The following is a 72089-nucleotide window of genomic DNA, read 5'->3' on the forward strand; positions in this document are numbered from 1 at the left end:
CCAAATAACTTTGCAAACAAGGAGTTTATCATTATGGTCCTATAATTGTTAGTATTATTGGCATCACCACTCTTGAAAAGACGTATTGCCAGACTAGTTGTCCAATCTGTGGGGAACCCCTGTTGTATGAGGTTGTTGAAATTTTTTGTGATGTGAGGTGCAAGAATTTTTAAGCCGCACTTTAGATACTCTACTTGGAGTTCAGCTAAGTCTTTTGTTTTTCCCACACCCAACTTCTTGATACCCATCTCTACCTCTTGCACCGTGAAGAGTTTTGTATCAATGTTGACCAAAGGGGGGAGGGTCAACCTTGGGATCCTACTCATAAAGTTGACTTGCATAGTCGAACCATTTAGAAGTTGTAATGTTGTTTTCTGATTTTAAGTCTCAAATCTGGTCTCCAATCAAAACTACCTCTATATTCTCACACAAACTATGCGAGCAAATCACATAATCTACTACACTTGCTCCACTGTAAATATTGCAAGTGAAATTACCGGACTTTTCCCATCTAATCTAACCATTACAAATGACTAAATCGAAAGTCCCACATAGAGTAAACAATTGTTCACCAAAGAGATTGCAACGTTTGTCCTCTGAAATTCTTTCCCACTGATGATTACTCTCTTTTGTAAGTCAGATAGGGTCCCAGTTTTCTTTACAACAAAGAATGCTAGCGTGCTCACTCGCAGTCCTAACATAGAAATCGCCCACTATAAAGACTTCACCTAGCTGAGAATATGTTACAATATCTACTTTTAGAGCTGCAAAGAGATCTTTGTGATCAAGCGCTCTACTTTGGTAGATTTTAAAACTTGCGACACAAAATAGCTTGCTGCAATTCTAATATGATTTCCATTTTCTCATATTTTAAACCAAAAGAATGGTTTATTTAAATCTATTTCTCTTTCATATATGTGTTTTCTTTTAGACCAAACGAATGTGCATGTGATCTCACACACTCATGCTTACGCATCTTTCTCTCTAGCGCACATTTGGTTCAGACCTGACACACTTCCTTAGTGTCTCTTTTTAGCATGTGATCACACACTCATGCTTAGGCATCTTTCCCTCTAGCGCACACTTGGTTCAGACCTAACACACTTCCTTAGTGTCTCTTTTTAGTGCTAGTGCAGGTTCTACGGTAGGCAATTTGATTCCATTTGATCCCCTATCTTTGTGTGATATCAACATGGTATTTAAATGGGTGTGAACCTTCCCTATTCATTTTGGTGTTGTTTTAGGGTTTTTTTTTCTTGTCTGCTTATCCCTTCCGTGATCAAACTTGCAATGCAGCAGAAATCGTAACCTGAAGAATATCGAAGCTGTTTCATTGTGTTTTGCTGGATAGAAAGATTATTAGGGTTGTTTACGCCCATCTTCTGCACTAATTAATGAGATTTTGTCCATAGATTAACACGCATACCATTAAAATTTACTTATTTATTTAAGCATTTTTCGGCCACTGTTTGAATGATTTTTGGCTGATGGCATCACTTTTCTGTCGATGCACAAATAGGGTGGCATCACTTTATTGTGACTGCAGAACCAAGGTTTTCAGCTCTGATATTTCTACAGATGATCCACAGATTTTTAGCTAGAATCATTACCGTAAAAGCTGTGGATTTAGGGTTTCCTGATCATCTCTTATATGGTTTCCAAAGGTTTTCCAGTCTGTTCAAAATCCAGCGCTATCTTCTTGTTAAATTTTGCATCAATCTTTTCTCCCAGGCAACGTCTTTTGCTGTGGCTTGCACTGGCCCATTACAGAAACAGTGAGCTCCAGATTTCTTGGAAAATTTGGTACTATTTCCTTCTTGGGTATATGCAAGGAATTATTTAGAGACTTCACAGAGCCTTCTCCTTTGTTGAACTTAATGATTTCAGAATGGCCTTTTGCCCTATTCAATGCGTCAGAGCCTTCTCCTTTGTTGAACTTAATGATTTCAGAATGGCCTTTTGCCCTATTCAATGCGGCAGAGCCTTCTCCTTTGTTGAACTTAATGATTTCAGAATGGCCTTTGCCCTACTCAATGCAGCAGAGCCTTCTCCTTTGTTGAACTTAATGAACTCGGAATGGTCTTTTCCCTATTCAATGGGGATACCTATATTTGGTCAAACCTTGAATAGAAGAACACCATATGCAGTATCTGTCACACGGAGAGTTGTCTGCAAGTCTCGCTTGTTGTCTTCAAGGTATTGAAGAACTTGGGAGTAACAGTTTGCACCTAGGACCTTCTACACGATATTGCTAATAGTTTACACAGGAAAGCTAGTCATGCACTCAACATTTGGATTTGATCTACTGTGCTAAACCCTTGATCTAGGTATGTGGATCAAGTAAATGGGCCCATATTCCAATATATATTCTATATGATTCTTCCAATATAGATGCTATATTTGATGGAGTCTATATTTATTATTCACAATTCGCGAGGATAGTTTCCACCGACTCTTTCTGAAAATTACCTACAGATGATTCACAATAAATTTCAGTGTATCCCTTCCTTCCATACTGCCCTTTCTGGATGTATTATACACAGTAGCTTCACAATCAAATGTGTGCCAGTTTTTGTAACTCCAACCAAATCAACATGCTTCAGTGGATCCTTCTTCTACACCTATGCAAGAGGCCACCTTCACCACGTTGTGGAACCATGTTGGTATTGGAAATATTATATTCAAATGGGGTTGTGTCTTCACTATGTGGCCCCCATTCGGCATTAAGGGGAGAAATTGCAGTATAATGCCTACTCTCCAAGACCTCTTGTTCAGGTTCAAGGACAATGTTCTAAATAGGGCCAACCTATTTTACATTTGAGTGTCCATAACCTCGCTATTGTATCTTTGTTAGGGCCAACCTATTTGAGTTGGGTATCCGTAAACCCACTCACAGTGGTATTAGAGCAAGGTATCTACAAACCCACCCTCATTTGTATTTTGGCGTCGACAAACCCTTTAGTGAGTTGGACAACAAACCCACTGGCATCTGTATTCACCATTTCTTCACCATGGCCTCCTGTTCAGCTTAATGGGTGTTGTTGATAATAGTGTATCTTCACATGTGGCCACAAACATCTCATATCATGTCATTAATAGATTTGGTTAGGCATTAATTATGGCTAAGGCCATCATTTATCGTAATATTAGGTTATGGCTAAAAGGCTGGATCAGCCAACTTTGATGTATAGCCTCAATAACCCTCTTAGGGAATGTACCCTATATATGTGAGCCCATAAGTCCTCTTGGGAGGAAATGCTACTTCAGTTGTGTATCAATATGCAACTAAAACCTTATTTGTAAATCATTTTTTTAATCATTGAACCAGGGCTTTCTAATACAAGTGTTTTAAGCCTATAAGCACTACATCTTTGGCATTCTTTTGTGGTTGGCATATTTTCTCTGTTGTACATTTGTGCATCTCGTGTATATCACACTCATGCTTGGGCATCTTTTTCTCTCTAACACACTTTTGGTTTGGTCCTAGCACACTTCTTTAGTGCTGGCTTTTTCTCTTTTTACTAAAAGTTTTTGGGTTAGTGTTTTGGTTCCATTCCATCCCCTCTTTAAGTTTTTGTTTGTGATCTCAATAGATGCACCTATTAGGAGAATATAGTGATTTTTCCTAAACAATTTTTACTATAAATAGTGGCTTTTCCTAATAATTTAGTTTTTGGTTTAGAATCAAGAAAATCATGATTTCGATGATAAATCAACAATTTTTCCATATATGTTATAAACTATCTCCATCTCACAATGGTTATGCATGTGGGATTATTCACAACCCACAATGAACAACAACCACACATGCACATAATTTACATGTATTAATGTGGAATGGAATCCAACATAGGAATATACCAATGTAACATCACATAGATAATAACCACAAGGAAAGACAACCCACAATGCATGACACCAAAACCATTGACGATGATAGAACTAGTGCGCAAGAATATTATCATTTCAATTTGGGGACTTGCATCCCAAAGCCAGCTTTTGGTGCAGGCAAATGCACAATAAACAATCTTTGTCCCATAATTATTATGCATGTGGGATTATTCACAACACATGCCCCAATGGCAAAGTTAACACGCAAAATTTAAAAAAGGTATTAACATGGTACCAAATCCAAGCATACAGATATACCATTGTAGCAAGATACCTTGTAGCATCACGTAGAGAACAAACAGAAGCCAAACATATCCTACAGGGCATGGCATTGAAACCGCCAACAGTGTTAACAATGGAGTGAGAGAGGATACTATCATCTCCACTAAGATCCTTTTCACTGCTAACATCCTTTTGAAAGTAGTTTAGAATACCATCATCTATGGTAGATTTGTCTCATTTTCAGGATGAAGATAGGGTTCATGGTTGCTTGATTCAACAATGACTTGTATACTCTAGTACATTATATTCCCCATAACTTTTAGAAAATTGATTTAAGAAAACTTGTCTACTATAAGATATTAAAAAAACATATTTATAACTAAGAAAACCTTAGATTGAAACTTCAGCAATTTAATCACACTGATTTTCAAAATTATTATGAAAAGAATTTCACATTTTTATTATGAAAAGAAAATTCCCTATATTCATGGGAATAATATGATTTTCTCTACCTTTTACCAAGTCCAAATAAGATTAACACAACATGTATCAGAGAGGAAAAAATCATTGCAATGAGTGCCCCATAGCTTATTTGAATACTGGAAGGTTTAGAGATAATCAGTCCCTAGACATAAATATTGTCAAAATGAGTCTCTCTTTAGGCAGCAATTGATTTCTCTCATGAAGGTATAGAGAATCCAGGAGAGCTACTTTAAGCATCTATTTTGGATTTGGATTAAGCTTCTTGTTCAAGCTTTTTTTCCCGTCATGCCTTCAACAACCTGCACATATAAATGGAAAAAGATCATTCAGCCTTTATATACCAAGAAAACATAACTCATGGCTTTGGAAGACAATACCAGTAAGGAAATGTGGAATATCACCTTATTTAGACTGGGTTGTGGAACTGCCTCAGATGAATCCATAGAGTCCAAAATGGGCCTAACAAATGCCGGAAGTATAAGCCCTGCAGAAACAGAAAGGAAACTCTATTACTTCTGTTTTCTATTTATTTCTTCAAGATTATTTGTTTAAAGATTTTGTAAATGAGTTGAACCTAAGATTTTCTCGATTCAAAATTCAACTTCATTTACGGGTATTATCTAAATAGGCTGATGGTTTAAGTTGAGGTACACTGGCAACATATACACCCTAAATCCAATAATATTTGTTATTTCCATTGTCACCTTCTATAATGATCTATCAGAAAACTGAATTCCACGTGTATGTTTCACTCTCCCCCTCTTCATTGCCACACAGAATACTTAAAATCGTACAAGAACAACCAAAAGTAAACAATAATAGCATATGTATAATTCCATTGCGCACAAACGGTTTCAAAATTACTACTAAACATTAAAGATGTTAGATATGGGGGGAGGAAGAATACAATACATGCTAAGTCTACTGCCAAAACAAAGTTAACTCCAAAAATTGAGTTAGGCTATAATGTTTGTTGATTTCCCCAAGAGGGGTTATGAGACTACATGTACAAGATCAACCTTAGCCAAACTTAGAAATTACAATATAAGATCAGTCATGGCCAAAAGTGAAACTTACACCATTTTGAAGACCCCCCCCCCCCCCCCGCCCGCCCCAAGTTGAAGATGGCGGGCCAAGGAGAAAATTGATGAATAAAAATGAGAGTGGGTGTATAAGTAACCAACTCAATATAAGGTCAATTATGGCCAACATATAGAGGAGAGTAGGTGTATAAATACCCAACTCAGTATAAGGTTCATAGCAAAAATACAAATAAGAGTGGATGTATAAATATCCAACTCAACATAAGGTCGAATGTGGCCAAAAATGAAGATTACACCCCTATATTCAACATCCCCCTAATCTGAATAGGGGGCCATATAAAGCAAGTACTACATCACAAGATTCACCCCACCCCCCCTAATGTTAAACAGGGACCATGGAAAGCAGGGATTCACAACCCCCTTTAATGTTGAACAAGGGGCCAAAGAAAGCAAGCATTACACCACAAATTTCACATGCCCAATTAATGTTGAACAGAGAAGACATAAAGAAGACATTATCTATTTCCCCCCATGAACACGATATCTCCCACACCAGTATGATTCCACACGTTGGTGAAGAAGGCCTCTAGTATAGGTATAGAAGAAAATACATCTACAAGATAGGATCTGGATGAGTCATCAATAAGGTCCTTGTCATTGACATCATAATGTGAAGGCCAGAGATCCACTAAAAGCATGTTAAGAATAATCTATAAGTAGGAAAAAAATCCTAACAAACCATGAGTAGAAAATTCATCGAAGAAGTTAAGGAAGTACTTATCTCCGCAAAAGAATGAGTGTTCATATTCCCACAAATGTCACTATGAACAAACTCAAAAGATTGAGAAGCACACCTCATATCACAAGAACTTGGGGCAACCACTTCAATATCCCTTTATATAGCCCCCATCAATCTAACCAAATGATCATTTTCTCTCCACTATGTGACTCAATAAACAAAGAAGAATGGTCCATATGGAGAGTGCACAACCAGATGTATACGATAAAGTGAGACCATCAAGTTCAACAATAGCACAGAGAAAAGAGCTCCTAAAGTCTTTAGAAGTTTGTATTGATAGCCAAATTCTTCCAAAAATAATTGCAATGTTCCACCTCTTGCTGCATTATAAAGTAAGAAAGAAAGTGTTGGCATTGCAAGAGGGTCTAAACCTTAAGAGAAATAATAAACCCTAAGAAAGAGATAATCAGGTTTAAACCTTAGAAAAAGAGATGACCTAAAAACCCTACTTCCACAGTCGTAAAGAAGCCTTAAGCAATTCCATTAGCCAAAATTCTTTAGAATAGTTCATGTTGAATTGAGTAACTGGGAGTCACACCAACTCCGACAATATGTTGATATTCGTAAGAAATAAAAAGAGAATTAAACAAAACCAACACAAACCCAAATCCTGCAATAAAGAGAAAAACAAACAAACACTAGGGCAACACTTGAAAAGAAAATAGCCAAGGAGAAAACAACCCTGGACAACGAGTGAACCCAAGAACAAGGGCACTAGAGAGAAAAATAAATCCAAGCACCAGAAGGCACAACACTTATGAAAGGTGCCCTTCAGAAAATCATTTTTATATAGAATGAATGAATTGCTTGAAAGACAAATGCAAATGAGAGCTGTGTATATATAGGGCACTTTGCCCAACAAGAGTTATGAGCCTATGTTACAAGGTTAGGCTTAACCAAACCTAGAAATATAATAGTGATTACAATATATGACAATATATTCACGATCAAAAGTGAAGATTACACCATTTTCAACACCAACATGGACAAGACATGTATAAATTAAAAATACACAATGATCAACTCATGTAAATAATCTGGATGGGCCCACAGGTATTGGTATTTAAGGTGAGTGTTTATGAGCAACAAAGAACATTAACAAACTCTAGCATTGGAAATGTCTAAGAGATGCTTCCTTATTAATGAGTGTCAAACATCCACCACTTATCATGATTTGGGACATAACTCAATGGCCATGCCCATAGCGATCATGAGCAACCACTCTAGCCCTCTTTCATCATTCACTATTTGGCTTCTTCCCAAATATCTTTTTTCCTATTGTCCAAGATTAACCCCCATGAACGTTTCCTATCCCAATTTGCAACCCCTCGTGATTCAGCAACCCTGCTCCACAATGCTTCTTTTGACGTTCCTACTACCATGATTATGCCGGATTAGATATTGTCTATGGGGCCACTAGCTTTCATTTTTTGCCTTTTGCAATTCAATCCTCTTATTATTCAAATCATTGATGCGCTGACCCAACCTTCTAACAGTGCACTCACTGAAAGGACAATGCCATTCTCTTATTATTCAAATTAATGATGCGCTGACCCAACCTTCTAACGGTGCCCTCACTGAAAAGACAATGTTGACCTAACCTTCTAACAGTGCCCTCACTAAAAAGACAATGCCAAGAAACCGATGTTAACAAACTGCTGTAATTGTCTCTAATGTCTTTGAAAGCATCACATTCCAAATGCCCCAAAAGTGCAAAAAGTACACACCCGTTCTTCCCAAGATTCTTTAGAAGTGTCGACATTTTGAAAGGCCCCAACTTCATCATAGGAAGCTTTCTCAATATGAGTAGTCTTTAAATGGGACTATTTGGAGAGTTTTTTGGTTTATTTCATCTAATTTATCTAAAAGCCGACATGGATTCATTGAAATCACAAGTTTGACAAGTGAACTCTTTGCAATCGAAATGTTGCAAGGGTTTTTGAGTGTGCTAAATCCATATATACAGTCAAAAAACCAGTTTAAATCACACAAAACCGAAAACTAATAAAAACAAAGTGAAATCTCATAGAAACTCTATTAAAATCAATACCAAACCCCTCGCCCCCGCACGTCCCCCTTTTCGGAAACACCCCCTCAAGAAAGGGAAAACGACTCCCTGGCACGTCCTCCTAAGTTTCCTCATTTTTGGGGGCGTGGGGAAACATCCCCTACTCGTCCCCAAGTCCCCGGAGCGCGAGGGAACGAGGAAACTAGACCCCTAGGGGAGGGGGCGAGTCCCTGTGGAACATTGTTATGCCCACAATTCCTCTCTAGATTCAATGGAATCCCCTGGGACATCAAGCATTTAAAATACTAAATACATAAACAAATTCATGCAATTATATCAATGCCTTCGACAAGTAAATTTCAAAACATAATAAATCCCAAAATATAATTTTGACTTCTCAAAACCTTGTAATTGTACTTTCTAAAGGTGTCACTTTGGCACTCACTGGAAGTGGCACATGTTTCCATGCTAAAAATCTCAATATTCAGAAGAACGTTTCATAAACAAGTTTTAAGGAACAGTGGTGGGCAGGTGCAATATGCCTAGGTCTAATGAAGTCTAAGAGTAAACATATAACCATTGAAAGCAAGTCAAGTCCTGCAAGAGTCTGTTAACACAAACAAATCTACCAAAATGCCTATCAAGTTTAAAATTAAAAGTAATATTAGAATGTTTATCAAGGGGTTTACCGTTTACCACATAACATTGGGAACTTTTAGCAAACAAATAGCCCTCAATTCAACAAACATATCATTGCATTCCAATTTTCTTTCTAGTGCAATTTTATTTTCTAACAAACATTTACTTTCTTGTTGAAGAATTTCATTTTTTGGTTGATGGAATTAAGGATGTAACATTTACTTTATTGATGTAAGGATTTTTAATCCAACTCTATTCATTTATTGTTCCAACTACCTTAAAATCCAATATGAGTGGTGATGGCACTCAATGTTGGTGTGGGATAAACTTCCTTTAAAAACATTTCATACCCAGGGATTATACCGATAGTTCCCAACTCCCACAATAAAGCGAATTAACCGTCATAGTTTTAAAAAGCGACCGGTTGAACCAGAAATCAACCAAATCAATCAAACCCTCTTTCCCACTAACCGAAGCAATAAATCCAATCCATGGACCGGTTAGGTACACCCTCTTTCCTACTCACCAAAGCAATAAATCCAATTCATGGACCGGTCAGGTACCTAACCAGTCCAAACCGACTAGATCTGTAAAAAAAACCACCACCCTTGGAATTAGCATGCATTGGTTCTGAAGCAAAAGACTGGTTGTTGCTCAAAGGGATAGCAAGTCTAAATTGTCCACTCAAACTCCTTGGGATCAATTCCCAAGGGATGAATATGATTGATAACAAATAGCCTATTAAGGAAGACATTATTATGGTGTTCCAACTTATGAGCTTACTTTATTGATAAAGAGGGGCATGTATTTAGTATATACTGATCAATAGGCAAGCCAAGACCACTCAATGAAACAGCAATGTGCAACCCTCATCAAAATGTTACACATACTCTTGATTATGTCATGTCCATATTTTTATTCTTCATAGTACAACCAAGGTGGATTTCCAAGGCAGGGGATGGCCAGGTCAGTGGAGCAGGTTATGACATCAGGGATTCCGATGGAGTTTTGAGGAGTTTCTATGAGGTCCGATGGCATTCGCTTGGTATATTCCATTATCCGCACAGTGTGCCTTTCATTCCAGCGCATTCCAACAACTTTCAGAAAACTAAGTTATTAGTGGGCTTGACTCAATTAATTACGCTTAAGGTGGCATTCCGAGAGGAATACGTGGCATAACACCTTAGTGTAATAGCTCATTGGAACTGAACGAGAAGAATTTCAGTGACCTAGGGAGACATGATGGCCAATTTACCATTTTTCCGCATTAAAAAGAATATTTTAGACTTCTATGATCCATAATGAATTAAGCAAAGTCTTTGCCATGGTCTGCCTCTTCATTTGGTCCTGCTGATGAACCACACTTGTTGGTTCAAAACGCATCGGCCAAAAATTTCTCTTATGTGATTTCTACCGAAAGACTTTGCTTAAGAATATTTTAATTAAAATAAAAGAGGGAAAGTGCTCCATGATTAAAATAATAATAAAATAGGAGGTTCTAGAGGGATCCATTAAATCTATAAAAGAGGAGGAAGAGGCCATTGGAGGACATCTTGGTTTTGATATTGTTTCTTGTATGAGAGGTTGAGAACGTGGTTCTCTACTCCATTGGTAGCCCCAAGACGGAAACCCTCGGGTGATTTAGAGAGATTGGGTGAGCACCCATCTCCCCTTGATGGATTCATTCAGAATATATAGGTGTAGTGATTGTTTTTTTGTTTCCGTTTGGAGACCGGAGAGTCATTCCTGGCTATTGTATTGGCATCTATCTATATATAATAAAGCTGGATTTTGGTTGCTGCATTTCTCATTGTTCCTCATGTTGTGATTTTTAATGAGATTTTATGCAATTTGTGAGTTTATGGTTTCAGTCAAATTTCTGGTGTTTGGGTTTCCATGGCAATTTCCTGTTAAGTGCTAGATAATTTGATTTGAAGGGTTTGTTCCAAATTTCCTTGGTTTGGGACATTACAGTGGTATCAGAGCTGGCATTCCTACCAGCCTGAGGGTCTTGACTGCAGATTGTTAGAAAGTACTATTTTTACTTGCATTGTTGGATCTGGGAAGGTTGCATGTCTTGTGTTAGACAAATTTGTTGTCCCTTAAGCAAATTGTCTAATAATTAATAATTGTTTGACAAATTGCATCCAATATTCAAAAAACTCCAAAAGCAGTGGATCAGAGTTTGAATGGGCCAAGAATTAAAACCCAAAGGTGAAATTATAATTTTCGAAGGTTCAAAAGGTTGTCATCAAATCATTTAAAAGGAAGCCGATTTTATTGTCAAATTTGTGGGGCCAAAAATTTAAATTGTATTCAAGAGTCGAATTGATCAACAGTTTTCGTGGGGCCACTTGTGACGGATTTGGGCAGAGTCGTGGACGTTTTAGATGGGCAACTAAAACAAAACGAGACGACATCTTGAGGAAGATCCAGCCTCGATAGGTTGTGTGGGGGGCCATGCAGGCCGCATCAGCTAAAGAAACGACCAACAAAGCCGTTTCAGTCAGCTAAGAACAAAGTGGAATGCAATTCACTGTGTTATCTAAGTAATGCGTACGAGGGCTAGGCAGTGTGTGCATAATGGACACAAAGGCTGCAAACTCGTCGATTTCCCTTAGAATTTGTGCGAGCATCTGAGGCATGAAGATTGATTATGACCATCACCACTGGAATCCTCTCTGATTGTCAAAGCGCTCCCTGTAGCAGTTCATTCATGTACGTAGTGGGCACAAATTCCAGAAGGCATTCATCAGCAAGAGGCACAAGTCGTTGTGAGGTGAGGAGTCAGATTGATAATGTGCGTACTCTTGTGGTGCAAAGCCGTGCGTAGGTATAAGTGAAGAATTTACCAGTGGGATGGTTGCCAACTAATACGAAGGGCATTTACAAATTAGAGTGCGCAGGACTTGATTGTTAATTGCATATGTATTTAAATTGTGGGACAGAGTCTTATAATCAGTGACAAGGATTGTGAAGCCGCGTCAAGCCAATCATAGAGGAATTAGTCGTTTTGAATGGTGATTACTGTATGTAGAAAGAAGACGATGACTCGGTCGAGATCATCACAGTCTGAACATGTTACTTCGCCATAACAGTCGGTCAAGTGGATTCCTTTGCAGAGCAGGTGCAAGCGGATTCCTTTGCAGAGAAGGTGCGAATGAGATCGTGGCATGAAGATTGAATTGAAATGCATACATAGTAAAGTCGCACGGAAGCCAGGGGACGAGGACCGCTTTCAGAAACCCAAGATTGTTGCTGATGTCGGGCTATGGCAGAGTTGGGACCATGGGAAAAGGCGTTTTTTGCTACCATGGAATCTAAACTCGGCAAGATCGGGCCAGGTCACTTGCTGAACAACGAAGCCAAGTCATCAGGAAATTTTTCTTTTTGAGCCTCACAACTGTCACAGAGCCATATGTATTTAGTGCACTGAGCGATTAAGATGAAATTGAGGCCGAAAGGAAGGAAGCCGAGCAACATATCAAATAGGAAGCGAAATTATTCCAGTGGCCAAATTACTGTTCTCTGTGGGTCAAATTCTCAGTCTTTGAAGCAAAGATTATTTGCAGTTGTGGGATCAGGACTGATTTTGTGGAGATTTACTAGCTGACAAGAACGCGTAGTTTTGCTGGAGACTACTATCCATTGGACCATGCTATGACTCCTTCTCTTGCTGGTCGAGCAGTCATTTTCCATTTTTTTGTGTGGCCTACTCTCACTGTGGACAGAGGTACATTATGTATCAATTTTTGAGGCTGCTATTTCCAATTTTATATGACTGGTTTCTTTTACTTCTATGACTGATATATGGGACGCTGCAGAAAAATAAATTTCCCAGGTTCCTCTATCCTCTCTCTCTCTATGTGTATTTCATTTGTTAAGAAAAAGAAAAATTGCTCCAGTTCATTTTCTTATTGTCATTGTCGAGTGTTATTTACCAGTTGAACCCTTTTGAAGATCTATTTTGGATAGATATTTCCCACTGTGTCCTTAAAACTATGAGAAAAACACCTACATCAACATATAATCAAATTGCTTGACGTATTGTATCATTGAAGGCTTTAACACAAACTCAGAAAATTATTGCAAACTCAAGAAATCTCAGGGAAAGAATTTTCAGTGGGTATCATAGAATTGTCATAGGAGATCTACAGGAAGAACGGGTATTGAAAAGACCTTGGAAGACCTCAAAAATGCCCTTAATAATTTAAAGAGAAGATGGGAGCAACAATAGTTTAAGACATTACTTGGTTGTTCTTTGGGCCAAGAAATAAAGCAAAACAGTAAACCTTTTTACAGAAAGGTCCATAAGATGCTAATGCAGAAGCAGCAGAGGGACTTACAGAAGGAAAAGAGAAGTGGGAAATTGGCTTTATGCACTTGGGTTGGACTTAAAGACTGGAAGATCAGAATATGACCACCTCACATTGGAAAAGCTGGAATCCCATCATTCCAAGGTGGGGCAATTTGATTGGAGTTTAAATTGGGCTCTGGAGCCAGCTATGCTTGCATTGGTCCAAGCCAGATTCTTGGAGCATTCGAGTGAGAGAGTCAAGCTTATAATTGCTTCTTGTTTCAGCGAAATTTTGAGGATAGTAGCACCCTTTCCTCCCTACAATGATGACATTATGAAGGTCTTTCATTTGATTGTAGAAAGCTATTCAGGTTTGCATAACACTCAGAGCTTATGTGTGATCCTAGACACTATGGCCAAAATCAGATCCTACGTAGTCATGCTTGATCTAGAGCAGGATGATTTGATCCTTAAGATGAGCCAGTTCTTCTTCACCAACATTAGAGAGCATCACCCTGAGAAGGTAAAAGCAAACATGCGAGATATCTTATCTTTATTGCTAGTTGAAGGTGAGGTCATCCGCAAACAGCTGCAGATAAAATTAGCCATTTGGAGGGAGGAACAGTTGGTTTCACCTGTTGCTTTTGAACTAGCCAAAAGGTTGGTTGAGCAGAACATTGGGTTGTTCAGGAGAAAATTGACCAGGGAGAAGCAGCTCAAGATTGGGGGATCATGCAAGAATGAGATGAGGAGGAAGGAACTTTGCGTTCTCTGCAAGGGACCTAACCACTCATGCTTGAGTGATGTTGGGGAGATGATTGGGGTAGAGCAGGAGGAGATTCCTTCTGACTTTCAAGGTGAGGACTCTTCTTTGGACGAGTCCATGGGTTCATACGATGATACCTCTGAGGAGCATGAGAAGTCATGTGGAGTTGATGTCGGTAGCCCAGATGTGCATCCATGTGTGGTAGAGGAGTATGACGAGCAGCTAATTGTTCCCTGGAGGGAAGGAGACCCAGGAGCATATGAGCGACTGGTGATTGAATATAGGGAGCAGGAGACAGATGACATACCCAGTGTACGGGAAGGGCCAGTGTTGGAGAATCAGCTAGTGGCTCATGTTGAGCCCATGATGGAGGATGAGCAGACACCATTGGGGCTAGCCATTGGAGTGGAGTAGACAAATGTGCAGGCAGCCTCCAGGGAGGCAGTATTTGCAGACACTTGTCCTCAGGAGGTGTTGGAGGTTGACAAGGTAGTGTTGCAGAAAGCTAGCAGACGGCAAGAGCATGGAGTCTCCGATCAGAGGAGGGAGGAGTTGTTGGAGATGGTGGTGTATCCATCTTTGGGTCGGCCCATTGGTGAGGTACATATAGGTGCAGTGGAAGCCAGCAGAGCTAGTGTGCTTCCGGGCAGCAGCCCTCTCCAGGAGTACATGGACAAGGTGTGCAACTCAGTTTGGCCACTCATACCTAGTGTAGGGAGAGAGACAGGGTTCTCTCAATGGATATTGTCGACTAACCAGGTAGAGCACCATGGGTTGAGTATGGATTAACATCAGCATAGTATACTTGTGCCTTACATTGGAGTAGATGGCCTAGATTGGCGGGAGATCATGAGTTGGTATCCTATTGATGATGTGATATCCTTAGTCAGGGGCGTAGTAGAGCAGAGACCCCCAGACATATCAGAGACTACATGTTCTAGTTGGCAATGGGATTCAAGCCAACAACTCTCCAACATTCCATCCCAGCATAAGGAGAGCAAGATTAGCAGTGGATTGAGTCAGGGGCTGGACTGGAGAGAAGTGATGAGTCGATACGCAGTTGGTGAGGCAACATTCACAGTTAGAGCTACAACACAGCACGAGACATGGAGCATTGATGCTCCTTCTTGGTGGCATTGGGATCCAGGTGGATCTAGTAGTAGCAGGTTGAGTCAGAGATGGACATGGGATCCAAGTATCGAAGGATCCAGTCATGTTTCGATAGCTTGGAGGCATGACGTGGACCAGTGGTTTGTATAGGATCCAGGCATTGGGTCTCAGTTGCGTGGGGCCACTAGATTGGTCCACAGATTTGGATTGCTTGAGGGCAAGCAAACTTGGGGTGGGAGGACTGTAATGTCCGCATTTTTATTCTTCTTCATAGTACAGCCAAGGTGGATTTCCAAGGCAAGGGATGGCCAAGTCAATGGAGCAAGTTATGACAACAGGGGTTCCGATGAAGTTTTGAAGAGTTTCTATGAGGTTCGATGGCATTCGCTTGGTATATTCCATTATCCGCATAGTTTACCTTTCGTTCCGACACATTCCAACAACTTTCAGAAAACTGAGTTATTAATGGGCTTGACTCAATTAATTATGCTTAAGGTGGCATTCTGGGAGAAATACGAAGCATAACACCTTAGTGTAATAGCTCGTTGGAACCGAAACGAGAAGATCTACATGATAGGATGGTTAGATGAGAGTTTCATTGACCTGGGGAGACATGATGGCCAAATTACCATTTTCCCGCATTAATAAGAATATTTTAATTAAAATAAAAGAGGGAAAAGTGCTCCATGATTAAAATAATAATAAAATAGGAGGTTCTAGAGGGATCCATTAAATCTATAAAAGAGGAGGAGGAGGCCATTGGAGGACATCTTGGTTTTGGTATTGTTTATTGTATGAGAAGTTGAGAACGTGGTTCTCTACTCCATTGGTAGCCCCAGGACAGAAACCCTCGGGTGATTTAGAGAGATTGGACAAGCACCCATCTCCCCTTGCTGGATTCATTCAGAATCTACAGGTGTAGTGATTGTTTTTCTGTTTCCGTTTGGAGATCGGGGAGTCATTCCCGGCTATTGTATTAGCATCTATCTATATATAATAAAGCTGGATTTTGGTTGCTGCATTTCTCATTGTTCCTCATGTTGTGATTTTTTAATGAGATTTTATGCAATTTGTGAGTTTATGGTTTCAGTCAAATTTTTGGTTTTTGGGTTTCCATGACAAATTCCTATTAAGTGCTAGATAATTTGATTTAAAGGGTTTGTTACAAATTTCCTTGGTTTGGGACATTACAGATTATTAGAAACAGTGAGGGTTATGCATGTTAGATTGATGCAATTACTAAATTATTTACATATAAATAGCCTAATATGTAAGTTATGTCTATAGAAGGGGAAACATTAATTATGGCAATAGTTTGACCTTTACCCCCATTTTTTGTACTCCACAAAACTAATAAGTTATACCAAACTCTAGGAATTATTCTATCATTTTGTTCTTATTCTTTCAGCCTAAACTATTACAATCTACTATTTACACTAATTATGTTGGATGTGTCTATGTATGTTCTAACAAATTTGTCTCATAGTTAGAAGACTCAAAGACACTTGCCATAACTTGGCAAGTCAACTCGACTTAACCCAGTACTAGTTGAGTTGACCATCCTCACCAAGACTCACTAGTTGTGTAGTAGGGAAACTCGTTGAGTTATTATCAAGCAACTAAGTTAATGTGGAAGCCTAAGTTTGATCTTGATTTTCATATTGATGCCATGGAGTTTGGAGGTGTTGATCCCAATGCAGATTTGGTAGTCGAGCCAGAGCTGAAGGAAGAAACCACCAAAACACCCCTAACAATGATTGAGGTAAAGGTTAAAGTGGGAGAACTCATAACATCCAAATAGTAGGGAAGAATCTAGTTATGCATCTTTGAGTAGGTACTGGTAAGTGATGACACTCCTAAGTGGACTTGGATCTCTTGGGAGCCATCAACGTGATGTAGTCCAGAGCCTATTTGGTGCAAGCCAAGCAACAGTGCCAGATGGACATCGTGTCGTCCAAATGAATGGTCGTAAGATGCTTTATGCCCCCAAAGTCACTGATCATGTGAGGAAGAGGTAATATCCATAGTTGTCACAAAAGAGCTCTAAAGTAAGAATTGCCTAAAAGCATGTCTCTCTAATGCAGAAGGCATGGCACCACTAGTCAAAATATCTTAAGAAGGTCAACAAAGATTTGTCTTGGGCCCTATAGAGATACTGAAACCTCCCTTTGATCTCATAGTGGATGAGACACCTGAAGATAAAGTATTCCTTGGTGTCAACTGCGTGTTAACAAGCAAAGCTTGAAGTTGAAGATCTATACTTTGCTACAGAGATGGTGATAAACGTCAAATCTCAATTAAAAATTTAACACAAACGAACCCAAAGCTGGCCAACAATAAAACAAAGCTAACTCCAAAATTTCTACTCGGAAAATAAAGATCATGTAGTAGATGGAACCAACGGTAGCTCGATTGGGCAATAACAACACCAAAGATCTAACAGAAATGCTCAAAATAAAAGGCCAGTGTGAGACTCAAAAGCCCGTGAGGAGCCATCCATGAAACTCAGGTGAAGTTCTAATCATGTATTAGAATTTATACATATCACCAACTGGCTGTCAAAGTGCTATCTATAAAATCATATACCCATTTTAGATTGTTGTCAAGGATGCAATGATGCCGCTGTCAGATTGTTTCAATGATCCCCTAGTGTTATATGAGGCATATGCTTGCCTCTCAAGTTGTTAATGAAAATAAGGAATTGCAAAAATCATTGTTGATCAGTGTCAACACTTCAATTTTTCAAAGACCTTTAGTTTCTTGCTCCATTAAAAGACCAACTTATCATTGTGCCTCTAAAGATTTGGCTAAGAGGACAAATTATGTGCAAAAAAATAATTGCGAACTTGCAATAGAAATTGAAAACATCGATTATGAAGCTTTATAAAATATCAAAGAGGGGGCTAGTCTCCAATGGCTCAAATTTCCTCTAAGTCAACATGGATATCAATGTAGATCTAACTCTGAATTTATTAAGCATTAGGAAGGACCAAAAATAAATAAAGATGTAAATGCATCGAAGCTTAAATATCTCAAGTAAAGATGAATCTACAATGGTGTCTCTCTCTACACACACAAAACTTAGCCCAAGGGGTTAGCTCAACTAGTTGCCACTAATGTCATTTGGCTAGTTTTGTGCCTGTTACCCACCATTTGTGGGTAATATCCCTAGGAGAAATTTTTCTACAAGATGGTCCTCATCCGGCAGCCCCTTGCAGCCATCAGCTAGCTCACTGTGCCATTTCTCCGCCACCTGAGCTAGCCATGTGGTCCCTCGCCCATCTGCCATGATCATATGTTTGAAGGTGGGCCTCCCGAATCTAGAGATATTCCTTGTCATTTGGAAATTGAGTATTGTAGTTTGTTTATTATGGACACTCTGGGCATGGATTAATGGGGGGATTCGACGGAAAGAATGGGCTAGATCTGTGCTTTTGTCCTCTAGACCCCCTTTAGGAATTAACCTTGGATTCTAGTCCCGTGGGATCTCTTTTACTGACCATTTGGTTCCAAGGATGGTATTTCATGCAAAACCTTGATTTTGGTTGCGTGGTCTCACTCCCTTATCCGCTTATATTACCCTCTTTCCATTCATTATTACCCCATTCATCATGTCTCCCACCTGGGTCCACATAGGGTTAGCTTGCCCCTTCCCTTTGCCCACATATCGGGTTATGGCCTGGGATGAAGCCCAGAGGTTGATGCAGCTAAAAAGAAAGATAAAAGCATATATGGCCACATTCAACAGGAAAATGTACCACAAAATGCAAAATATGGTTGGGACAAATACATTTAGCACGTGGGAAAAAGCCAATACATGAGCTCTACCCCATCATCATGGTCATCACCCTGGTTCCTACAGGTTCTGTGAACCTTTTTCATCATATAGAAACCCATGATTGTCCCAACCCCTGGTGGACGATGAACCACCCCATCTTGAAGGGGGTATTCACTGTTATATCTTATACATCATGCTCTTACCCCTTGAGTCCCGAGCAGTTAATCAAAGAAAATAATAAAAAGGCAAAAGGCATATAAAGAAGGGTGGAAAAATCAAGGTCGAAGCACTTCATGTACCACGATTGCTCTCTCCTATACATTATAAACCCAAGTGTGCGCTTCCCTATTATTAGCTACCCTTGTACCCCGACATGTGACTCAAGGCTGCCCCTTCTCATTTCCTACTTCATTCACCTATCTGCCGCATGCCACCACCTTTTGAAGGATGTACCTTGACTATATTATCCCCTTTAGAAGTAGAAACCACCTAATAGGATTATTGGTTAACCCCATTTGGAGTTTAGGAGACATTGGCACATCCTGAAGCCCATTATGGAAGGCGGGCCATTATGAAGTCCCCACCTGTGGTTCATGATTTGGTAACCTCATTTACTCGACTTCTCTAATGACTCGTTGTATCGGAAGGCTAGGGGACTCATTTGATCTTATGAAGGATTGCAGATGGTTTCCATCTTGGGTTTGGTCTCCCTATAAGGGCAAAAGGCATATAAAGAAGGGTGGAAAAATCAAGGTCGAGGCACCTCATGTACCACGATTGCTCCCTCCTATACATTATAAACCCAAGTGTGTGCTTCCCTCTTATTAGCTACCCTTATACCCCGACATGTGACCCAGGGTTGCCCCTTCTCATTTCCTACTTCATTCACCTATCTGCCGCATGCCACCACCTTTTGAAGGATGTACCTTGACTATATTATCTCCTTTAAAAGTACAAACCACCTAACAGGATATTGGTTAACCCCATTTGGAGTTTAGGAGACATTGACACATCCCGAAGCCCATTATGGAAAGGCAGACCATTATGAAGTCCCCACCTGTGGTCCATGATTTGGTAAGCTCATTTACTCGATTTCTCTAATGACTTATTGTACTGGAAGGCTAGGGGACGCATTATATCTTATGAAGGATTGCAGATGGTTTCCATTTTGGGTTTGGTCTCCCTATACGAAGTCCTAATCCTCTAGAGGGCTACATTGGCACATGTAGGGTGAGCGTTGAGAGCAATGGGCCTCCACAACAGCCGATTGCACTCTATGGATCCCCAGTCATTCAAAGATTGCTCATGGTTCACTTATTGGACAAGGAGGATGCATCTGATCCATAATGCCCAACAGGCCCCAAACTTACACCACGCACTTGAGATGATCCAGAACTTGCACGATCATTTGGCATCACCTACACCATCATCCTGGACCTTGCAGGCGATCTACAAGCATCTTCGATTTGTTTGGAGACTGATGAGGATACTTGTGTGCCCCCACATGTCATTTGGAGCACCATAGGTTATTACAAGGGACCAACCCCTTCTCCACTACTTTTGAGGGTCCTATTTTTCATTGTGGCACCCATGGACCTCATTAGGCCTCTTAAAGGGCCCTACGACATGCATAGGCTATTATTTGACCTCTTGAGAGGCTTACTTTTTCATTTATGAGCTAGTTTGGTGGGCTTGTCACCAAAAGTTGAATTATTAGAACATTATTTTATTTTTTGAGGCTTATGTAGGCCAAGAAGGCTAATTTGCACTCCTAAATTGTGTATAAATAGAAGTGAGATGAGCTCATTTGCTCATCATCACTTTGGTTTGGATCATTTCTCTCTCTTGATATTTTCACACTTTTTCTAGAAGATGAATTGGAGCTTTATGGATGAATTTTGATGTGTGGATATTGGTCTATCTTCTCTTGGAGCTTCTCTCTTGTCAATTGTGAATGGTTGGATATACTCTGTTACATGTAAGTATATGTTTTTAATGTTATTCTTGTTTTACTTTGTCATATACATTGAACTAGGATTTTCGTTGTTTTAGGGCTAATTGTTACATGCATTTACTGTTTAAAATTGTGGAATTTGTCTTTATTATAGCATCTCTCAATGTATGGGGCATGTAATGTGAGCGAAATCTCCTAAGGGTAATTCTACCAAAGAATTTGACCTTGATAAGCCAATTCCTTTGTACATCGAAGTATAAAAGCTGCAAGGTTGCTTCTCCTTGAACTAGAAAGCCAGCAAAGTGATCTTGAGGCCTCCTTAACAGGGAATCAAGAAATCCTACTCATACTCATCATAGACTCCATCCTCCCAAAGACTAAGGCAATGATCTACCAATGGTGGTCACTAAAAATCACATTCTTTCACCTCCTTCCAGGTCTAGCCAAGCTAGGGTACCTAGGGCATCAATTTCCCGACAAGCTAGCCCTCCAAAAAGTTCGATCTCCTAGGGTCTCCTGCATTGGTGTTTCCTCAAGCTCTCCTCCAATTTTGAAGTCATTCCGACAGTGGAGTTGAAAGAAAATCCAAGCCCTAGATCCGGGATCAAACTTTGACCTGACATCCCCAAGGCTAGTACCTCAGGGTCAAACCAACACCTTCAAGTGAATATTATTTATTTGATCATTTCTCCCACCTTGTATAGGGTAAGAATATCATCAGTTGCTATATTCCTTCATCATACCCTAGACTGGGTCCACATGGTCCTATGTGGTCCTGTTCCTTTAAAAAGACAATTCTTCAAGAACCATTCGGGATACCAATTCCAACAAGGATTTTAGGGATTGGGAAACTCCTTTACAAGTCATATCCCATAAACCCAACCCTCAAATCCTCCCTTCCTTTCCGTAGAATACATAGTACCTTGCTTAAAAAGCAAGCAAACTCCATCCTTCAAGCTCTTTAGGGAAAGGGATTATTTGGGTCACTCATATCCATTCATTGACTTGTCCTTCATTGGTGAATCCATACATACCGGATCTCCTCCAATCGGTGAAAATCCGTAAATAAAAGGGAGCCTTAGCTGAGGTGACAGTGGCCTAAGTCTCCATTTGTTGCCCTTGGCCTCACATTTGCCCTTTAAGGATCCCCTTTTAAGCCCCCTGCTAGTTTGAGCAGTAACAGTGCCAACAGGTATCTAGTTTGAATCCCACTAGACAAGGTGCACTAGTCTATGCCCATGAGTTTGGTAGGAATGCCATCCAAAAATGTAGGAAAACATCTCTTGGGTTTCCCTATGAGGTTTTCCTTATCAAAAAGACAAACATATATATATTCTTTTTTAAATTATGTTACACATACATATTAGGTTTGTCATTTTATTTACTTTGTTTTAACTATTATATTGGGTCAACTTATGCCATACGTTACCTCAACATTAGGCACAGAGACTACACATCCCCTTTAAACCAAGTTGTACAATGCACCTTGCTTCTCTTGATGCAACCAAGTCTACTACGAGCCGAGTATTAAATTTGCTTCATCACAAAGGAATACTTACTGATGCGTGCTTAGAGTTAGTGTTGCCAGAAAGTTTATGAGACTCACTTAAGATGTTGAACGTGCTCTTCCAAAGTGCAATTGTATATGAGGATGTCATCCAAGTAGACAACCACAAAGTTCAAACATGTCCTTGAATAGTCATTGTTGTCGCTCAAAATGTATAGGCACCGCGACAACGGCGCAAATAAGGGGTTGTCACTCTGATTCTCAATCTCATCGTTTAAGTTGTCTCCCTACAAAAGACTAAGGGGGGTAAACCCTACAGAAAATGGAATGAAAAAGGACTAGTTGGGAACCAACCAATCCAGGAGACACAGTTGAGCAGCCAAATACTTGTTTAGATCTAACAAGAGTTTAAGGATTCAATTAGATTTAGATAATTGATACCAATGTCTTATGGAGTCAACTATCTTGCTAAGTAAATTTAGGACGAACTACATGAAGAACAACTGTTGCTTTAATGATTAGCTATCCTATATGAGAATGCAATTCCTATGACTTAAGTGAAATGAAAGAATCTTGGTTAATTTTATTTAAATGCCTATTCTAAGTATGTCCTTTGCTCTTTGTCTGTATTGAGCCTGAACTTTATAGCGAATGGCAGAGAGAAATCAAAGTGAAGCATACGAAAGTGTGATTAACGATCCCTCTCCTTGAAATCTAACGTACCCAGTGCCTCCGGCGCTACAAAGATTGTGGCTCTAACGACTACAAGGTCACCGTTTTAGATACTAAAAAGACTAGACTTCTCAAGAGAAGACACAAAGGTGTTCCTATCTTTCTTTCAACCAAGCTTATGTTCGAAAGTCGATTATTAAATGCAAGACTAACTTAGAATGCGAAATGCAAGAAGGAATTAGAAGATGATTAGTGAAGTGATATTTGAAACTTAGGAGAACTTAGATTTACAATTTATTCTGAGTTATATCGCTAAAGCTTCAATTTCAATTACAAAGATGAACAATCACTTTAACAAGACAATGACTGAAAATGAAACTTTCACACAATAATCAATTTGCTACGAATTTGTGATTTAGCACTTCAATGTAAATATGCCCAAAACAAATAGCATGAAACTCAACGCAAATTATATAAGGATGCAATCAGATCATAAACCAAACAATTATCTTCAGTTAATCCAGATTATTTTCAATGTTGTTTTAGCTCAAAGAGAACAAAACTTAAGACAATTGCCCTTATATTTTTCAGTAAAACAAGAAGCTAATCAGAAAATATCATATGCTGAACACTTCCAAGACTGCAGATGTAATATACTTTGGAAACTTAGCTTAAATGCAAATTCAGATTATGAGAAACAACAAGCACTTAGTCCCAAAGTTGCTTTCAGTTTTAATGATGAAAACTGTGAGAAGACAAATGTAACAGTAGTAGATTCAATTCGATTTTAGCACTTTTACTTCAGAAAGTGTATTTAGGACAACAAAGAGTGAATTTTAAACATGCCTACTTAATGTTTAACTAATGAAACGGTCATGAACCAATGATGCAATCCAGTATTATGATCAATTTTTTAGAAAACTTAAGATAGTGAATTTGAATTTGTATTCTTATCCCAGTGATTGTGTTTGATTACCATTTTGTGTAATGAAAAAGAGTAAAGGTTTAGAAAAAAAACCTGAAGGCCCTAGGCCTTGAAGCGATCTAACCAACTTCTTCTATAATTTAGCCCACACTTCTCATGAATCTTCAGTGAAACAGTAACTCAAACACAAATTCTTCTTCCCACAGCGATGAGGAAATGTAGACCAAGGGCATCAAAGGCAGATGTGAAAGTTTCCAAGGTTGTCCCAAGCCTCACAGTGGCAATGTCAACTCGCTGAAGGCCTTAAGAGGTTGCGTCTAAGCCTGAGAAGGGACTGCGTTAAACCCTTATGCACTGCCGAGGATAGGTAGGACTGGGGCAAGCCTATTTCAAGCTGTGGCAAGGTTGCAGGGAAGGAGGAGAGGAGAAGGATGGAGCAAGGAGATGAGGGAATGGAGGATAAGCTGCGGAGGAATAAGGAAAAGGTACGTGGGGCAGAAAAGAGACAGCGACAAGCAGAGGGATGACAGCGGCAAGAGGAAAAAGGCCTTGCGGCAGGCCTAGGGAGACAGGGATGTCGAGAGGAGGAAGAGGAATGGAGGGATAAAGGGAAGGGGGCCGCATGGAATAAAGGTTCGGTTAAGGTTTTTTAGAGGACAGCGTTTGGCCTCTAGGACCTTAAAAAAATTGATTTTTTTCCCAATTTACCAATGGGTGCCAAAACCCCAAACCTGAAACCTTTCATGAAATATCTTATCATTTCTTCCCTGCAAACAAGAGTTTGAGGCTAGATCTTGCCTTCCAGGGACTAGATTTGCCTCAAAACCTCAAGATTTCCTTGACAATCTTCAAATTTGTGCCTGTACAAAGCAAAATAAAATACCCAAGACTCGATATATACAAAACTAAACTAAAACCCCAAGACCCAGATGTTAGAATTTTAAAATATTCTATAAAAGTTTCAGATTTATACAAATAAATTACAGATCTGAGGAGTATGAGTCCAACTCCGTTCCCAAATTTGTATATTTAAACTCTCTCTAGCTAGATCTATCTATTTAGCACAAATTATAAAAGATGATTAATTTAAAAAATGAGGTACTAGCCCCAAAAACCCTGCAAAAGGAAAATTGTAAGATAAGTCTAGGAATTTAGATCAGGAAGGCTCTTTAGATCTTATGCCTTGGGAGTCAGTTGGTCCAGCCGAGGACTTCCCCAAATGCCCAATTTTTTAAATTCAAATGATTTCTGCACACTTCAGATTAAACTGTTGTATTAATAGAGACACAAAATAACAATGTAATTTTTCTAGAATTAGAGATATCTGCTAACTCTATTAAATTAAAATGTTATTTTAAATCCAATAAACTATGAAAGATATTTGTGCAATAGATTATTCCTCAAAAGGTATTAACTAGCAATTTATAAAATAATATTCAGCAAAACATTAAAAACAATATCACCAGAAGTTGCAGGAGAGGAACACCACCATCGATGTAAACCCCAAAGACTTTGCGTTATTATTATTCCATAAAATATTACAAGGGAGCTTCAAAAGCAAGTACACGACTCAATGATCAGATGATTTGTGAGACAAATGACCTCTAATTTATAGATAAATTCTCCAAATGGCTAGTTGGTTCGATCCCCATTAAAGTAATTTCGATTGTTGATAAAGATTTAATTATCTTTTAATCTTCTAATTATTTTATTTTTGAGGAAAATTCAAAATTTTCATTTAATTCATTTTTAATCAAACTCAAAATTAATTATTTTGAGTTGATTTCCTCAAAAAATTGACTTTGACTTAACTAACAAGGCCCAAGGGTCCAAAATCTCTTGAAATTTCCAATATTCTCTTGGTCTAGGACCTCAAAAATTAATTTATTTAAAACCCACAAATTTTTTATTTGGAAAACTTATTTTCCCTAAGACTTAATTTTGACTCATGAGAGGATTAATAATTTTTCCAACCCTCAAATATTTTAGCCATGGTGTCTAAATATGAGAGACCGTGCACTAAAATATTTTTTACATCAAGATATTACAATTTAATACATGAAAGGGGGACACTCGTTCGTTATAAACCCTCAACTATTTACCCAATTCTGCAACTCAAATATGATCTAGTAGACTAAGTGATTTGCAATAAATAATTTAGTCAATTAGCTAAAATTATTCCCAAATCACTTTACAGAAGACTCGACTAGAATATTATGAATTACCTAAGATCTTGACGACAAAATCCACTCTAGCTTTGGAGTGAGGCTGGAGGGAAAAACTTTGCTGATCATCTATATTTAGAAATACACATGAATCAGTAAAACGAAAAACCTCCTAAGATAGAAATCGTCACCAAAAAAATAGGTTTACCTAAGTTATTACATACACAATGGTCTTACTAAGATAATTTACATTATAAACTTGCAAAATGAGTTTACATCTTTTACAAAATGATGGTTGAAACTGATGATGAAATCTGGATGATCTCACTAATTGAGCATGATGGAATCGTCGTGCAAAAATGTACACTGTTATAGGGTAGTTGACGCAGATTGGTCAACAATAATAATACAACATTCATGAATCATCAAGTGTATAGAAGTAGTAGGGGTGTTGACCAAGGCAAAGAACATGATGAGCCACTTTAAAAATATCCATTAGTTTGAACATGGTCTTCAACATGTCCTTCGGTTATATAGGTACCTGATGATAACAATCAAATTTCAAGTTGTATCCTCGTGTGATGCCAGGGTGGTTGTCTCACTGGGATGTTATCCCCTCCACTCGATTCAAATCCCATAGGGGCACACCATGGCCCGTCATAGTAAAGCTGAAAGGATAGGCGTCTCGTTGGAGTCTAGGATCCCGTGTCCAGTCTCTAGTGGTATTTGGATGTCTCTGTCCTAGGTTGAACTATGAGTTTATGGTATATGTGGCTTGTGGGCTGTTGTATATATTTGGGGAGGGTGCTAGTTCCCCATCAACAATTTTCGTTTAAAAAACAATCAGATTTTGTGTCAATCTTTGTAAAGAATTTGGCCCCATAGAGCTAATCAATTAAATCATCAACTCTAGGAAGAGGTTATCGGTTGTTCCCTGTGACTTTGTTCAAAGCTATGTAGTCAATACATGGTGGTCGTTATCCATCTTTCTTAAGTTCCAAACAATAAGGCCACCATTCACTCTCTTATACCATGCATCAATAGAGAGGACCACTAGGTAGGGGAGACCCTGGTACCAACATGATACTATTCCGAACTCAAAAGTGTATAGTCTGCCTTCATGTTCCTCAAAGATATCTTCATTCTATAAAAAGGGCATCAAGCAACTTCTTTTGGGATGACATGTCAAAAAATGTATTACGTATAGGGCCAACAATCTTCTTCTCGTTGTGTTCTGACTTGATCATAACAGAAACAAATCTCTGCAAGTGTGAGATAAGCTTTCAAAGCTGCTTCAATGAGCCAAGTAACATTGTTCTTCTGAAGGGATTTTGACATACAGTTTATATCATTGTTAACTTTGTGAATCCCTCCGAGGTTGAGATTCATAAACTCCATATCATTCTACTGCTTATTCAGCTGCTGCTTAGCAAGGATATCCTAAACCTGTCTACAAATGGGCTAAATCTGTTAGATAAACTGTTCCACTTTATCTTTGAAATATGCTCACTGGAATCCCAAAGATAGAAACTACCTAGAAAGAAAGATCAATAGTGGAGAGGGGATAAATACTAACACAAGCTTAAAAGGGGCTATGGCTTGTTGTGCAGTGACCAGCTCTGTTACAGGCATTCTGAATAAAGGGAAGGTTGTATTCCCAAGTGCAAAGTTGTGCATGATTATACATAAGAAGACGGACAAGAATGAGATTAAAAACCTCTGTTTTATTACCAGACTGCAGATGGAAAGCAATATATCTGCCAAACTATCAAGAATAACCCAAAGAGCTTTCCAAAAATGATTTATGAAGCTGTAATCACAATCAAAGACTACGGATGAGGAGAGACCGAACATGTAAAGCGGTCAACAAAAACAAAGACAGTATGATTATTACATGGGCAAAACTTGAAAGGATTACAAATTCCCAAGGCCGGGTCAGAATAGGCAGAGTATACAACCTTTGTGTACAGTTTGCTGGTTTAGCAATTCTGCATGGTATACGGGCCTCAACATGTTGACCCATCTTGGGCCAAAAGAAATGAGTCTTCATAAAAGTGACAATCAGTGAGAATCTTAATAACATCAAGATGGCCCACTGAAATGATGCAATCAAATAGCAACTGCAAGTATGGATTTATGAAGCTATACCAGATAGCAATGGAAACATGGCTACTCAAGAGAGGCCCAATGATTCAAGTCCAGCTTCTGGGCAATTCCCAGGCAGTTGTCTTGCATTCATAAGAGCAGTAGAACCTGTTTCTATAGCCATGCACCTTTGGTGGCTTGTTTCTGCATCCACAGGACTCTCCTAGGGATCTGCACTATCTTTGCAGCCTCACAGTACACAACATTCAGTGTTCCTCTGCAGAACTTTGGCATGGATAGACCTTACCTTGCAGTTCCTCAATCCAGACTCCCAGTTCCACTCTCTGCTGACACTACACCAACAACCCACACAAACCCACTAAGGAAGGGAAACTGTCAACGTCAGTTACATTATCTTGTAAGGAATTGGCAACTAAAGCACCCACCATTTGGGGTGACTCTTTAGTATTTACCTCCACTCTCTTCTTAGATATTTATTTTTTTGTTCATGGTAGGAAGAAAGCGCCATAGAGAGAATGTCTCTATGCAACAAAGCAATCTTGTATCTACAGGACTCAACTAGCACAACCTTTCATGGGACTTTCCCCCACAAGGCATCTTTGCTCTACAGTACTCTTACACACTTCATTGATTTAACTCTATGTACCATATTCAACTCTGGAAATATAGATGAGATAAATCTGACAGGATGTCTTTCTTCCTTGTCTCTGTAAATGTGCTTAATTATGCTTGTTCGTTCTGCTTGCATAAATTTACTAAATTACTACCTATCCAAAATTCATGTTTTCACCCCTAGGAGCACAGATCAAAATACCCCATATGGAGGTAAAGCAGCCTCTTGAGTTTGATGAATCATAGAGGGCAAGGAATTAGAGAGAAGCAGTGTCAACCTGATCAAAGTGGTTGGAAGCTACTACATCCCATTCTTAAACAATACCTGCTAGGACAGGAGCAAGCAAATTGGTAGCAAAAGAAGGAAAGTGTAGGGGATGAACAGTATTCATGAAAGGAGATGGAGCAGTAGAGAAAAATGCAGAAAGAATCTACTCTGGAAGTACCCAACACCTTGAAGACAAAAGTTGAAATACTGGACCAAACTTGTTGCAGAAGCAAGAAAGGTAACCAATCTGGACTCCAACTCTGAAGAGAAGGGACTACAAACGTCCTTCCCACCAGATTCAAGACACATAAGGGGCAGAGAAGGTCTCTACAAGGCAGTGGTCCAAATTAATTGCACATACAAAGTATTCTGGCCAGGCAGGATGCAATTTGGTAGGGCACTTTAGAAGGTTACACACTGTTTGAGAGTACTGGAGACAGAGTAGATCGAAGAAGGAGATGGCTCAAGGGTGGTAATACAGAATGAGTAACCAAATCAAGCTTATGCAAGTAATGTTTAATATCTTTGTACACAAGCTCATTATGATACTTGTGAAAGGCAGCAGTTTAATATTCCAGAGGAAATATAATCTCCTTTTGTCAACTTTTAATAACGTAAACCCAGAAGAACACTGGGACTTTTGCAATTCATGAGGGCTTTTTTGCTAGTCCAGACTCCAAAGTCGGGAATGTTTATCAACTCGAGGAATAGAAAGAATAGCTTCCATGTTGCTTTGTAGATATGCAAATCCTTTCCAGTGATTCAAAATGCTATTCTTTGACTAGATGGTTAAATCTATTGGACATCGTTTATGATTCATGTTGGATTTGAAAAGACTCCTGAAAGAGTGTATCATGTTATAAAGTTATAGATAGTGAATTTTTAACAACAAATAATGACAGCAACAAATATTACAAACCTCGTGTATATAGGTAAGCAGTCTATGAGCCCTGAGGGTTAAGCTCAAGTGGTCATCAGCCAGAGGTGAGACCTCTCGTCTCTCCTCCAAAAGTTTGGAAAGTCACAGGCTTGACTCTCTTGATCCCCTTAGGATTAGGATCCTTAATTAGGGCCGATGGTTTAACCCCTTTACTATCCATGGATCATTGGGAAGTACTTGGAGAGTTTTCCACAAGGGTTTCCGTGGGATATTAAAAAATAAAAAATTGAACCGTCTATGATGTAGATAACGCAAGTGGAAGGTCATTAAAGTGACTAACGTTTTACGACACAAACTGCTCTTACCCATGTGGCATCTTGGCAAAGAGAGGCACTAGTATCACAAACACTGGTATTTCTTGGAGGGAACCTTTTCCGATGGAAAGAAATTTGTCATGATCCCATTCCCTAACAATTTTGCCCATCATACAACGTTGTTGTTGGTTTGCAAAACGTAATTGCAACAATGTATAGATTGCTTCAACCATATGCCTCGGGATGGATATTTACTATATGTATCCACAGAATTAGGTCAAAATTAATTCCAACTACATCATGTTATCTGAAATTGCGTAAGATCCATTAAAGTTTAGCTTTCATTTGTCTTGGATACTATTACAATGTTCCTATAACAAAATTGCGCTTGCTTTTGGAAGACGGTGGTCCTGTGGAGCAAGAATTTTCCATCCATTCTATAAAACATGCGTTGATCTTTGTCCATTTCTATCTAGATGATATGTGGTGATTTCTTTAATAATACTGCATGTTTTGCTATATGTTCTTCGCAGCACATCAAAGCTTGTATTTTTGTTGAATACTCTACCAGTTGCTGAATATTGTTATTTAGAACATGTTCCTCTGGATTTCAGGCTTTCAATTCCGATCAGAAATTGTCACAAAACAGATGGAATTTTTTTATCTGCATTACCAATCCTATAAAAAAAAAAGAAAAAACACAAACACGTTGTTCCCTTTGTATGAGAGAATTCCGGCTGGACCATAAACATTGAGAAACACGGAACATAAGAGCTAGCAAGCGTTCTCAGATACCTGAGAACGATACGTTCAAGACAAATAAAAGGAATCATATAGGAACAGGGGGCATTTTCGTTTTGCGAAATACTGCACAATTTGAAGCGGTTTTCACATACTGCAGAAGCTTGTAGAAAAGGAATTCTCGCTATGACGGGTTCGAGATGAGATACAGTAGAGAAAAAATGGGATTCACAGCCACTAGGAAATGACAAAAGTGGAGTTGGAAAAAGAGAGAATGCTCTTGTTACCTATGCCGCCAATGACGCATGAGGCAAACACGATGGGCTCCTTCACGATGAAGAGCTTCAACTTGTGCCCGAAAGCCATCTGATATAACAATATGCTGATATCGTCTGCTTCTGCGACTTCGTTTCGTCCTCCTGATTCGATACCCTGTTTACCCTCGGAAGTTTCCGTCCCTTATGTGGCTTTTGATAGCACAGACCCGTAAGGAAACAAGCCCTACAAAATGTTATATTTTCGTCAAATGGATCCCCTCGCGACATATAGCGGGTCGATTGGTAGGACAGGAGATATCCTAACTTACAATAGGTCATCATGTAAGTCCACTCTCGTTTGGCCCTAATGAATAGTTTAGTGGGTTCAAGCTTCGTTATGTCTTTTTTCTCTATTATGAAACATGGGTTCAATTCACTAATTTTCTTTGGGTCCATCAGGGTTAGCTCAGGTTCTCAGGTTCTTTAGCTCAGTGCTCAGGTCAGGTCCTTTGTGTTGAGCAAAAATCAATGTTTTAGTGTAAAATAAAAATTGATAATAATACAAGAGTAATTGTTGCAATGCAATATAGTTCATGTCTGTACTGCTAATTAATTTATTAAGGCAATGCAGGGTCTATGTTTTGTTGTTAGATGAGAATGCTCTATTTCCGCAATCATTTATTATTCTTGCATCCACACACACTTCCTCCTCATTTATTCACATTCCGCACAATGAAAGACACCTCTACACTCCACACCTCAAAAGCCACCTCTGCACTTTGTATCCCACACAATGAAAGTCATTTCAACGCTAATTAATTGATTAAGGCTATGTTTCTTTGCGTAAGGCTCGCATTTTATTGTTATTCAAGAATGTTTGCATTTCTGCAATTCACTGTTATTTTTGTCTCGATACTTTAATCTACTGTTATTTTTGCAATTTGTCGTTGTTTCGCATAGTTTTCCTCTACAACTTTGTATGTCGCATAATGAAAGCCATATTCACATAGCTTTGTCCAATTTTCCGCACTCCACATAATTTCCACAATGTGCACAATGAAAACTTTATTTGCATCTCCGCATTTGTGCAATCTACCGTTATTTCGGTGTCGCACCTTCGTATCCGACACAATGAAAGCCACATTTGCATAGCTTTCCTCAACGCCTCCATAGCTCGCATAATGAAAGCCAGTTTCACATAGCTTTGTTCACATACTGCAGAATTTCCATATTGCGCACAATGAAAGCTTTATTTGCATTTCTGCATTCTGCACAGTGTGTTATTAAAGGCTAGTCTCTTTATTAACCAAAGAAATCATGCAGATATTTATCCCATTAACACATGTCACTATTACAAGGGGCCAAACGCAAACATGTTATATCATTTGTACATGTCAAACCATATACCAGTAGAACCAAAGATTACCAGTACACATTAGTGTTTATAACATATTATATCTTACAACCTTTGTAATGATAACAAGTAATGTGCAAACTATTGAAAGCATTTAATACCAGAACAAGCCAGAAAGAATAATTGTGCAGGGCAACGATATATGGAAAAACGATGTCGAGACATAAATGTTTGTGAAGATGTAGAAACTTGTAGTGACAGATACTGACTACGGTGCAGATGACTCTACACTCTGCATTGAAGAACTAATTATGTCTTAGCCATACTATTAATATATATTCACAAATCAGTGCGCAATTTTGGGTCTATGTTTTTTCATAATTGGAGAATTCTCTATTTCCGCAATCTTTTTCGCAATCTATCATTATTCCTGCCTCTGCACCTGCTTCCTTCGCACATCCACATTCTGTGCAATGAGTGCCACCTCCCCACTCCACCTTCTCATTTTGTACAATGAAAGTCGCTTATGCACTCTGTGTTCTGCACAATGAAAGCCATTTCCGTGCTAATTAATTGATTAAGGTATGCCTCTTTGTGCAGGGCTCGCATTTTGTTGTTATTCAAGAACGTCTGCATTTCTGCGATTCACCTTTATTTCTGTGTTGGCACTTTAACCTACTATTATTTCCGCAATCTACCATTATTTTGCATAGCTTTCCTCCACACCTTTGTATGTCACATAATGAAAGCCATCTTCGCATAGCTTCGTATGTATTTTTACACTTCACAGAATCTTTGTAATTCTCACAATGAAAGGTTTATCCGCATCTTTACATTTCCACAATCTACTATTATTTCTGTGTTTGCACCTCTGTCTCCGACACAATGAAAGCCACCTTCGCATAACTTTCATCCACACTTCCGTAGCTCACATAATGAAAGCCATTTTTTTGCATAGCTTCGTCCGCACTTCTGCACTCTGCAAAATTTTCATATTGTGCACAATGAAATCTTTATTTGCATCTCTGCATTTCGCAAAGTGTGTTATTAAGGCTATGTTGATTTATTAACCGAAGAATTAGTTCGGATGTTTATCCGATTAACACACATCACTATTACAGAGGCCAAACACAAGCATGTTGCCCATATCATTTGTACACATCAAACCATATATTGATAGAAGCAAGGATTATTGGTAAACATTAGTGTTTATAACATATTATATCGCATGGTCTTTGTAATGATAACATGTAACGTACAAACTGTTGAAAGCATTTAGTATTAGAGCATGCGAGAAAGGACAATTGCGCAGAACAACCAAATTTTTATATATGGAAAAACTATGTTGAGATGGAAATGTTTGCGAAAATGTGGGACCCTGTAGTGACAGATACTAACTACGGTGTAGACGACTTCACACTCAGCGTTGAAGAATTAATTAAGGCTTAGCAGTATTATTAATATATATTCAATAAATTGATGAACAATCACATGATCGCTCAAGTCCTTAATAGCATTTACTTTGATGCATTGTGTAATGATTACTAGTTGCAAACATGTCAATAAAATCATGTCTATCAATATTATAAAATAGTATTTTCGGCTTTTATTCAGTGACTCAATGCATAATCAACACATTATTCGAGTGCTTAATTTAGCATTTATTGTTTGTAAGCAATTCAAGAATATGCACAGGTCTTTGCAGCCAGTATCTGTCATAGCAAATTGAAACAATGTGCAAATCTCCTTCGCACATTTTTATTTCAGATTTCTTCCGCACAATGGAAGCTTCCTCTACGTCTTCACACCTTACACGTGTAATGATTATTCATCATAAACATATCAAGAAGATCATATTTATCGATATTATAAAATAGTTTTTTTGGCATTTATTCAGCGAATTGATGTATAATTAGCAAACTTGTAAACAAGTCAAGTAGATGCACAAGGCTCTACAACCAGTATTTATTATAGCATATTGAAACAATAAGCTTCGCACACCTCTTGCACAAATTGTTTTGTTTTTTGGCAATGCATTGACGATTACCATATATAAAAGATTAATCAATACATAATCAAGTCATCATAAAAACTAAATTAAAGCTTAGTTCTATGATTAACACATATCTTCTAATGCACCTCTTCTACGATCAACACTTTTTTGACATAATTATATACACACGTGAGTGGTAGTTCATATGCATTAATGTCGAAACATATAATAAGTTTAAACTTGTGGATTTGAATATTATATATGAACAATATAATTCTTCCTTAATTTACTTGTTCTCAATAACATTTTATACAATAATTTTAAACCAATTGTAATATTCCTAGGGAACCTTTACAGTAAATAACAAAGCAAACATAGACATAAAAACCATGAAAATCAAACATATGAATTAGTCCATGAAATTGCACCAAAAACTGCTTTGCTGAGCCATTTTATTATAATACAAAGAGGGTACAATGAGGTGTTGGAAAGAGTGCACCTGAGCTTTCTCAAGGCAAACTAGCTAAGCCCAAATGAACAATAAGAATTCCCTCCCAAATCTAATGCGGTTGTCTCCTGGCTCTGTGATGAAACTGCCAAGAAATATGTTGTTGGTTGTGAAGAACTGTTACTAGGGCTCCTCCGGTGCTTTGAAAATTCCAGGAAATTAACCCCAAGATCACCACCAAAAACCCACAAAAACCAACGAAGGAAATGGCCAAATGTTGACCTTGGAATTTCGGCCCAAATTTCCCCTAGCTCCTCTTGTTGTTGGCTGAGTTGGGACCCCTGTTTGACCCCTCAAATCTACCCAAAAAATTATGCAATTTTAGATATGAGATCTTTGTCAAAAACCCATAAAGGTTTTCCCTTGGTTCTAACCTTCCAAATTTGACCCTTGCCCTCCACCAAATTCGAATTTTGTTACTATGTTTGCTCCTATCAATCTCTGCTCTCCAAACTACAACAATCCTCCTCCAATGGCCCTCCAAATGAAATCCCAGCAGCTCAGCTCCTAAATCCTTCTCTCAAGCCTCCCCACAATCATCTCCACCAATGACCATGCAGTCCTGGGACAAGTCTATGCAAGCCCAACCAAAAAAATCTATTTTGCTGAGAAGGGCACTCTCAACTCCCATAAATTCTCTTCCTTCACCTATAATTTGGACAAGGAATTGCCCAGTAATGGTATAGCCTCTAATTTCAGTACCCCACTTCACCCAAGAACTGTGTGGTTCTTCTTTTGTGCCCAAGTTGAAGCTAAGGCAAGTCGTACCACTTGAGACTGGTCCCCCAAGTCAACACAAAGTCATGACAATACCTCCCTAGGGTGGCACTCATGGTCCACTGAAGAAGAGGGTGAGATCTCCCCTTGGAAACTTTTGGTGCTAAACAACACTTGTGACTCAACTGAACAACTAGAGCAACAATGTGTAAATGTCAAATTATCAAAAGGTGCCCAATGTTGCCTTCAACCCTCTATTTATAATTGTTGCCTCACCTTTCCTTGTGGGTCCCTCATCCAAATATTTCGACCTCCTTTCCACAAAATTGATTTTTCCTCCAAGGGGTGTGTATTCTATGAGGGGTGGCTCCCATATTCCACTAATATTGAAGTTTTCGATTTCTCCTAAGTCCCATGTACCAAAAATGTCTCCAATGCTTAGATTACAAAATTGTGTTATGCTTAGCACTTCCCCAACAAACTTAGTTAATCCTATTTTAAAAAAAAAAAAAATGGGGATATCAGAGTCCTCCCCGCCAAAAATTGCTTGTCCTCAAGCACTGCTTGAACAAGCATACTCTCTGCTTGTTGATCTCCACTGTCACTGCAAAATATGTCGGGGTCCCAGATGTGCCATTGAATCATCCCCAACCTCTACACTATCTTGTCATGAAGGAATCCCTAAATACCAAGATCCCAAGCCATCATGTCCAACATGAAACTCCCCTTGCTCCATTCACTACCCTGCCAGGTATAAGTACCTAAATCCATTCGCATACCATCAATGAGTAGGGAATAATGATAATGTGGCACCATGTCCAACCCCTCACAAAGTGACCCTACCAATTAGTCCATCTCATACACTCCAAGAGTAAACTCTTGAAGACACCACCCAATCCCTATGGAGATAAAGTCTCGCTCACATGAGCTTCTCCAGATATCATCCTGGTGACCAAGCTTCCATGCTAATGAAGTTATCCACACCATCAATGAATCATTAAAGCCCAATGGAAGATCTAAATGATCTCCTCATGTAGTAGCCAACTCATCCCTCAAGGTCGTTGAGTTGTGAAGTACTGCGATGCTAGGGTCCCCTGCTAGTCTCAGAAGGGTGCACCATGTTGGCATTGCCCCATTCTGACTATGACATACTCCCCATTATGATCGGACTGTACCCTCCTCTCCTAGGACCTGATAGCGAAAAATCTGTGAAGGCCAAGCTCATCCTGCTCAGACATCTCCATGATGCCAATGTCTACCCATCCACTACCAATCTCGATCCTGAGCAACAACAGGATAAATTAGCCTCGTCATACAATGGAGGTCCTAGTGATCCCCCATGTGTCAAATCCAAGGTGAACTAGATCACCCTCTGCCATGTCTCTCGTCATCACAAAGTGGAGTGACTTTTTAGTTGACTAAATCCCCGGATCCCATAACAAGATTCGCTGCAACATAGCCCTGATGACTATTGGAATCCTCATGTTCCATATCTTTGCTTCTTGTATGTAATCAATGTATAGACTTTGCATGTCATGAATCAACTAGGTGAACTCAAAATTGCCCTGCACCTGCCATACCACATCGTGAAATCTGTGATCCTACCTCCTGAAAGCGCACCCCGATACTACCTGGAGTCCAAACATCTGCATGTAGACGAGGTATACCATCCACTACACCTCATGCTCATATAATGCCTCAGACTATCTCACTAAAAGTGCATCATGCAACTCCCTCGCAATCACCCCCCTAAGTGTGAGCCCAGGGGTGGAACATATGCTACCTCGGCAATAAACCACGCCATCCCTAAGCCTGTATATGTCGGCTCGTGCACCCACCAAATGTCTCAACTGGAGAGTCTCCCTCTTGCCCATGACACATTGTGTCTCATCCATCTGCCTAGGGTGAGCCTCCCATGTCCTGCTGCCTATATTGAGAGCATCAAAGGGAAACAACCAAATGCCTTGCGACTGTAAGCAATATTGGAGCGTGATAGGTGGGTAAGTGCCCAAGGGTATGACCAAAAGTTTGTCGGGATATTGTAGAGTAATCCTATGGACATCCCTCTCTTCGCCTCTGATATGCTGATAACCTAATCGAAAACCTATCTCCGTTGAACATGTTGTCCCTAGATGCTCAACAATGTCCCCATCGGTCCAGGGTGAGTTGCTCCTAATGGTAAATATAATGTCCATGCCCATAAGTCTCCTTGGAGGCAACACTCCAAGAGCCCATTGTGTCGCACCATATGTCACTGCATACCATTAAGTATCCCTGTACTCAATGCAATGTGAGCTACTTCTCCTACTCCATAACGCAATCCAACACACTACGACACACCGCAATGCACCTCCTTGTCCACCTACCAACCACTGCTCAACGTTGGATGCTCCTACGCATCCTTGGGTGTCATGGCCTAAAGTTATGATAGTACGCTTCGACCTACACCTGACTGACATCATCACCTCCATAGTCACATCACCAGGTCCTCCGATGAATGGATCTCCATAATCTCAGATAAGTGGATCTCCCCTCATGATCCTTCCTAAGAGATCTAACATGTGAATCTCCCTGTGTACCTGTGGGGGTGTCCCTGAGGTGCTACTCCTCGATGACCATTGTGCCCCATATATACATGGGAAATCCTCCTCTCCATACAAGGAATTATCTGGTGGCTTGTTGATGCCACAACCTCTCACAACCTCCTGCCAAGGTACACTGATCATCCTATGCCCCCACACATGGCCAACATGCCAAGACAACTCATGGAATCTTCTTTCCCCTCTATCAGCTCGAACTGTCATGGGTGTTGCCCAAAACTTTGGTGGGAATACGAAAATGGGGGTGATTCCAATCATTGGATCCACCATCCTGCTACTACCTTGACTGAGCCAATCCATGGAGTGATGGGGAGTCCCACCTGGGTCCCAACGATGATCCAACCCTCGAGCCCCTCTGGAAAACCACAACCCTTGCTGAACTATGCTCCCGACAATGGATGTATCCAAAAACCTATTCATCCCTATCAAGTACCAACTAAATAACACGTGCCACCCAACCCCACGAGAGGGATCAAATGCAAGGGTCCCCAAATATGTAGCAAGTCCATCATGTGAGTGTTGCGCCCTGCACAACTCATGTCGCCTCGTCTCACTGGCTCGGTCAACATATACAATATGTCTATGTAACTTAGGCACTCTCCCTCCAACGTGCAGAGGTAGCCTAACAATATTGCAGGCCCCATCTACGTAAGCTTGAAGAAAGCTATTGAATGGAAGTACTGCAACTCTACTAGCTTCCTGTGCATCTATCTGCTCCACGCTGATGGCAGACCCAAAATATGACTACCCATTCTCCTCCATCATGGACTCAACCGAAGTCTCAAGCTACCCCACCACAGATGCCTCCTCAAGCATAACATCCTCATCTAGCTCACGCTTCTCAAGGTGCTCTCCATGTTGTTGTATGTAGCTATCGTCTAGGAACTCTATCACAACTCTGGGTACCTCTGTGCCTATTGGCACCTCGTCAATGGATGGTCTCATGGATGTGTGCCTAATTGTCTCCACCAATGTGTCAATCAGATCTACTAAAGAAAACTCCCACAAGGGTGGCTCCTATGTCACGTTATGTGTATCTACGTGCTCCTCACAACCCTGCGTGGCCTCAACCTCATATTCGACCTCCTCATCAGTCTCCTGATGTCTAAAACCAGGTCTCCACCAACAAAATCACCGCTGGGTCTCATCCTCTAACTGCACACCTCTACATAATGGTCGAACCCCTGAACTATACTTCTCCTTCTCCTGTTCATCTAAGGAATGAGGCATGGTAGGATGGTCAGACTGACCATACGTGTGGGTGTTGTACTACTGGGATGCACGTGTATGTAATTGGCTTATGTTTTGGTTATGTATTAGTCGTTGCATCCCCTCTATAATTTTTTGGTTCTCCCTCACCAATTGTTGGCTCTACCTCATCAACTCCTCCATGATCTTGCTATCCTCCCCACAACTGGCCAAGATCATGCTCTGATACCAATGTAATATTCCTAGGGAATCATTACAGTAAATAACAAAGTAAACATAGACATAAATACCATTAAACACATGAATCAGTGCATGAAATTGCACTAAAAATTGCTTTACTGAGCCATTTTATTATAATACGAAGAGGGTACAATGAGGTGCTAGAAGGAGTGCACCTGGGCTTGCTCAAGGCAAGCTAGCTAAGCCTAAATGAACAATAATAAGTCCCTCCCAAATTTGATGCGGCTCTCTCCTAGCTCTGCACTGAAACTGCCAAGAAATATGATGTTGGTTGTGAAGAACTGCTACTAGGGCCTCCTCCAGTGCTCAAAAAATTCTGGGAAATTAACCCCAAGCTCTCCACCAAAAACCCACAAAAACCCACGAAGGAATTGACCAAATGTTGACCTAAGAATTTCGGCCCAAATTTCCCCTAGCTCCTCATGGTACTAGCTAAGTTGGAACCCCTATTTGAGCCCTCAAATATGCCCATAAAATTCTGCAATTTTAGATATGAGATCCTTGTTAAAAACCCATAAAAACACAGAAAGGGTTTCCCTTGGTTCCAACCTTAAAAATTTGACCCTTTACAGTTGGGTCTTCCACCAAATTCGAATTATGTTACTATGGTTGCTCCTATCAATCTTTGCTCTTGTTAGGGTCCCACCCTAACCCCCTTATTTATGTAATAGGATCGAGTCATAGTTATAGTTAAGTAAAGAGTCAATAAAGCCCATATTAATAATTGTAAGTGTTTAACCTGCATTTAATGTCGGGACCATAGTTAGTTGCAAATGGGCCATGGTATTAATAAGAACCATGGTATTGCATGATGAATCATATATAAAGGATAGAGACCCCCTGCGAGGAGCATCGTGTCTTATTTTGTAATCGAACTAAGCTCTATTGGAGGTTGCCCCCTCGAAGAGGCAAGTGAAGTTTGCTTTCTGAATAATAAAATACTTGCTATTATTGCTCATTGTTCTCTGTTCTGGGTATATTTCTTCGCATATTTGGTATTCTGGTATCGTCTTGCAGGTTAAGAGCATAACAAGTGGTATTAGAGCGCTTTCCAGGGCTGGTGGGATCTCCAATTTTTAGCAAAAAAAAAATTTGGCTAGAGACGTGTTCTGGCGTCTTTAAACCACAGGATTTGTCGTTGAGTGCATAAACCTGCGGGTTTTGGGAGGCATGCATGCAGGAAATAAAATAGGTGGTCACGCTTGTTGGACTCCCTTGTAACCCCTGTGGGTACCCCTTCGAGTAGTAGCGCATTAGACAGAACCGCGCACGGACTGTCTTCCAAGTACCCTTTGGGTATATCGGAAGCCCCCTAGCTCCCTTGATAACCTCACCATAGATAAACCGTCGGCCGTCTTGCTGCTATAGTACACTGAGAACAGCACTCGGAGAGATTACTCGCGCGTACGATAGGGTAGTTGGGTTGTATGGCTAAGGGTATGGTTGATCCTCCTTGGTTAGTGCCCTGGAAAATTGGGTCGAGTACTACTGTTAAACCCTTATGTATATTACGATCTATAGCACCTGACACTCCTGGAGACCATAGTTCCCTTCTCTATCTCGGGATCATGCATAATCTCTGCTAGATCAGATCTCGCAAGTGGGGTTTTGCAGCAGCAGCAGCAATCAGTTCCGTCATTCAGATTTATCAAAACCACCATTCAGATCTATTAGATCCATCAGATCCACAACAACAATCAATTCCGCCATTCAGATTTATCAGAACCGCCATTCAGATGACATTTTCGGGATTCGGTGACTGCAGTATTCCTAAGCAAGGAGTAAAACTCCGTTAGGAGTAAAAAAAAAAGAGTCTGAGACCCCCCGGGGCGCTTATTGGTGACTTAACCCATGAGAATCAAGACAAAGAGCTGAGCAAGGTGGTACCATTCAATTGTTAGTGCCAAAAAATTCGTTTGGTCCCAGATTTCTAGTAAATCGGCTCGGTGCATGGTACAAACTAGAAATCAAGCTATGGCGAATGAGAGGATGGACAACCTTGAATCATCCTTGAAAGAAATCCAAGCGCAGCTGAAGGAAATAACTACAACACTCTCTAAGGGCAAAGTGGAGGCACGCGAGGAGGCATATATTGGCAACGAAAACAATGTAGGAATTTACAGGGTAAGTTCCTCAGAAAGAACACCAAAAGGACACCGCTCACAACCAGATCATAGATCAATACACCAGTATTTTTGACGTGGTTAAAACCCTCAAAGAGGGAAACAGTCCACGGCCTGCGCCAACGTGGCTACTACAGGCAATTTATTAATCAAAGAATGAAAATTTACATAAGCTTCTCTCATGCACGGATTACCCAAACAATGACCCTCCATGCGCTTTAAATAGAACTCATGGACCAATCGGGTGTCAAGCCACGGATCAAGTGTCGGTAATACCGAGGAGAGAATGAACCGTCGGATCACTACATATCGTGACCGTCGGATTGTAAGTTACAATATGTACAACGGTAAAGAAACACACTTTACCTAACTCTATACCTAACTCTAAACTAGACCAAGTTGTACTTAACTATTTCCTATGTGTCGGAATATCCTAACATCCCCCCTTAAGAACAACTTGGGATAGGATTGAAGGATTTACAAATATGACACAATAGGAGAAGGAAGGAGGCACTAGAGCCTATCCCCCCTTAGTGACAACTTCCTGAACTCCAAGCATATATCGAAGTTTAGTGAACTTCGCCTCTGTGAGAGCCTTTGTGAAGATGTCTGCAACCTGATCATCTGTTGAACAATATTGCACTTCAAGAACATGGTCATGAATGAGCTTTCTGATGAAGTGCATGTGTAGTTCAATGTGTTTGCTGCGCTGATGCTGGACTGGATCTTTGCATAGCTGAATGGCACTTTGATTATCACACCAAAGTGTGGTTGGATGCTGCTGCTCAAAGCCAAACTCTGATAGGATCTGACGAAGCCACAAGGCTTCCTTACTAGCTTCCACGGCACCACGATACTCTGCTTCTGCTGACGAAAGAGAAATGGCAGCCTGTTTCTTACAAGCCCATGTAATAGGTCCTGAACCAAGAGTGAAGACATAACCGGCAGTAGACTTTTGATCATCAGGGTCACCAGCCCAATCAGAATCAGTGAAACCGACTAATAGAGGAGCTGCTTTGGCACTGTAATGAATCCCAAACTGTACTGTACCTCGAACATAATGAAGTATTCTTTTAGCTGCTTTCCAATGACTTTCACGGGGGTTTTACATAAAACGAGCAACAAGGCCAACAACAAAGGAAAGGTCAGGACGAGTATGGGTTAAATACAAGAGTTTTCCTACAAGTTGACGGTATAAGGTAGCATCAACTTCAGGAGAAGTACAAGAGACTGAAAGTTTGACTCCAGACTGAAAGGGAGAAGGGGCTGGCTTACAGTCTTCCATGTGAAAATGACGAAGAATATCACAAGCATACTTGGACTGGGAAAGGAAAATACCCTCCTTGGATTGCAAGACTTGAAGACCGAGAAAATAGTGTAAGTGTCCTAAGTCTGTCATTTCAAATTTCTTTTTAAGGCTGGACTTCACATGGTTTATAAGGTTGGGATCACTACCAGTAAGAATAAGATCATCAACATAAAGAACAAGGATGATAAGAGAGTTGCCCACTTTCTTGGTGTAGACAGTATTGTCAGAATAACACCTAGAAAAGCCAGATTCTAAAAGAAAGCTATCCATTTTGGCATACCAAGCCCGAGGAGCTTGCTTGAGACCATAAAGGGATTTCTTAAGTCGACAAACAAGGCTGGAGTCTGTTTGTATGAAGCCAATGGGTTGTTCCATATAGATTTCTTCCTGCAAGTCCCCATGCAAGAAGGCAGATTTAACATCCATTTGATGGACTTCCCATTTTAAAGAGGCAGCAAGGGAAAGAACAAGGCGGATAGAGTTCATTTTGGCAACAGGGGAGAAGGTTTCAGTGTAGTCAATGCCTTCAACCTGTGAAAAACCCTTAGCAACAAGACGAGCTTTATGTTTATCAACTTTCCCATCTGGTCCATACTTGGTTCTGTAAACCCATTTACATCTAACAAGTTTGCGTCCCTTTGGTAGAGGAACAAGATCCCATGTATCATTTGCCAACAATGAATGATATTCTTCATTCATAGCTGCTTCCCAATGTGGATGGCCTGAAGCTTCTGCAAAAGTGTCAGGATCATGATTTACTGGAGCTTGAGCCAGTAAAGAGGAGGCTCTTTCAAACTGAGAACGTGTACGTCGCTGATCTGTAGGATCACCGGCAAGATCACCTGCTGCATCCCGAGTAGTACGGACCCATCTTGGAAGTTGAGGATCCTGAGAAGGTGGGGGAGGATTATCATCCTCACTTTCATCATCTGAAATGTTTTCAAAAGTAGAAGAGATAGGAAGAGGTGGCACATCCGCCGGACTAGGCTCGCAGGCCGATTTATTTTCATCAAATTTTACATCTCTTCTAATGATAACATTTTTGGACTTAAATGGAATAAGTCTATAACCTTTTACATCTTCAGAATATCCAACAAAAGTACATTTCTCACTCTTAGGTTTTAAAGCTTTATGCTTTTCATCTGGAATATGGGCCCATGCTTCACTTCCAAAAACACGAAAGTGACTTACATCTGGTTTAATGGAACTCCAAGCTTCTTCTGGAGTGATATTCTCTAGAACCTTAGTAGGAGTGCGATTGATTATATAATTTGCACAATTAATTGCTTCGGCCCAAAAAGTAAGACTGAGTCCTTTAGATTGCAGCATACAATTAGCCATTTCCTTTAAGGTGCGATTTTTTCTTTCAGCTACACCATTTTGTTGTGGAGTGTATGGAACAGTATGTTGCATTTGAATTCCATTTTCGGTGCAAAAGTTGATGAATGTGTTTTTGACATATTCTCCACCATTATCAGTTCTTAGCTTAAGAATTTGATGTCCAGATTGTTTTTCAACAAAGGCTTTGAAGGCCAAAAATGTGTTAAATACTTCGCTCTTGAGTTTTAAGAAGTATACCCAAGTGCGTCTGGAGAAATCATCAATGAAAGTTAAGAAATACTTGCAGCCAGAGAATGAAGCAACAGGAAGAGGACCACATAAATCACTGTGCACAAGCTGTAAAGGGGCTGAGGCGTGCCAAGAGGCACGTTTGTCAAAACTGTCCCGATGATGTTTTCCGAGTACACATCCGGAACAAACACCATCTCTGCAAGATACCATAGGAAGACCTGTCACCATATTTTCTTTACATAGATGCTGAAGGGAGCGATAGTTTAAGTGACCAAATCGCTCATGCCAAAGTTTGCTCACTTCATCATTATGAGCAACAAATACTGAGGGAAGATTTGATGACCCAAAGTTGTGAAACTTATACAACCTTGTGGAATCATCAGCAATACCAGTAGCTAGAATCTGTTTAGGATCTCTTAGATCCTTGATTACAACATCATGAGGTGAAAATTCAACAATTTTACCTTCACCTGAATGAGTTATCTGATATACAGATAGAAGGTTGCAGGATAAGGTTGGAACACATAATACATCATTAAACTGACCATTGTCTAGATGAACAGTTCCAGTCTCGACAACATTAAGAGATCTATCATCACCAACATATATATTTTTGGTGTTACAATCATTTAAAGAAGAAAACATGGCTTGGTTTTTGGCCATGTGATAAGAGGCTCCAGAATCAATGAGCCACTCATGAGAAGGAGAGGAAGAAGATACATTTAATGCATAACCAGACTGAGATGATTGACAACGACATGCAGAAAGTGCCATTCCGGAAGTTGAAGTTGAAGTAGGCTCCACATGGATGTTATGTTTCTTCATTGCGGCTTCCAAGGCTTCCATCTTCTTAAAGCATTTAGATTCTAAGTGGCCATCTCGATTACAAAAGTTACAATGTCTATCAGTCTTCTTCCATTTGTTTTTATTGGTCTTATCATTTTGCTGAAATGATCTTTCATTTTGAGGCTGAGTTGGTTTAGGACCATTCTTTTGAGGATATGACTTCTTAGGATTCTTTGAATTTGGTTGCTGCTGGGCGGCTAACGCTTTCGTGGAAGAGTTTCCAAGATTAAGAAGACCAAAATGTAAGAGTTTTTCTTGTTCTCTTATTAAGGAATCACAAAAGGAGTCAAAGGAAGGGGCCTTGTAGTTTTTTCCTTGACAAATGAAAGCTTCCCTTGTAGAATGGAAAGTGGAAACAAATACAGAGTAGGCTGGTCCCAACTTAGTAAGGATGGAATAAATAAGGTTACCATCTTCTTTCTTAACCTTAACACCTTCCAAGAGATATCTAAGGGTCTTAAATTTGGACAAGAAATTTTCAATGCAAGAAAAATTATTAGGATCCAAAGTAAGCAACTCATTTTCAAGTTGATGGGCTCTAATTTCATTTTTAATCCCAAAAACTTTAGCGATTTTTTCCAATGCTTCATGAGGAGTCTCAAGTTCTGCAATATGGAATCTAAGATCAGGAGAAATAGACATCCCTATCAAACCACGTGCTTGATCTTGTCTATTTTCCCATTTTGCAACCTTGTCTTCATCTTTTGGTTTCTTCTCTTGGTCTGTGGCTATTCTGTAGAGACCTTTACTTCTAAGTAAATCTTCCATGTAGGCTATCCATTGGAAGTAGTTAGTGCTGTCAAGAATGACTTGGCATGGAATTTCCATTTTTTTAAAAAGTTGAAGCTGAGGATGCTGAAAGTAAGTGTTCCAATGGATAGATCTCGAAAAATTAGGCTGTTTTAAAAAAACAGCTCTGAAAAAGGCTTCCGGATGAAGAAGTTATGGCTTTTTGAAAAAAAAAATTGTTGAAGTTGCCGGCAAAGTGCGCGAATGTGCGGGAATGAAAAAAAAAAATCCGCCCCCACAAAATGGAAACTTGAACCCAAGACCTCTACTCTCTTAAAATAGCTTTGAACCAATTGATCTATACAAAAAATTTGAGAGAGAGAGAGAGAGAGAGAGAGGGGGGGGGGCCTCGGTTTGCGTGCTTGCCTTGAGAAAGCTCTTTTTCCCTACAAAACACAAAACACAAAACCCAACACGAATATGCAAAGAAAAACGAACCTTGCGGCTCGAAGTTAGCTTTAGCAAAAAAACTAGATACTTTTAAAAAAAAATCTCAAAGTTAGCTTTAGTCGAAAAACTAAATATTTTTCTCAATGTTTCTGATTTTCCGAGATCACACTAAGGTGCAGGGAAAAGAGCATACGCATGAGAAAAATCCTTCCTTTTTGTTTCTGATTTGCCCAGATCACACAGAGTCGCAGGGCAAAGAGCATACGCAGAAATGAAAGGTATAGATCCGGTTAAAAAAATGGGTAAATAAACCGAAACCGAAATAAGCAGAGAGAAAATAACAGTAAACTGCAAAAACACTGTATACCTCCCGATCTGAAAAATGACGCAGCTAGGGCTACCGGAAACCTTTTCGCGTGAAACGAAATGGGTTCCTCACTGGAACAGATGCTCCGAACGCAACAGAGCAGTCCTCTCGGCCCGAAAGCAGTCAGAAATAGCAGATCTAGGAAACGACAGCCGCATGCAGTTCTACCGGCTTTAGATTTGGATCACCAACGGACGCGGCCCTCAAATAGCTCTGATACCATGTAGGAATTTACAGGGTAAGTTCCTCAGAAAGAACACCAAAAGGACACCGCTCACAACCAGATCACAGATCAATACACCAGTATTTTTGACGTGGTTAAAACCCTCAAAGAGGGAAACAGTCCACGGCCTGCGCCAACGTGGCAACTACAGGCAATTTATTAATCAAAGAATGAAAATTTACATAAGCTTCTCTCATGCACGGATTACCCGAACAATGACCCTCCATGCGCTTTAAATAGAACTCATGGACCAATCGGGTGTCAAGCCACGGATCAAGTGTCGGTAATACCGAGGAGAGAATGAACCGTCGGATCACTACATATCGTGACCGTCGGATTGTAAGTTACAATATGTACAACGGTAAAGAAACACACTTTACCTAACTCTATACCTAACTCTAAACTAGACCAAGTTGTACTTAACTATTTCCTATGTGTCGGAATATCCTAACAAACAGTGAGGGTGAGTCTAGCCAATCTCTTCACCTCTTTGGCACCTCCCAACCATCCCATCCGTGACCTCCCAAGTTGGACATGTATAAATTTGATGGCTCTAACCCGGCTGCATGGATCGCACAAATGGAGCAATATTTCACACTGAATTACATCCTAGATAATGCGACTTAGCTTAGTGTGGGTATCATGTACTTGGACAATGAAAGATGGCAATGGTGGCAATGGCATCAACGTTTCTATGGAAGGCCCTTGACGTGGGATACATTCAAAAAAGCTCTTATGGATCGCTTTGACCATGAATCTACCTTTTTGGGGTGTCTCACTAAGCTTAGACAGATAAGAACGATGAATGAATATATTGCAGCCTTTGAAGCCTTAGCTTTCCGCACTGGAGGTCTACAAGATGAGTTCTACACGGAATGTTTTGTCAGTGGTCTCAAAGAAGCCATACAAGCCCACGCCCGACTGCACCACCCTCCCTCATGGCTACAGGCTTGCAGGATAGCTCGTGAAGTAGAACGTGCGTTAGCGGCCCAGTCCAATCGCCCAAATTTCACTGCTAAGGGTCGCCCCCCACAGGCTCACAGCACTACCCAAACACTCAAGGTTCAAAAGGTGTCACCTGCAGAAATGGTGGAAAGAAGAAAGCAAGGATTATGTTACTACTGTGATGAAAAATACTCCCCCGGGCATAAATGCTAGGAGCCCAAATTCTTTCAAATTGATGCTACTGATCACAGTTCAATGGAGGAAGCCCTACCACTTGAGGAACCAGAGGAGGAAGAAGAGGACAACCAGAACGACAATGTACCTGAAGAACCAGTTATTTTGCTGCATGCTTTGGCAGGGATTTCTTCGCCTCAAACTCTCAAAATCAGAGGTTCTATTAAGCATCGCCCAGTAGTAGTCTTGATTGATAGTGGAAGTACACATAATTTTATCCATCAAAGAGTCACGGAAGCAGTGCATTGTTTTTTACGAGCAGTTTCTAACTTCCAAGTTCAAATTGCTGATGGGGGAACAATGAAATGTGAAGGCTGTTGTGAAAATGTCAAACTTCAAATGGGGGATTATCAGTTAAAGACCCACATGTTTGCCATACACATGGGAGGGTGCGACATTGTCCTAGGTGCTAAATGGCTTCGCACACTTGGCCCAATCACAATGGATTTCTAGGAGTTATATATGAGCTTTAAGCAGAACAACCACACACATACCCTCCGTGGACTCCAGGCGAGAGCTCCCTCTATCATCAGCTCACATCGGATGGAAAAATTGTTAAAAAAGGGCCATCATGGAGTTATAGCTCAATTTAATGCCATCCAGGCCTTCGAACCCAATTCTCTTCAGATTCATCCTGAGATGCAACAGATCTTAAATAACCATCTGCCAGTATTTGACAAGCCTCATGAGCTTCCACCCTCGAGAGGGGAACATGATCATAGCATCACTTTGGTCCCAGGGGCCCAACCACCAAATGTGCGCCCATATAGATATCCATTCGCCCAAAAGAATGAAATAGAAAAAATAATCAAGGAACTTTTGGAAGCAGACTTCATTCATCCCAGCATAAGTCCTTATTCATCACCAGTGGTCATGGTGCTCAAGAAAAATGGGGAATGGCGTATGTGTCCAGACTTCAGGGCCCTTAATAAGTTGACAGTCAAAGATAAATTTCCCATCTCGGCTGTTGATGATTTGCTGGATGAACTAAATGGGGCTCAGTTTTTCACTAAGCTTGATCTTCACTTAGGCTACCACCAAATTCACATGAAAGAAGTCGACATTCCAAAGACTGCTTTCCGAACTCATGAAGGCCATTATGAGTTCCTGGTCATGCCCTTCAGTCTTTGTAATGCCCCATCCACTTTTTAGAGCCTTATGAACCACCTGCTCAAACCATATCTCAGAAAATTTGTCCTTGTTTTCTTTGATTACATCCTCATCTACAGTTGCACTTGGGTTGCACATCTTTAGCATGTGGATCTGCTCTTGCAAGTGCTCTGCGAGCATAAATTATTTGTTAAGATGTCCAAGTGTTCTTTTGGCATGGAAGAAGTTGAGTATTTGGGCCACATTGTGGGGCGTGAAGGTGTCAGGTGGACCCCAAAAAGATCTAGGCAATGCAGGATTGGCCTCAACCTAAGACCTTGAAGAGCCTGAGAGGATTTTTGGGTCTCACAGGCTACTATCGCAAATTTGTCCGCAATTATGGTCGCATTGTGAGGCCCCTCACTCAACTCCTCAAGACAAATTCATTCCTCTGGAATGATGAAGCACTATAGGCCTTTACAGCTCTCAAAAATGCCATGTGTTCCACTCCAATGTTAGCACTACCTGACTTCACCAAATCTTTTGTCATTGAATGTGATGCTTCGGGTACGGGTATTGGGGTGGTCTTAATGCAGGAAGGTCGATACTTGGCCTTCACAAGCCAACAACTAAGTGGGAAGAATATGGGACAATCTACCTATGAGAAGGAGATGATGGCCATCTTACATGCAGTAGATACCTGGCGACCATACTTATTTGGGCGACGCTTCCATATCCGCACAGACCATCTGTTAGCCTCCTGTTGCAACAGGGTTTCATCTTTCATGATTAACATTTTTACATGCCAAATATGTCATACTTTGCAAGCTGCAGTGTTCCATATTTCCAGTAGAGACCATAGAAGAAAGCCATGAAATGTGCTAGTCCAAATGCCACTGCTGATTCCAATTTTGATGAGTTGTTCCAGTTTTGAAGAGTTTTCATTTAAGGGAGGTCCAAACAGTCTAATCTTGGTCTCCCTAGGTTTCAATTTCCTGTTTTAGATATAGAGAATGCATCTGACCAAACAGTTTAATCTTGGCAGATTTGTAGATAGGTAGAGAATCAAAGGGACCCAACTGTTTAATCTGGGCCCTGGCAGAAATAAGTGTAGAGCTAGATAGGAAACATTCAAAAGAAAAATTGTAAATCTGGGTCTGCAAGTCTAAGTGCACCCAAACCAAAAAAAGAAGAAAAAAATGTTAGGTGAGTAGGCTGGGTAGGTAGCTGAGAGATTGCAGAAAAATAACTTATGATCAATTTTGTGTTACTAAGTGTATATTTTTCCGGATCACAGTGCAGGCAGTTTTCATTCAAAGGAGCTCAAAGGTGGACATCACTAACTCCCCCTTCTTCCAATTCCCTAAGTCACTTACTAACTTCCCAAAGAGGTCAAGATCTGCTTGATTCCTCTTAGTTTCATCATCATCCATATCAGTTGCCTTGGTGAAGATCTGCTTCACTCAAGGATTTTATTTCTTTTCAAATTCTTTTCCCCAAAATTAGTCTAAGGTCCCTGACCTTAGCGCCTGTTTATCATCACCATATTAACCACTAACTCTAATATATAACTCCCTATCAGTCTTCCCCTTTCCCCTACTAAAAGAATGTATATAAAACTCCCCTATGTAAATATCCCCTCCCTGGCAATATAGCCATATTTTTTCCAAGTCCGGGAAAAAATGGTCCACCTGGGGCTGTTTTTAGCCCATCCGAGTCATAGCAGGAGTTAGATGACACCTGGTCATGCTAACAACCTCTCCCCTAGCCCTAAAAACCCTCAAAGACCCTCTTTTCCGCCCCCTTACCTTAAGTTTTGGGCATAAATCGTTAAACCCGCGCGCATTAAACCCATGTTTTACCCCTTATCCCTAAGCCCCAACTATAAATACATTAACCCGCCCATTTTAGACCCCATAACCCACTTTCCCTAAGTCTAAAACCCCCGCCGCGCATTATTTAAATTGGGATATTCCCGCGAATATCCCCGCCCACTAACCCGCCGTCGCCTCGCCCTTCCCGCCAACCGTCCGATCGTCGTGCGCCTAGATCAACGGTTGACGGGCCGTCCCATCTTCGAAACGCCCGAAGGTTAGCGTCCAGGAGATGGGCGGTATTGCCATCGTACTCCCGCCACGTGTCACCTCCTGGGCTGTGGCGGAGCCCCCTCTGACAAAACCGCTCATGCCCAAAGGCGGTGCGCCCCAAAACCAGAAACCGCCCCCTGCCTGGTGACGTCACCTGCCTGCGTCACCCCCTTGCCCAGTCACCATGACATGTCATCCGCCTGCGTGGCCCTCCTACCACTGTACCGCCGAGTCACCTGCCACGTGTCCTGCCACATCTTCAGAGCCGCCGTACTGCCACGTCACCTCCGTACGTGATGACGTCATCATGCTGACGTCATCCCGCCACATCATCATGCTGATGTCATCGCTGACGTCACCCGCCGTACGAGGTCCCATCGCTGACGTCATGCTGATGTCATCATCACTTTTTTGGCGCGAAGGGCGAAAATCGCACTCCGGAGCCCCGGAATCAGTTTCTGAGGCAGTTTTTGATGAGCGATTTGCGCCTCATCGCTGGATAAATTAGGCCTGAATGGGGAATCTTTAGGGAATCTTTTCATTTTGCAGCCCCCAGCAAGCCAGAAAGGCACCGAATGACCCATTTTTCTTCGCGAAGCTTGCCGAAAGGAGCAGAAGACAGTTCTAGAGGAAACAGAGGCCGAACAACGGCCATTAATTTGTGATTAGACCCACAGCAAAGGAAAACAGCGGCCCAGTTTATTGTCAAAGAGTATCAGAGGAAGAAGAAGAGCCAAAGAGTATCAGTCAAGATTTTTTAGGGGCTCGAAGCACCTCAACATTGATGAGCCCCTCAGAAAGTCAAATCAAGTGGCGTAAGCCCATCCTTGCCCTCAAATCACAGTTAAAGCTTTAAATGCAGACAGACAGCAAAGAAGCAGAAACCCATACACATTTATTGCAGAAAACACTCCACCAAGCCGCCAAGGACTACATCATTTACTCAGTTTTGATACGGCAGCCCTGAGCGCAGCCTGAGATATTTTTTGCATTTATTTCTGGATAGGATTAGGTTAAGTAATCATCTTTCTTTCAGACCTGTTTAGGTCAAGTTGTAATAAAAGCAGTTGTAGAGAGTTTTTCCCTATATATACCGCCCTCTACATTGTTACAAGGGTTGGTAAATTGAGAATTTTCACTAGAGACTCGCATTGTATACCTGAGTTTTTTCTATAATCAAAGATTGCTGAAAGCTTGGAGAGCAAACTGTCTGTTGTAAATGAATGTTTTTGGAGATATGAAGATGGAATTCTTGTGCTGCAGTCTGAAGCAATAAGTGCATCTTACCTTTGTTTATTGTTTACCACTATCGAAATAGCAGAAAGAAAGAATAGCTTAGAATTTGTTTAAGTACACTCTATGCTCAATTTCTATTGTTTCTTTATGTTTTCCTCTGAATGAATTGGTTATGAATGTGAATTCCCCCGGGCTCATATTTACCCCGATTCACCTGTGTTTGCCAATTATCTAGGGATTCTTTACTGCCCCTAGGTAGAGCTCTGTTACCCCCATCTGTTAAGCTGATTGAGAGATTCTTAACTGCCTCTCATTACTTAGCATTCTTTCCATCATTTAAACCTGAAATATTGTTTCATGCGCACCTATCTTGCTCCATTTTCCCTCTCTTGTGACCGAAGAAATGCACCAGCAGTTCTCCTCCTCGACTCCACACCCAATGGTTTGAAACTTCCAGACTATGCCTTGCCTCTCTGTTTGAAAACATCAATTTTCCCACCAAAAACAAAACAAAAACCCTCTGAACTCAAAACCTAGCCTAAAATCCTTTTCAACAAAGCTAAATCTAAAAGAGAGAGCCCTCTCTGATTGCAGGTAGGCTAGAACCTGCAGTCCAAAGTTGGTCTGTGGTTACCTCGGCCGTATCCTTTTCTGGAGCTTAAGGACAACCTGAGTGATAACATAATGGTGACTCCACTGGGGAACTTCCTCAGATAGTTTCACGAAGAAGGTAAGAAAGCTCCTCTGAGACCATAAATCAAACTTTCCAATTGCTGTTTATCTCTTAAAACTACAGATGAAGCCTGAATGTCAGCCAGGAAGCCTTTGAAACTGCTTTTTGCTTTGCATTAACAGGAGTAAATAAATGCTGCTTCAATCAATCTTCATGCTAGTTTTAAGTTACAAATAAGTTGTCCCAAATTTTAATTAGTCCCTTGTTGATTACAAAAACATTCCCAGGAAAAATACCCAAAAAACAATTCGGAAGCTGGCTCCCAAGAAAAATCCACGATATACAAGGTCAAATCCAGATCCCAACCCTCCAGCTGTTTTTGAAAACCCTAACATAATCTCGAAAATCCTTAGGAAGCAAGAAAGACAGGAAAATTTTGCTGATTTGAGCCCTGAAACAGCTTACCCTAGCTGTATTCCGACTCCTGTCAAGGTTTTGTTCCGTTCAACCCCTATTTCCCTTAGTTCATCATCTACATCTCGTAGTACTCCTTCCACACCTTCATTCACTGTACATACTAACACTATTGTTGTTTCCAGCGTTCCAGTTACTCCTGTGATCCTCGTTACTCCAGTTGTTCCATTTATCCCCGTTGTTCCACTTATACCTGCCAATATGGCTAATAGATATGCACCCCTGCAATTACCTGCTAATGCTGGGGCTTTACCTCAAGAGTACCAATCTAAAATCACATATTTTGACAGCACCGGTCCTTTCACAGCCCTTCAGCACACCAAAAAGATGCAAGACTATTTTGAAAACTACGAGATAGATGATGATAGTGTAAGAATGAGAATTTTTGTTCAGAGTTTAACAGGTGATGTAAGAACTTGGTTCAGATCACTTGCTGCAAATTCCATAACCACCCCAGATGAGCTTTACCAATCCTTTACCAACAGATGGGAGAAAAAGAAAGACCCCTTGCACATACTAGCTGAATATGATACGATCAAACGAGGTCCTCAAGAGACTGTTTTGGAGTACTGTGCAAGATTCAATAATGTATATAACGCAATACCACAGAACTTAAGGCCTCCACCTGACTTTGCCTTGTACAAATTTCCCGATGGATTTGACCTGGATATGGCATACCAGTTAAAAGAAAGAGCTCCTCAGACCCTTGCGGACATGCAAAATGTTGCTGTCAGCGTAGAAGCCAATTTAATTGCCAAAAGAGACAGAGCTAGAATGGCAAGAAGAACCACCTTTAAGGAAGAACCCTGAGCTTTTGATCAAAAGCTTGATGCTATCATCAGTTGCCTGCAAAGGCTGGGAGAAAGAGTAGAAAATGTTGAGAGAAAAGCATCATGGGAAGGACAACAGTCTAATACCATAAGGAACCCAAATTTTAGGAAAACGCAGAACACAAATGCTGGTAGGCCTAACCAAGACCATGATATAAGACCCCCTTTCCAAGATAATTATGTTGAAGGATCTACTTCTAGTGAACCCATAGAGGACACTCACATGAACTTAATGGATCTAAAGGGCGAGCACCAAACTGTCCTGTCCCAAGAAGACCAAAATGAACCCGATTACAATCAGTTTCAGACTAGGTCTAGCGAGTCTTTTGATTTTAAACAAGGTTATGATACTGCTGTGTATGAAGTACACAAACAATATAAGCTGAGAACTAGGACCATTGACATTTCCGAACCTAGTAAAACAAAGGAAAGCAAACAACCCAACAAGACTAAAGGCAAGGCTGTCATAACAGAACCAGCTGATATACCTGTTCCAAACCCGCATCAAGTGACTGTAGAAGACATAACAGAAATACAGCCTTCCAAAGATCAGCCTTTGCCACCTTCTTCCTCGAAAGAAAGCTCAAACAGGGTTCCAAAAAACTTTCCTGAAGCTGAAAAACCGCAAGCAAAAACTTCCCATAATGCTGATAAACAAGAGAAAAACGCAGACAATTCAAATGAAACAGAAAAAACTGCCATTATCAACACCAAGACTCCAATGGAAAAGCCATTTAATTTACAGACAGAAATAACTAAGTTAAAAATATCCATTCCCCTCTCAGAACTTGCCAAACACGATGTATATATGCAGCAAATTCAAAGATCACTTCAAATGCCAGAGGTTAAGGATGATGTAAATGTTTTAGACGACACCCCAGAGCTGCTGTTTGGCCCAGAAGTTAATGGAAAATCAACACATGGACCGGTCCCACCCTTTTATGTCAGTTTGCATATACATGACAAAGTTTTGCACAACGCTATGTTTGACTCAGGGGCATCGCACAATCTTATGCCCAGAGCAGTTATGGAAAAGCTGAATCTTGATGTTACAAGACCTTACAAAGATTTATACTCATTTGACTCAAGTCAAGTGAAATGTCTAGGCCTCATCAAAGACTTGTGTGTCTCCTTAGTCCAATATCCCAACAAGACCATCCTCATGGATGTAGTGGTTGCTGACATTCCACTAAAGTACGGTATGCTCATGTCAAGATCATGGGGAGCAAAGCTCCAAGGATCCCTTCAATTAGACCTTTCTTATGCCACCATTTCAGTCTTTGGGCAACCAAAGAGACTGTATAGAGAAACGCTCATGAAATATGTGGTAAGTAGTGAGAGCAAGCCTGAAAATTTTCCCATTTACTCAATCCACTCTGATATGGATTCCTTTATTTTGTTTAATGATGATACAAATTCCCCAATTGATAATGAGCCCTTTACTCTAGAGCAACAAGCACACAACGAAGAATCAGTTGCACACACTGATGAAACTGTCACAACAGCTAATGCAACCAGCATACCAAAAGAACTTTCCCAAACAAAAGTTTCAAATCTGCCCAATCCTAAGCTGACTGACATTTTAGACATCAACCACAAGTAGGAAATCACATGGTATTTAGAATTTGATGGCTCTGTTAACAAGTTAGGAGTAGGGGCAGGTATCTGGATTCACAATACATATAACAACCATGCAGAAGGTCATGCCTACAGACTGAATTTTAAATGCACAAATAACATGGCAGAATATGAGGCTCTGTTGCCAGGCCTTAAACTCCTCAAAGTTCTAGGAGCTGCAAAAGTGTCTATTTTAGGAGACTCTGATTTAATCATACAACAGATGAAAGGCAATTTTGTAACCAATGACAACAGAATGAGAGCCTATAGGACCGCTGCTACTAATATACTCCAGGCATTCACTGAATTCAAGCTTGACAAGATTTCCAGAAATCACAACATTCATGCACACAGCCTAGCCACCTTTGCTAGTACATGCAAACTTCCTTTTGACCTAAACCATCACTTCACAGCTGAAATAAAAAATAGGCCCACTGTCCCAAATAACGTTAAAGATTGGCAAGTATTTGAAAATGATGCCCAGATTAATAATTTCCTCACCCTTGAGCATGAGTTTTTGAATATTAACATCGACATGGATGCTATGAATGGCTCCCAACACCAAACAAATGAAAATCAGCAAGATATAACAGCTGCAACAGTCAAGCAAATCCTGAAACCAACTATTTTTGACGAAGAAAACATAGAACAGCTGAAACAAATACACTTGGAAGATATAGCCAAAACAGAGGCAGACATCATTGACTTAAAGGATAACTTTCTGCCTGCTGGCCTAACCCCATTAGAAGACATGTTTGATGCTAATGACGTGCCAAGAAAGCCAAAATTGCAGCCCATAAACACTTATATAGAGGAACACAACATTGGGACAGCAGAAAAGCAAAAAATGATCAAACTGTCCAAAAATTTACCACCTGATCAAAAGCCCAAGTACATTGACTTATTCAAAGAGTTCCAAGATGTATTTGCTTGGAGCTATGAGGATCTGAAATCCTATGACACCTCGGTGATCCAACACACCATTCCTTTAAAACCAAACAAGAAACCCTTCAAGCAGAAACTTAGAAGAATTAACCCTATGCTTCTTCCCCCGATTGAGAAGGAAGTAAAGAGGATGTTTGAAGCAGGCATAATAGCACCCATTAGATTTTCTGAATGGGTGTCCAATCTTGTTCCTACGAGAAAAAAGACAGGCGAAATCAGACTTTGTGTAGATCTCAGAAATTTAAATCAAGTCTCCCTAAAAGACCATTACCCTTTGCCTAAAATGGACCACATCTTGCAAAGAGTAGTGGGATCATCTAGAATCTCTTTGCTAGATGGTTTTTCAGGTTTCAACCAGATACTTGTTCACCCGGACGACCAAGACAAAACTGCCTTTACTACACCCTGGGGAACATTTAAGTATGTAAAGATGCCATTTGGTCTTAAAAACGCTGGTGCTACCTTTCAACGTGCAATGGATATTGCTTTCGCCAAAGAAATACATGACTTCCTAGTTGTCTACCTTGATGACTTAACCCCATTTTCCAAATCTGATGAAGAACACCTCAAGCATCTCAGGCAAATTTTCATGACATGTAGGAAATATGGCATTTCCTTGAACCCCAAGAAGTCTCTGTTTGGCCTTGAAGAAGGCAAATTACTTGGCCACATCATATCAAAGGATGGGATCAGAATTGATCCCGAAAGAATACAAGCCATCCTCCAAATCCCATTTCCAAGAAACATTAAAGAGCTACAAGCATTCCTTGGGAAAATCAACTTCTTGAGAAGATTTATTCCAAATCTAGCTGAGCTGATAAGATTGTTAAGCAACATGTTAAAGAAGGATGCCAAGGTAAAATGGTCTCTTGAAACCAAGCAAGCATTTGAGAGTATCAAATCAGCCTTAACACAAACCCCTGTCCTAACTATCCCACAGTTTGACAAAGATTTTATCATATTTTCGTTTGCATCTAATCACACTATAGCTGCTGTCCTTTTGCAAAAGGATGAACAGGGAGCTGAAAAACCAATCGCTTTTTTCAGCAGAGCCTTAAGAGACGCCCCTTTGAAGTACCCAATAATGGAAAAGCAGGCCTACGCACTTGTTAAGGCCATCAAGGATTTCAGAGTGTACATTTTATATTCACACGTGATTGCCTATGTCCCACATGCTGTTGTAAAGGACATATTGACTCAAGAGGGATTAGAAGGCAAAAGAGGCAAGTGGATTGTAAACATCCTTGAATATGACATAGAAATAAAACCAACCAAGCTGATAAAGGGACAAGGTTTAGCTAAACTGATGTCCGAAACAAATTTTCAAGCCTTAGAGATTAACCAGCTGGACAATGAACCGGAGCTGGCGACTCCACAGATCAGTGAAATCTTTTTACAATCCCCATGGTACGCTGATATATGCTTTGTATTGTTAAACCTGTGTGCTCCCCCAGGATTGTCCAGAACCAAGAAAAGATTTTTGAAAATGAAGGCTTTAAAGTTTTGTGTTATAGATGGTGCATTATTTTGGAGAAATCATGAAGGTATATTGCTTAATTGTTTAACCATGAATGAAACTAACAATGTCATGAAAGAATTCCATGCAGGTGATTGTGGAGGACATCTATATTGGAAGTCCACTGCTGATAAAATTATAAGGGTTGGTTTTTATTGGCCCTCTCTTTTTGCAGATGTAAAGAAGTTTGCCATGTCATGTCACAAATGCCAAATTTTTGAGGGCAAGAGAAAGCTGTTACCCCTGCCCCTTAAACCCATCTCAACCGAACAACCTTTTCAACAATGGGGTCTTGACTTCATTGGAGAAATCCATCCCTCTTCCTCAGGCCAACACAAATGGATCCTAATAGTCACCGACTATTTCACTAAGTGGGTTGAAGCCATTCCCTGTAGACAAGCCAATGACACCATCATTATCCAATTCCTTGAGTGCAATATCCTTTCTAGATTTGGCTGCCCTGAGAAAATCATCACTGACAATGCCGCTGCCTTTAAGTCCAAAAAGATGATCAATTTTTGCCACAGATTTCATATTACCTTGGGCCACTCCACAGCCTATTACCCTCAAGGTAATGGCTTGGCCGAATCATCTAACAAAAGCCTCATCAACATCATAAAGAAAGTGCTAGAAGAAACAAGAAGAACTGGCACAAAAAACTGGTAAATGCCCTATGGGCAGACAGACTTTCAAAAAAAAGATCAATTGGGATGAGCCCTTATGAGATAGTATATGGCATGGAGGCTAGATTTCCTTCATCCCCGGGCATTCCTACTATCAAACTGTTACAAGAGATTCAGGCTGAACCAAATGACATCCAAAGAAGAATCAATTAGACCATCCATCTGCAGCAAACCAGAGAACAAGTTTATGACAGAGCTCAAATTGTGCAAGAAAAGCTTAAAAAGATGTTTGATAAGAGAGCTAAGGTTGAAGATTTCAATGTTGGTGACAAAGTTCTAAGATGGGACTCAAGAAGGGAAGACAAGGGAAAACATGCCAAGTTTGATTTTCTATGGAGAGGTCCATTGGTTATTTCTGCTGTTCAGGGAAATAACACTTATTTTCTCAGATCTGTAGAGGATTGTTCTGCTGAAGAAGGCCCTGTCAATGGTCGTATGCTGAAACATTACCATGATCCCTTTTAAGGGACACAATGCAGTTTTGTATATATCTTTGTACAGTCTTATTTGTGTATATCACCACTCTGTTTTTATTTTTGTATAAGCAGGCCGATTGTTTAAAGAACAACAGTAAATTCTGTGAAGACGTAGCTGATGCAAGTGCCCCAGTTCTGAAAACTTTGTCTTTGCACCAATTTCAGCAAAACAACAAAAGGAAAACTGTCACATTACAAGCAATTCATGGTAGAAAAGAACTATCTGCAATCAAAGGCATGTTCCAGCAGCATTGTACATAATTATCAAGCACGCAGAAGAAAGCAGGCGATGTTGTACAGTTCACAGTAATTCAGTTGAGGAGGAGGTTCTTCATATTTCGAAGTTTATATTTTTAGCAGCCAGAACAAATGTTTCCAGTCTACAGCAACCACAGAAGATCAAGGCAGTCTGACCTGCTGTTCTTGGCTTTTCACAAGGAAAAGCCATCCCCAAGTGGAGCCACTGTTAGCCTCCTGTTGCAACAGGGTTTCATCTTTCATGATTGACATTTTTACATGCCAAATATGTCATACTTTGCAAGCTGCAGTGTTCCATATTTCCAGTAGAGACCATAGAAGAAAGCCATGAAATGTGCTAGTCCAAATGCCACTGCTGATTCCAATTTTGATGAGTTGTTCCAGTTTTGAAGAGTTTTCATTTAAGGGAGGTCCAAACAGTCTAATCTTGGTCTCCCTAGGTTTCAATTTCCTGTTTTAGAATATAGAGAATGCATCTGACCAAACAGTTTAATCTTGGCAGATTTGTAGATAGGTAGAGAATCAAAGGGACCCAACTGTTTAATCTGGGCCCTGGCAGAAATAAGTGTAGAGCTAGATAGGAAACATTCAAAAGAAAAATTGTGAATCTGGGTCTGCAAGTCTAAGTGCACCCAAACCAAAAAAAGAAGAAAAAAATGTTAGGTGAGTAGGCTGGGTAGGTAGCTGAGAGATTGCAGAAAAATAACTTATGATCAATTTTGTGTTACTAAGTGTATATTTTTCCGGATCACAGTGCAGGCAGTTTTCATTCAAAGGAGCTCAAAGGTGGACATCACTAACTCCCCCTTCTTCCAATTCCCTAAGTCACTTACTAACTTCCCAAAGAGGTCAAGATCTACTTGATTCCTCTTAGTTTCATCATCATCCATATCAGTTGCCTTGGTGAAGATCTGCTTCACTCAAGGATTTTATTTCTTTTCAAATTCTTTTCCCCAAAATTAGCCTAAGGTCCCTGACCTTAGCGCCTGTTTATCATCACCATATTAACCACTAACTCTACTATATAACTCCCTATCAGTCTTCCCCTTTCCCCTACTAAAAGAATGTATATAAAACTCCCCTATGTAAATATCCCCTCCCTCGCAATATAGCCATATTTTTTCCAAGTCCGGGAAAAAATGGTCCACCTGGGGCTATTTTTAGCCCATCCGAGTCATAGCAGGAGTTAGATGACACCTGGTCATGCTAACAACCTCTCCCCTAGCCCTAAAAACCCTCAAAGACCCTCTTTTCCGCCCCCTTACCTTAAGTTTTGGGCATAAATCGTTAAACCCGCGTGCATTAAACCCATGTTTTACCCCTTATCCCTAAGCCCCAATTGTAAATACATTAACCCGCCCATTTTAGACCCCATAACCCACTTTCCCTAAGTCTAAAACCCCCGCCGCGCATTATTTAAATTGGGATATTCCTGCGAATATCCCCGCCCACTAACCCGCCGTCGCCTCGCCCTTCCCGCCAACCGTCCGATCGTCGTGCGCCCAGATCAACGGTTGACGGGCCGTCCCATCTCCGAAACGCCCGAAGGTTAGCGTCCGGGAGATGGGCGGTATTGCCGCCGTACTCCCGCCACGCGTCACCTCCTGGGCTGTGGCGGAGCCCCCTCTGACAAAATCGCTCATGCCCAAAGGCGGTGCGCCCCAAAACCAGAAACCGCCCCTTGCCTGGTGACGTCACCTGCCTGCGTCACCCCCCTGCCCAGTCACCATGACACGTCATCCGCCTGCGTGGCCCTCCTGCCACTATACCGCTGAGTCACCTGCCACGTGTCCTGCCACATCTTTAGAGCCGCCGTACTGCCACGTCACTTCTGTACGTGATGACGTCATCCCGCCACGTCATCATGCTAACATCATCGCTGACGTCACCTGCCATACGAGGTCCCATCGCTGACGTCATGCTGACGTCATCATCACTTTTTTGGCGCGAAGGGCGAAAATCGCACTCCGGAGCCCCGGAATCAGTTTCTGAGGCAGTTTTTGATGAGCGATTTGATGAGCGCAAATCACTCATCGCTGGATAAATTAGGCCTGAATGGGGAATATTTAGGGAGTCTTTTCATTTTGCAGCCCCCAGAAAGCCAGAAAGGCGCTGAATGACCCATTTTTCTTCGCGAAGCTTGCCGAAAGGAGCAGAAGACAGTTCTAGAGGAAACAGAGGCCGAACAGCGGCCATTAATTTGTGATTAGACCCACAGCAAAGGAAAACAACGGCCCAGTTTATTATCAAAGAGTATCAGAGGAAGAAGAAGAGCCAAAGAGTATCAGTCAAGATTTTTTAGGGGCTCGAAGCACCTGAACATTGATGAGCCCCCCAGAAAGTAAATCAAGAGGTGTAAGCCCATCCTTGCCCTCAAATCACAGTTAAAGCTTTAAATGCAGACAGACAGCAAAGAAGCAGAAACCCATACACATTTATTGCAAAAAACACTCCACCAAGCCGCCAAGGACTACATCATTTACTCAGTTTTGATACGGCAGCCCTGAGCGCAGCCCGAGATATTTTTTTGCATTTATTTCTGGATAGGATTAGGTTAAGTAATCATATTTCTTTCAGACCTGTTTAGGTCAAGTTGTAATAAAAGCAGTTGTAGAGAGTTTTTCCCTATATATACCACCCTCTACATTATTACAAGGGTTGGTAAATTGAGAATTTTCACTAGAGACTCACATTGTATATCTGAGTTTTTTCTATAATCAAAGATTGCTGAAAGCTTGGAGAGCAAACTGTCTGTTGTAAATGAATGTTTTTGGAGATATGAAGATGGAATTCTTGTGCTGCAGTCTGAAGCAATAAGTGCATCTTACCTCTGTTTATTGTTTACCACTAGCAGAAAGAAAGAATAGCTTAGAATTTGTTTAAGTACACTCTATGCTCAATTTCTGCTGTTTCTTTATGTTTTCCTCTGAATGAATTGGTTATGAATGTGAATTCCCCCGGGCTCATATTTACCCCGATTCACCTGTGTTTGCCAATTATCTAGGGATTCTTTACTGCCCCTAGGTAGAGCTCTGTTACCCCCATCTGTTAAGCTGATTGAGAGATTCTTAACTGCCTCTCATTACTTAGCATTCTTTCCATCATTTAAACCTGAAATATTGTTTCATGCACAACTATCTTGCTCCATTTTCCCTCTCTTGTGACCGAAGAAATGCACCAGCAGTTCTCCTCCTCGACTCCACGCCCAATGGTTTGAAACTTCCAGACTATGCCTTGCCTCTCTGTCTGAAAACATCAATTTTCCCACCAAAAACAAAACAAAAACCCTCTGAACTCAAAACCTAGCCTAAAATCCTTTTCAACAAAGCTAAATCTAAAAGAGAGAGCCCTCTCTGATTGCAGGTAGGCTAGAACCTGCAGTCCAAAGTTGGTCTGTGGTTACCTCGGCCGTATCCTTTTCCGGAGCTTAAGGACAACCTGAGTGATAACACCATCAAAGCCTTAAATATTTTTTGGAGCAACGCCTATCCTCACCACAACAAAATAAATGGCTCGCCAAAATGCTGGGACATGATTATGAGATAATTTACAAGAAAGGGTGCGAAAATGTTGTAGCAGATGCATTATCTCGCCAATTTGAGGAGGAAAGTACCCTGCTCGCAATTTCCCTTCCCATTCCAGAATGGATTGAAGAGGCTCACAAGGAATGGTTTTCACATCCCTGGCTCTCCCAACTCATTACTCAATTGCAGGTGGATCCAAATTCCACCAAGGGCTACTCGTGGCAGGATGAGATTCTTCGCTACAAGGACGGAGTCGTAATATCACCAACATCCACCCTCAAAAGCTGCATTTTGGCGGAGTTGCACTCATCTCCAACTGCAGGACATTTAGGCTTTCAGAAGACGTATGCTCGCACTCGAAGATCATTTTTTTGGACATGCATGAAAAAGGACATTCTTACTTTTGTCGCTGAATGCGACGTCTATCAGCGCCACAAAGGAGAGATAGTCAAAGCACCTGGCACATTACAACCATTGCCCATCCCGGGATCAATCTAGACGAAGGTTTCTATGGATTTCATGACAGGTCTTCCAAAGTCAGGAAACAAGTCAGTCATCATGGTGGTTGTGGACAGACTTTCTAAGTATGCTCATTTTTGCGCCCTACCCCACCCTTTTACACCGACTTTGGTCGCTCAATTTTTCATGGATTAGATCTTCAAATTGCATGGCATGCCCACTTCCATTGTGTCTAATCGTGACCCGGTCTTCACCAGTAACTTTTGGCAGGAACTCTTCCAGCTACAAGGTACCCAACTACAACTCAGTACTTCCTATCATCCACAAACTGATGGTCAAACTGAAGCCATCAACAAATGTATGGAAACCTACCTTAGGTGTTTCACTTCAAAAAAGCAACAGCTCTGGGTACAATGGTTACCTCTAGCTGAATGGTGGTATAACACCAACTATCATGCCACTGCCAAAATGACTCCATATGAAGCAGTTTATGGTCAACTCCCTCCTTCCCCTACTTCTTATATTAAGGGGTGCTCGAAGGTACAAGCAGTGGATCAACTCCTACAGAACCACACAACCATGTTGGCCCATCTTAGAGAGAATCTTCATCAAGCTCAAGACCGCATGAAGCAACAGGTAGATCAACATCGCTTAGAACGCCAATTTCAAGAAGGGGATCAGGTATTTTTGAGGCCGCAACCATATAAGCAAACATCACTCAAAGACAAGGGTTGTCAGAAACTATCTCCAAAATTCTACGGACTGTATCAAGTACTTCAGCGCATTGGAGAAGTGGCCTACAAGCTAGCTTTGCCACCCATTGCAAAAATCCATCCAGTTTTCCATGTCCCATGCCTCAAGAAAGTGATTGGGAACAATTGCAGAATTCAAACCAGTCTACCTGAACTGGATGAAGAAGGGTCAATCTGGCTCCAACCTGAACAGGTCCTAGACACACGAGAATGACACCTGCGTGGCCGCATGATCAAGGAAGTCTTCGTCAAATGGAAAGACACCTCTTCGGAAGATGCAACCTGGAAACCAGCCACTATTCTTCAGCAGTTTCCGTAGCTTCAGCCTTGAGGACAAGGCTATTCTTATGGGGGAGGGCATGTTAGGGTCCCACCCTAACCCCCTTATTTATGTAATAGGATCGAGTCATAGTTATAGTTAAGTAAAGAGTCAATAAAGCCCATATTAATAATTGTAAGTGGTTAACCCACATTTAATGTCGGGACCACAGTTAGTTGCAAATGGGCCATGGTATTAGATAGATGGTATCAATAAGAACCATGGTATTGCATGTATGAATCCAAAATAAAGGATAGATACTCCCTGTGAGGAGCATCGTGTCTTATTTTGTAATCGAGCTCAGCTCTATTGGAGGTTTCCCCCTTGAAGAGGCAAGTGAACTTTGCTTTTTGAATAATAAAATACTTGCTGTTATTGCTCATTGTTCTCTGTTCTGGGCATATTTCTTCGCATATTTGGTATTCTAGTATCGTCTTGCAGGTTAAGAGCATAACAGCTCTCCAAACTACATCAATCCTCCTCCAATGGCCATCCAAATGAAATCCCAACAGCTCAGCTCCTAAATCCTTCTCTCAAGCCTCCCCACCATCAGCTCCACCAATGACTGCAGTGCTGGGATAAGTCTACGCAGGCCCAACCAAAGAAATCTATCTTGCTGAGAAGGGCACTCTCAACTCCCATAAATTCTCTTCCTTCACCTGCAATTTGGACAAGGAATTGCCCAGTTATGGTATAACCTCTAATTTCAATACCCCACTTCACCCAAGAACTATGGGGTTCTTCTTCTACGTCCAGGCTGAAGCTAAGGCAAGTCGTACCACCCGAGACTGGTCCCCCACATCTTCACAAAGTCGTGACAATACCTCCCTAGGGTGGCACTCGTGGTCCACCGAAGAAGAGGGTGAGCTTTCCCCTTGGAAACCTCTAGTGCTAAACAACACTTGTGGCTTAACTGAACAACCATAGCAACCATGTATAAATGTCAAATTATCGAAAGGTGCCCAATGTTGCCTTCAACCCTCTATTTGTAATTGTTGCCTCACTTTTCCTTGTGGGTCCCTCATCCAAATATTTCGACCTCCTTTCCAAAAAATCGATTTTTCCTCCAAGGGGTGTGTATTCCATGAAGGGTGGCCCCCATATTCTATTAATATTGAAGTTTTTGATTTCTCCTAATTCCCATGTACCAAAAATGTCTCCAATGCTTAGATTACAAAATTGTGTTATGCTTAGCACATCCCAAATAAACTTAGTTAATCCTGTTAAATAAAAAATCAAAATTGGGGATATTGCACCAATACCACTGTAGGGTACTTATTATTTATCTCTCACCTATGTAAGTTTAGACCTATGATTAGCCTTGGCATATATTATACCTTTAGCATGTTTATGTTAATTTCATTTTTTTATTTATTTGTGCTTTTCTTTAGTTCACATAGCTATACTTGTTATTGCTATTGTTATTTCCTAAATGGTGTTCACATATCACAAATTTATATCTAATACATAATCTAATATATGTACGTGTAATGAACCTCTTCATATGTAACAACCCTCGTAAAATTTTCATGTAAAATGGTACGCAAGGTCATTACGTAACTTGAATGTTTGTTTGTAAATTTTTGTATTGTAAGGTAAGTAAGTAAATTGTATTGATATAATATGAATGGTGCTTACAAATCTTCATGGCAGTGTGCCTATATAGGCATTGACTGGCCACGAAGATAGAGGTCGCAACTTTTGACCCATGCCTTTTTATCAACTAATGACCATTAACTAATTTAATTAATTTATTATTCATTAATATTTGTTTATTAATATTTTATTATTTTAATTTATGGTTATGAATACTTTAATTCATAACATTGCCATCCCCTTTAGAGATGCTTTGTCCTTAAAGCACAACCAAAAGGGTCTTCTCTAATTGAACATTGTTGCGATGGAATGGCATCGATTTGTGGTTTAGTGCTTCCTTAACGAATACTTATACCTTCCTTGGCACTGGAAGTGTTAACACCTTTTAATTTATAATGTTGTCCGTGCCAGTTAAACTCCGTGAACTGTTATTCAAGGTTTGTAGTATAAATCCCTAGTTGTATTAACTGTTCTGCACCTAGAACTACATCCATTTCCTTGAGTGGTAGGGAAAATAGATCTATTTGTAGCACTAGTTATTGTATATGGATTGGAACTTTTTGACATTCTTCTATTTCCTTGATTTTCCTTCCATTAGCAACATACATGGTCAAGTCCTTGATGTGGGATATACATAGACCTGGTTGTTTGGTAATATCAATGTTTATACAATTGTGAGTACTACCCGAATTTATAAGTATATTGACATCTATGTTTTTTATGAGTCCTTTGAGCTTTAGGGTTTTAGGACATAGTCTCTTCCTCTTGTTAGTTGGCGGAGTAGTAGGCTTAATTTTCCTTCCTGGTGAGTGGTTTATCCTCTTTCAAAGATGTGGCGGAATATATTTTGTAGTTGCTTGTTGTTCTTGATTTACGAGAGGGTTACTCTTTTCATCATGGGTTTCCTAGTCACATGAGATTGTTGCTAATGACGTTCCTCAGAATTTGAATCTTCATTATGTGTGACAATGATTTCTTCATCTCGTTCTTGAACTTCAACTTGCTTCCCATCTACTATTTTATAGTAGCGTAGGGATGCATCTTCACATTTATGTCCTGACATCCAGTTTTCTCCACATTTGTGAAACTATTTTTCTTTTTAATCTTCTTTTCTGGTTTGTTACTTGAAGTGTCTGATTCTTTCTCGACTTCATAATTATATAGGTTCTTGTTAAGGCATATGTGTCCTGATGACCATTTGTCTCCACAATACCTACAATTGTTAGTTTCTTTTTTTCTCGACTGTTGTTGCTGGTCTTCGTCTTCCCTAAATGATGACATTCTAAACTTATATTTTCTCTCAATAATTATGGTTGCGTGTCTGGCATCTTCAATGGTTTGGGGTTTACATAATTTTAATTATTCGCGAATGTAATCCTTAAGGCCACAATGATACATTTTTAATATCTCTTCATATGAAAATCCCCTTTGTCTAATCGCTAATACCTCTGATTCATGAGTGTATTCGCTTACTGATCCTTTATGTCTAAGGTGTACGAATCTTTCGTAAGCATCATCTTCTTCCTCATCGTGAAACCGTTTTAGTAGAGCATTTTTAAAATTTTGTCAATTGAACGAGCGAGCTGCACATTTAGCAGACCACCACAGGAATCAATCGTATGCTTCTGTTTTTAGGTAGTTGGATGCGGTCATGACCCTTTCTTGCTCACCTAGTGGTGGATTTGCTCCAAAGATGGCATCCATTTTATTTACCCATACAATGACGCCCTTATGGTCCTTTCCATCATACTTAGGTAACTTGTTTTTAATTTTAAGGGGGTTTTTTTTGGGGGACTTTGTGTAGTACCGACTTCCTTCGAAGTGTAGTTGCGGTATTCACGGCTTTTCATGCAGGAACTCATGATTTGGATAATTTTCACCTTTCGGAGTCTTGGGACTTTGTGTGGCTGAGGGTGGATTAGTCTTCCCAAAATGTTGACTTATCACGTCTTTTAAATATGAAATATTCTCGGCCATTTGATCTTGTCTACTAACTGACTTCTCTACATTATCCAGATGCTTGTTTAATTTATTGAGGTCCTCTTGAATTCTTTTAAAATCATCATTGTTATTGCCGCTCCCCTCTTTGGACATCTTCTTATTGGTAGACCCAATTTTTTATTTTTATTTTTAATAATTAAATTAGTTAACTTAATTTAATTAATTTATATAATCACAATAATTAATTAACTTATATATACAAGGATGCAATCTCATGTCTTGTGAGGAGCGGTATATTCGTGGTAACACACACACACACACACACACACATCTATATATATATATATATATATATATATATATATATATATATATATATATATATATATATCTGTTACCACGAATATACTGCTCCTCACAAGACATGAGATTGCATCCTTGTATGCGTGAAGCACTGACGGTGAGACAAGCAGGAATGGATCGAACGAACTCACAAGGAAACGGGGTAAGGACGCGCCGGTCATGGGGGCTCGATGGCAAGTGGGACTGGGAAACAGATGTCTGCCCAGAGCGATGAAAAAACCTAGGTTTGTAATCCCAAACAACAAACTAGAAGAATACAGAGGATATATGAAAGACCATGCTTTGATCTGCAAGTTTGTGGGATCATGGCCGTCTGAAAAAGAACTGGCCAAATGGATACAACAGAGATGGAAACCTAAGGGACATATTGACCTAAAATTAGGCGCTAAGGGCTTCTTCACGGTCATTTTTGCCAATCTGGAGGATAAGGAGAGGGTTTTTGATGAGGGACCCTATTTCTTTAACAATGCAGGTCTCTTTATGAGACACTGGGAAGAATGCTACAACCCAGATAAGGAGAAAATGTTAGCGGCACCAATATGGGTCAGGTTGTTCAGACTCCCAATCGAGTTTTGGGATCCAGAGATTCTGGAAGGTATCGGGAACTCAATCGGAACATTTGTCAAAGTGGCCGACACCACCAGGAGGGGTAGATATACATCCTATGCAAGGATCTGTGTTTACATGAATATCACGGAACCACTTCTGGACTATATTGAGGTGGAATATCATGATGAGGTGTGGCAACAACCAATGGACTACGAGCACATTCCATTCTGCTGCAAAAGATGTCATGAATATGGTCACCTCTTTAGATCATGCCCTTTGAATGCAACTGGAGCATCAACGGATACTGGGAAGAAGGAAGAAGCGAGGAAGGAGGAAGAAACGGGCAAGGAGGACGATGAAGGTTTTATAGAAGTGTCTCGTCGGAGAAAACCTCAAAAAGGACCGACAAATGAAAAACCACCATCTAAGGAATCAACTCAGGTAAATCAAAACAAGTTTGAGGTATTACAAGAAGAGGAAATGGAAGAGGACGACGAAGATAGTGATGAAGAAGCAACAAAACCTATAAAGATAGACAAAGGGAATAATAAGTCAAACAAATATAGAGCTAGAAAAGGAAGGGAGAGAATAGAAAACCCTCAAGACCAGACCCAAATGGAGATAGACTCCTAGAAGGACAAAGGAGGTGAAGAGGAACAAGTCATGAAGAGAATTCTACACGAATGGAGGCATTTGGATGAGAGGTTCATCCCAGAAGATCAAAAGCAATTATACAAAGACATGTTCCAAAGATACAAGGAGAAATGAGGGGAAATCATAATAAATCAACCAGAACATTTAGGATTGCAAGGAGGACAAAGCACAGAAACAGGTAATGCAGGGAAGGGAGGAAGAAAATGGGGAAGAAGACCTATGAGCGAAACCATTCAAATGGTTGGAGAAATGTTGGTAAATTCGGGAAGAGTTGTACCTCTGTCAGAGGTATTCCAACAACCCCTCAAACTGTTAAAATGATAATTACAACATGGAATATTAGAGGACTGAACAGTAGGGGGAAACAGAGATATCTGAAAGAGAGACTTAAGAGAGATAAGCCCAATATAATGATTTTCCAAGAAACAAAGATCAATGAATAGAAAATGAAAGATATTATGAGCAAATTTAAGCCGCATTATGAGATAATAGGTCAGGATGCCATAGGAAGTGCTGGGGGCCTGGCAATTCTCTGGAACCCAGAGGAGATTCAATTTGAAGACTGGGTAAGTGTACCTCGAATTCTTTCTGGAAAATTTAGGAATATTGGATCACAGGAATGGGTCCTTCTCATAGGAGTGTATGGACCACATATACCTGGAGAGCGCAAGATTTTCCTTCAAAACTTGGGAAAAATTCGAAGCCTCTTCCCAGAAAATCCATGGATTGTAGGAGGAGACTTCAACATGATCACATCACTAAGAGAAAAAAGAGGAGGCCTTAGGAGGTCAGACCTAGACATTGAAGCCTTCGGAGATATGATCATAGAACAAAGATTGGTCGACATACCAACGATAAATGGAATTCAAATATGGAACAACAGAAGAGGTGACACCCACCAAATTGCCTCGCGGCTATATAGATTCCTTATATCAGAACAGATAATAAATCGAGATATCTTCATTGAAGCCATGATCCTTTCGGGAATGGGTTCTGACCACTGGCTGATCAAACTCAAAATTGACATCAAAGCTAGCCCCAAAAAGCGCCCTTTCAAGTTTGAGGCCTTCTGGCTCAGAGAATAAAAGTTCATGATGAAAGTGGAAGAATAGTGGAAACGGAGCCAACAAAGGGGAAGGAGCAGAATGCAAACCTTCCAACTGAAATTAAAGGAACTAAAAGAGAAAATAAA

General features: G+C 40.4%; 2 protein-coding genes across 2 annotated transcripts; one reads left to right on the top strand and one right to left on the bottom strand.

Moving 5' to 3' along the window:
- Positions 1 to 4546: 4546 nt before the first annotated feature.
- Positions 4547 to 31750, bottom strand: LOC149205914 (fiber). Its single transcript, XM_089393588.1, has 3 exons — positions 31468 to 31750; positions 4998 to 5080; positions 4547 to 4895 (listed from the first exon to the last, which is right to left on the bottom strand). The coding sequence occupies exons 1-3, from the start codon at positions 31544 to 31546 to the stop codon at positions 4863 to 4865; spliced, it is 195 nt and encodes a 64-aa protein (XP_089249714.1). The 5' UTR covers positions 31547 to 31750; the 3' UTR covers positions 4547 to 4862.
- Positions 31751 to 71343: 39593 nt separating this feature from the next.
- LOC149205915 (uncharacterized) lies at positions 71344 to 71982 on the top strand. The gene has a single exon (XM_089397536.1). It carries the CDS (start codon positions 71344 to 71346, stop codon positions 71980 to 71982), a length of 639 nt encoding a protein of 212 aa, XP_089253662.1.
- Positions 71983 to 72089: the final 107 nt, after the last annotated feature.

This window comes from Pinus tabuliformis, chromosome 1_2 (genome assembly GCF_031772625.1).
Source record: "Pinus tabuliformis cultivar Carrire ecotype Pingquan chromosome 1_2, CPIR1, whole genome shotgun sequence".
In the NCBI taxonomy this organism is placed as follows: Eukaryota; Viridiplantae; Streptophyta; class Pinopsida; order Pinales; family Pinaceae; genus Pinus; species Pinus tabuliformis.

Bases quoted from the DNA above. Each gene is read 5' to 3' on its own strand.
- LOC149205914 (XM_089393588.1), bottom strand. From the start codon at position 31,546: ATGGCTTTCGGGCACAAGTTGAAGCTCTTCATCGTGAAGGAGCCCATC. The intron at 5,081-31,467 runs GTAACAAGAGCA...CTGTTTCTGCAG, and splicing joins ATGCGTCATTGGCGGCATAG to GGCTTATACTTCCGGCATTT. The intron at 4,896-4,997 runs GTGATATTCCAC...TTATATGTGCAG, and splicing joins CACAACCCAGTCTAAATAAG to GTTGTTGAAGGCATGACGGG.
- LOC149205915 (XM_089397536.1), top strand. From the start codon at position 71,344: ATGAAAGATATTATGAGCAAATTTAAGCCGCATTATGAGATAATAGGT.